The 72,089-nt window shown below is 36.4% G+C and overlaps 1 protein-coding gene across 2 annotated transcripts; it reads left to right on the forward strand.

Annotated features, from left to right (window-relative positions):
* The first annotated feature begins 8,851 nt into the window (after positions 1-8,851).
* PHF6 (PHD finger protein 6) lies at positions 8,852-58,478 on the forward strand. 2 transcript variants are annotated; one of them, XM_012764775.2, is made up of 11 exons: positions 8,852-9,025; positions 12,938-13,121; positions 13,357-13,458; positions 29,077-29,210; positions 29,476-29,519; positions 44,390-44,556; positions 44,725-44,868; positions 46,277-46,381; positions 48,986-49,119; positions 57,326-57,455; positions 57,785-58,478. In XM_012764775.2, the coding sequence occupies exons 2-10, from the start codon at positions 12,984-12,986 to the stop codon at positions 57,453-57,455; spliced, it is 1,098 nt and encodes a 365-aa protein (XP_012620229.1). In that variant the 5' UTR covers positions 8,852-9,025; positions 12,938-12,983; the 3' UTR covers positions 57,785-58,478. The 2 variants fall into 2 exon arrangements, with proteins under 2 accessions (XP_012620229.1, XP_012620234.1); XM_012764780.2 differs by lacking the exon at positions 13,357-13,458.
* Positions 58,479-72,089: the final 13,611 nt, after the last annotated feature.

Consider the following 72,089-nt stretch of genomic DNA (forward strand, 5'->3'; position numbering starts at 1 on the left):
TTTTTAGTGTTTCTCTCTGTCTCACTAAAATGTAAACCCCATGACAATAGGGGTCTTTGTTGTGTTCACTACTGTATTCTCTGTACTTGATACATAGTAGGTGCTCAATAAATATTTTTATGAATAAATGAATCAATGACACATAAATGTGGAGAATAGATTGGAGAAGGGAAAAATCAAACTGGGATAGTCTAGTTAGTAAGCTAATAGAATGGTTCAGATTAGAGATGGTAGAGATGCTGGAGATAATGAAAAGTGAACTGATTCAAGAGACAGGAAGAAAAATTGCCATGATTAATGATGGAGTGGTGATGAATGGGGAGAGTGAAGTATAGGATGATGTCAAGGATAACTCCTTGATCTTTAGCTTGCAGAACTGGGTGGACAGAGGTGCTATTCAGTGAGTTAGGAAACACTGGACCAGTACCAGGTTTATAGGAAGAATATCATGAGTTCTCTTTCAGACATATTGAGTCTGAGATACCTTTGAGATGACTAAGCAATTTCAAATAGGCAATTAGATATATGGTCCTAGAATTCAGAGGAGAGATGTTGGCTAGAGAGATATTGGCTAGATAGATAAATGAGTGTGTCATCAGTCCCAGTGGTAATAAACGTGATAAATAAAGAGATAGGTGTCAATGATTACCAAGGAAAAAGAGGAGAGGGCCTAAGATCACTCAATTTTCACTTGGATTAATGAAATAACTTGATTGTAAACTAGAACTTAAGTCAGAATTTTAAATCACAAATGTTTTAAAGATTTTTGAAATGCAACAATTAAGCGAGATGTCCAGGTCTTCTCCTACTTTTCCTTTAGGTTTTTAGAGATAAGGCGTGTTTCACAGCAGAATTTGGTGTCTATTGGTTGTTTTGTTTTATTTTGTTTTAATTTTGGCTCAGGGTGACTATGAAGGGTGATGGTTCTGACTTTTCAGGTATTTGTCAAATCCTCCTGTATGCTCAGCACCGGGAGATATACATAAGCAATATATCTGTGCTTACTCTTGAGGAATTTTCAAACTATTTGGAGGAAGAATTGTACATTAAAATTGGAAGAGACTTTAAAGATCATTTAGTCTAATTCCTTCATATTTCACAGAACATAAAAGTGTGTCCTAGAAAAATGAAATGACTTTCCAAGTTCAAAATGAAGTGATAGATAACTGATTGGAAGTCAGGGCTCTTAATCTCTAGCACTGTTCTTTTTCACTAATCCATTTCACTAATCCATTCATTCACTCAATAAATATTTCTTGAGTGCCTACTATGTGAAGGTACTGTCTCAGGCACCTGTGATAAATCATGCTACTTTTTCATTGACACTCACCTCTGGTGACTAATAGTTGAATTCATAATGCCCTGGGCATTCAGTAAGCAGAGGTGATTGACAGCTGGGCATGGTTTACAGCTGGATCATCCACTTTCGATTTATAATCATTTCTTCTCTTAGTGCCTGAGGGAAGGGAAAAGAAGGGATGGATTAACATATGAAGCAATTAAAGAATAATATACAGTGTACAGTATATAATTAAGTGCTAAATTGCACTGCATAACTGTAAGTGCAACAGGGAGGTACAGGAGACAAGGGAGCAATCTTAGATAGGAAAAGGCTTCCAACACTCATAACCATCAGATTCCTGACATGTTCATTTGTGAAAGTTCAGCAAACATTTTCACCTTGATGGCTGCAGGTCAGTGGTTCTTAAACTTTTGTGTATATCACAGTCTTACCTGCAGAGCTTGTTTAAATATATAATAGCTGATCCTCATTCCATACATATGCCAGAGTCATTTGGGTAGGGCTTGGGCTGCTATATTATTAACAAATTCCTGAGATGATTTCATTCCATTCCAGTTCCACTTCTCCCCATTCTTCATTACATTCTCTTTCCAATTCTCCAGGGCCTTACTTCATTAAATATTTATTGAGTGTCTACTATGGGCCAGGCACAGAGTTCTATGGGCTGAGGGTAGACCAATGAACATGACAAAACAAAGCCCTGCCCTGATGAAGCTTGGTTCTAGTCAGGAGGCAGAAAATAAACATATGAACAAATAAATAAGAGGCAGTGCAGCATAGTGATTAAGAACTTGGGCTCTGGTTAAAACAAATACGGGCTTGAGACATGGGTTTTCCTCTTCCTAGGTGTGTGATCTTGGGTAAGTTACTCAGTTGATCAACAGTATCTTTCTCTGTAAAATGGGACTAATACTATTCTCTACCTCTCAAGTCTGTTGTAAGGATCTAATAAGATAATGCACATAAAGTACTTAGCACAGTGCCTGGTACATTGTCTACAGTCAGAGTTAACTTATTATTTTGCAGACACGAATACTGTGAAGTTTAGTTACTTCTCCACTATTACCACCAATATATTAAATTAAGTTCAGCTTTTGTGCTTATTCAATATTCAATAAACAATGTTTTAGGGATGTCCATGTGTTCCTAAGCATTTTCCTCTGCCACAGTTGCTAATTTCCTGAGCGGTATTTATACCACACACCCAGGCTCAAATTGCTAAACAATGAAGACATATTAACAACAAGGTCCACCAGGGGCCCCAGCTCCTCAGTTAGGTACCTGAGTAGTTCCATAGTCGGAACAGAGTTAAGAATGTTATAAAGTCTCACCAGTGCACTAAGTAGAAATTTTAAAATAAACAACAAAAACTAAGAACAGCATAGGCGGCCAGGCGCAGTGGCTCACGCCTGTAATCCTAGCACTCTGGGAGACTGAGGCAGGTGGATCACTTAAGGTCAGGAGTTCGAAACCAGCCTGAGTAAGAGTGAGATGAGACCCCGTCTCTACCATAAATAGAAAGAAATTAATTGGCCAACTAAAAATATATATATATATATATATATATATATATATATATATATATATATATTAGCCAGGCATGGTGGCACATGCCTGTAGTCCCAGCTACTGGGGAGGCTGAGGCAGAAGGATTGCTTGAGCCCAGGAGTTTGAGGTTGCTGTGAGCTAGGCAGATGACATGGCACTCTAGCCTGGGCAACAAAGTGAGACTCTGTCTCAAAAAATAAACAAATAAATGAATTTTAAAAAAGAAATTAATTGGACAACTAAAAATATATAGAAAAAATTAGCTGGGGGGGGGGAAATGGGCATTTATTGAAACCTTAAAATCTGTACCCCCATAATATGCCGAAATAAAAAAAAAATTAGCTGGGCATGGTGGCATGCCTGTAGTCCCAGCTACTCGAGAGGCTGAGGCAGGAGGATCGCTTGAGCCCAGGAGTTTGAGGTTGTTGTGAGCTAGGCTGATGCCATGGCACTCTAGCCTGGACAACAGAGTGAGATTCTGTCTCAAAAAAACACACAAAAAAACCAACAAAAAACACAACAGCATAGGGGCTAAATGCTGGGAGCCAACTCTAGTGCCTAGACCAATCAGATGATAGGGCAGTCAAGGGATACATTAAAAAAAAACAAAACTCAACTGTCCTTCATATTTTTTGAGACAAGAACATTCACATACATCATTATCAATATTGTGTCCTATGACAACATTTCAAGTAATATCATTCTCATTTGACCAGTGTGTAAATTAAGGCTAAGAGTAACAAATGAATAGCCTAAGTAACCTCTGCTAGTTAGTGGAAGGCCAGCAATTCAAACCCAGGTCTTTTGATTCGTATGTGGCCTTTCATATAAATAAATATTTAATAGCATTTTTTCCACAAACATATTTTAAATGCTTAATCAATCTACTGTAAAAATAAAGAACAAGAAATGCAAAATGTATTCAATACACAAAACCCAAGTAGACTTCAATTCTATATAAGTGACACTTCTTTTTGTACTTGTTATGTTTGCAATTTTACATTTGTTTATGTGATTACTTGATTTAGGTCTACCTCCCCTGCTATACCAAAATGGATCATGTCTGTTTTTATCTAACACATAGTAGGTGATCAATATGTATTTGATGAATGAATGAGTGATCTACTGGTGTTGATTATAGCCAGAAAGGTCATAGGCATGTAGGTGAATTTAGTCTTTGGTTTATGCAGGAGCAGAAATGCTAGTAGCATCTTATGTGGAAACATTGAATTCTGGCAAAGGTGTTATTTCCCAGTTGCTGGAAAGGATGAATCTGCTTGTACTGGAGTTGGTGATTTGAGTTCAAGGGCAGGACTGATTTAGAAAGAGCAGATACAATTACTAATCAGGTGGTTTACAGAGTAGTGAAAGTCAAGAAATTTTATCAATTCTTCAATTCAATCAATTCTTCAGGGCAGTTTCTTTTTTTTTTTTTTTTTTTTTTTTTAGACAGAGTCTCACTTTGTTGCCCAGGCTAGAGTGAGTGCCGTGGCGTCAGCCTAGCTCACAGCAACCTCAAACTCCTGGGCTCAAGCGATCCTTCTGTCTCAGCCTCCCAAGTAGCTGGGACTACAGGCATGCGCCACCATGCCCGGCTAATTTTTTCTATATATATTAGTTGGCCAATTAGTTTCTTTCTATTTATAGTAGAGACGGGTCTCGCTCTTGCTCAGGCTGGTTTCGAACTCCTGACCTCGAGCAATCCGCCCGCCTCGGCCTCCCAGAGAGCTAGGATTACAGGCGTGAGCCACCGCGCCCGGCCTCAGGGCAGTTTCTTAATGTGTGGTCCTTGACAGTTCTACCTGAGAATTCCTGGGTAGTTTAACAAGGCAGATTCCTGGATCTAGAGCTTCAGTATTTCTAGGGGTTGGTGCCCCCCAAAATCTAAATTTTTAACAAGCTCTCCAGGTAATTATCACTTCCAAAGTTTAAGAACTATTGGACCTGGAATTGCAATAGACCAGCACAGGGGCTAAGACTGTGTCTGGGGAAGAGTCAGCATTATATTATAAAGTGAGAAGAAGAAGAGAAATCTACAGAGGAGACAAAAATAGCAGCCAGAGAGCCAGATTCAGGGCACTGCTGTTATGAGCCAAGGGAGATAAAAGTTTAAGAACAAGTTGGCCGGGCGTGGTGGCTCACGCCTGTAATCCTAGCTCTCTGGGAGGCCGAGGCGGGCGGATTGCTCAAGGTCAGGAGTTCAAAACCAGCCTGAGCAAGAGCGAGACCCTGTCTCTACTATAAATAGAAAGAAATTAATTGGCCAACTGATATGTATATAAAAAATTAGCTGGGCATGGTGGCGCATGCCTGTAGTCCCAGCTACTCGGGAGGCTGAGGCAGAAGGATCGCTCGAGCCCAGGAGTTTGAGGTTGCTGTGAGCTAGGCTGACGCCACGGCACTCACTCTAGCCTGGACAACAAAGCGAGACTCTGTCTCAAAAAAAAAAAAAAAAAAAAGAACAAGTAGATGGCCAAAAATGTCAAATGTAACAGACATGTCAAGAATGAAGAATACAAGGCTGGACAAAGTGGCTCATGCCTATAATCCCAATATTTTGGGAGGCCAAGGCAGGAGGACTGCTTTGAACCTCAGGAGTTTCAGACCAGCCTGGGCAACATAGCAAGACTCCATCTCTACAAAAAATTAAAAAATTAGCTGTGCATGGTGGCAGATGCTTGTAGTTCCAGCTACTGGAGAGGCTGAGCCAGGAGGATCGCTTGAACCTAGGAGCTGGAGGTTGCAGTGAGCTGTGATTGCACCACTGCACTCCAGTCTGGGCAACAGAGCGAGAACCTGTTGGAAGGAAGGAAGGAAAGAAGGAAGGAGACAGAAGCAGGCTGGGCATGGTGGCTCATGCCTGTAATCCCAGCACTCTGGGAGGCCAAGGCAGGAGGATGCCCTGAGCTCAAGAGTTCAAGACTAGCCTGAGCAAAAGAGAGACCCCCATATCTACTAAAATATAAAAAATCAGCCAGGTGCAGTGGTGCACACCTGCAGTCCCAGCTACTCAAAAGTCTAAGGCAGGAGGATCGCTTGAGCCCAGGAGTTTGAGGTTGCAGTGAGCTATAATGATGCCACTGCATTCTAGCCCAAGCGACAGGGAGACTGTCTCAAAAAAAAAAAAAAGCTGTTGAATATGGTAAAAGATAGTATGGACTTCGAGCATATTTTTAGTAAAGTTGTGATGATAAGACAATAAAATACACATTTTTCTTCAAGCCCCAACTCAAAACAATGCCTTCCAGTGATATGTTTCCTGACTCCACCGGACAGAGTCCATTAAACCTTGTGGTATGCAATTCCATAATAGAGGTTCACCTGTTATGGTTCACTGAAGAGGTTCACTAAAATTCTGTTTACCCATTTTTCTTCCTCATTAGGCTGAAAATTCCTTGAAGGCAGAAGCTGTAACTTTTCCCCCCAGCTTTATTGAGATATAACGAACAAATAAAAATTGTAAATATTTAAGGTACACAACTTGATGTTTTGATAAGAAGCTGTGTCTTGTTCCTTTTCAAATCTCCAGTGTGTGGCATAAAACTTGACATATAGAAGACATCTGTAAATGCCTGCTGAATGAATGATTGGAGAGCAATTGGAGGCAAAGGGCAGTCTGACAGTTAAAGTAGATGAATCCTATAGTTTGAAGGCAAATGAGAGCAGGGAATAAGTAGAGAATTGGTTCCTCCAGAGTATGGAAGAGATGTGATTAAAAGCACACCTTTTAAAAAGCTTTAGGAAGCAGGAGGGATAGCTTTTTCTCTGAGACCTTGAAGGAAGCGTGAGAGGGTGGGTGTACAAGATAAAATAGCTTAGCTAAGATGGCTGTTTTCTAAATAAGTCATGAAGTTAATGCCTTTGCTGAGAATGAGGTAAAAAAATAAAAAGGAGGGGGGGGTTGAAGCCTGAAGAAAAAAACTGAAAGAGTGCTGGTGGGAGTGTACTTGTGAATCAATAAGAGATTAATAGATACCATGCTATATCCCCAGGCATTAAGAGCATGTTATCATAATCTGACTCCTTTCTGAAGCCCTTGAAATAACAGGCTGCATCTATTAGTCATGCTGATAGGGACTGGCTACCAGACATGGGGCCTAAAAGTAACTGGAGTCACTGATCTCTCCCTTTTGTGAACTCTCTCTGCACTTTCTTGCCACCTTTTAAGGCATTTGCCACAGTGTATCTCTTATAGTAACTATTTATCTTTTTCTTGCTAGACTGTAAACAGTTGAAGGCAAGGGCTGTGTTTCATTCACCACTGTGTTGTACCTTAGCATAGTGCTTTGTACATAATAGACAGATGTCTATACCAGGCACACACCTCTAATATAGCATTTATCACATCAAACTGCATTTGCTTGTCTGTCTCCTCTTTTAGACCATGAGCTCAAAGGTAGGGATTGAGTTGCATTGTGTTTGGAACTTAGTAGTTTTGCAAATGTTTATTGAATCAAATTTTGTTGAAATAAATACATGGATGAAAGAATGCATAAAAGATAGCAAAATGTGAGGACAGGGGGAAAATGTAAAAAGATGACACACTGCACCAGCACTGCATTTTGTCACTTACACATCCATCATCTGTTTCATCCTGGTATCAGTTAGTGTGTAAAGCTGGTAGAAAATTATTCTGGGGAACCTGTTTTCATATATACCATAAATGTTTGGAATATATATTCTGGATCTTCTTATGCAAATCATTAGCCACTCCCTTTCACAGCACAGGGCCTTGGGTAAAAGACTTAAGGGTTCCTTGCAGCTAAATGGCTGGTTTGTTCACTCCTGTTAGGTACGTATTTGAAGGGATCAGGGTTACACTATCATGGCCATTGTTTTCTTGGGGATTACACTTTAAGGTTGACATTGCTAGGACAAATAAAAAAGACTGATGAAACAATATAGAAACAGCACTGGATCAAAAAAGTGGAAATGCACCTCCACTGCAGGAAAAACATCTCTACTTGAAGGGCATCTTTAATTTTTCACAAATTTGTTAGGGCTTTTCTTTCAGTCTGTGAGACCAGTAGAAAATAACAAAAGCTGACCCTTACATAGGGCATAGTATGTGCCCAAGCATTATTCTATGTGATTTACATATACTAACTCATTTCTCAGAACAATTTTTTGAGATGAATATCATTATGATCTACATTTTGGATGGGATGAAACTGAGGGACAGAGAAGTAATACAAGGTAATCAAGGTCATAGAGCCAGAAGTGGGGGAGCTGAGATTCAAACCCAAGCAATCTGGCTCCAGTACATCAAAGAGGAAAACACTCGTTTAGGTGTCTGGTTTACCTGTATCGGTTACAAAGAAAATCACTTCTCTTTTCTGATTATGATAATCCCAGCATTTACTGAGAGCCTGTTATATGCCAGAGATGCTAATGCATGCTTTCGTTGTATTTTTTCATTTCTTCTTCACAGTAAACCTGTGAGGTACTATTTTCATCCCCATTTTAAAGAAAAAAAAATTTTAAGGCACAGAGATTAAAATGATTCGCCCAAGGATTGAAATCCAGGCAGGCTGCCTTTACTACAAGGTTCTCAGTCTTTCCTGGCCGTAAATTGAGGCGGACGGGGACCTTAAAGAGATGCCAGGAGAGTACAATGAAATAATGGATGTGAAAGGGCCTCAGTGAACAAGTGCAAAGGATAAGGCCTACCCACTTGAATCACTGTTGAAAACCAGTTACCCAGGGCCCCTGTCCAACGATTTCCAGTCCCAACCCTGCCGCTTCCACCCAACCCACATCAATATCTTCGAATCTCTTTCTCTATCTCCTCGGATCCTGCCCCCAAACACTTGGCCGAGCGGCAGAGCAGAGAATAGAAGGTACGCGCGCGAGCAGGAGGCGGGGCCGGCGGCCTGGATCCGTACAGGGGGTGGCCCTTGCACATGCGTCGTGGCTATGCGGCTTCAGCTGCCCCCTCTCTGGGGCCAATGAGGGCCCGCGGCGCGCTCAGGACGTACGAACGCTGTGTGGGTCGTGTGCGTGAGAGGGGGGCGACGTAAGGGCGCTCCGCGAGCCCGTCTCTCCTCGAATGAAAGGAAACAACCTCTGGCGACAGAGCCCCGCTCTTAGGCACTGCCGGGGAACCGAGACCGACTTCTTTCTCTTTCCACTCATTGGCGCTTCTCTCCTGCCTTCCGCCTCTGGGCCTCGCTGGTGAGTCCCCGCGGAACCCTGGGGCCCCCCATTCTCTGCCCGGCGGGAGAAGACAAGGAGGATGGCGGTGGCCAGGCCGCCGCCCCTGCCCGTTGTTAAAGGGGACTCTTGGTGGTCTCGCTTTATTGTCAGGGACCCCAGAAGCGCCGCTCATTGTAGGCACTTGGAGAAGAGGCTGCTGAGAAAGTCCTTTGAAGGTCCAGAAGGAGAGGTTAGGCTTGAGCCTAGACTTCGGGGGAGGGGGCGCAATATTTGAGGAGAGAAAAAACTGGGAATTTTTGGTCTTTGCCATTGCTTAAGACATATTTGGGAAGGAGGGAGACTCCTAGTTTGGGAAGAGGAAGAGGAAGAATTGTTAGGATGGCAAAAGGGTTAGTCTTACGGAATGAGAAAAAAACTCTGGGGTGGGGGGAATTAGGGGTGAAACTGAGGTATAAGGAGAAGCTTACAGCGAAGACTATTAGAGGACGAACTCCTGGGGGAGGGGGCGTAAAGAAAGTGGTAGGATGATATTTTCCTGGATTTGGGGGGATTGGAAAAAGACAATTAGGGGACCCTGACTTAATGACTGAAAGGAACCTGCTGAAGTATTTTAGAGGAAGATAGTTTCGCGACTTTATCTAATGCTTGATTAGAAGATCTTGGAGTCTAGTGTGTATTGGGGAATAAATAACGGAGAGGATCGGTACGTTATGTGTACCATCCTTTATTATATGGACGAACAGCATGGTATTCTTTTGCAATTTCTATTGGTTTCGATACTCTGCGTGGAAGTTGAAAAATCTTTTGTTTTTGAAAAACCTTTCATTTTCATCGGCTTACTACGTAATGTCAGATCTTATTTATACAGTTCAAATTCTTTCTCTACCCTTGGGGTTGAAGCAACTGGAAAATTCCTTTAGTTTCCTTTTGATTAACCGCAAAAAGCAGTGCGAAGCATGTAATAATATCGTGCAACCAAATTCAGGTGCCCTTCCGGTACATCTCTTTTTCATTTATTTGTGTCTACTGTAACTTTCCTGATAGAAATACTGTGTATCTTTGGGGGATCACGTTTAATATTTTGATCTGTATATTTCAACTTGCTTGCGTGTGGAATGTTTTAATCTTCCGGAACTGCAGTTTTTGTTTTGGTTCCCCCCCACTCCGTGAAAATGCGCTTTCAGATACCAGGCGTTGAATGAGCTCTCAAGTTGATTCTTGAATGCTCTCTTTGATGTTTCAGGTTATTTCTACCTTAGTGCTTCATAGCATCTTGGAAAATCAGAAATGCATTGATTGCTTCAGCCCAACTAATCTGCCGTTTTTCCCCAGACATTTAAATTATGTTTTTCATGCTGTTATTGTTGCCTCTTTATTTCTGCTTTGTAGCGTTTTCCATGTTACATTTCTTTTAAGGAAAAGGTTTCATTGGGTGAAAGCATCAAACTTTGATTTGTGTATGCCCTGAAAATCCTTTTAGACTAAAATTAAAACGCCATATATTTGTGGAACATTATGAACCCCTTAGTACTGGTCCTTGGAATGCCCTTATTCTACTTCACTGGAGACCACAAAATGTGACAGCATTAGATAAAAATCTGTATTTTTATGATAAAGACATTTTTGCTAGGAGTCATTGTTTCCATGATGTTCTCCACTTCATGTTTTACAAGGAGGCTGTAAAAAAATTACCAAGATATGCACAGATGCATTATTTGAATTTTAGTGGAAAAATCCATTTAGTCATTGCACATCGGGTAAAGTTTTTAATTGGTTTATTGCACTTTTTGTGTGGCTCTGTTCACGTTACAAATTACATTTAAACTGATTACAGAAAAAAATGCAGTAGAATATTTTTGAATGCAAAGTAAGGTCCCTTTTTTCTTTTTTAGATTTTGGTGTCTTTAGTATCTAGAAGGGCAGATTCTCAAAATTAGGATGAGAAACTTTCCTGTTTATAGATTGAAAGAGGCAGAATTCAATATGGATAGAATTTTGGGGATGCCATTTCAGAATTAATATTAAGAATAATAAGTGATTTTTCCACTCTAGGAGTTTTCTTTATCTTAAGCCAGTTTTATAGCCAGTGCTAGTATTGTATAGAAATTACACATTAAAGGTGTCTGTACAGATTAGATTTATACTGTACTGTCCTTTCAAATGGCCAGGATGACCGGGAGAAAAGCTGAATACATTACAGTGATTTCAGAGTAACTACTATTCATTGCATAGTAGTCAGGAAAACTAATTTAGGACTCAAATAGAAAATTGTGCTGCTATTTGTGAATTTTGGTATTTTGCATCGTTAATTCTAAAAATCTGGGCAGCTATATTCTTGATAAAGCAACTGAACACATACTTGCCTGAGCAAATGCAACCACACTTCCCCTTTTGTTTCTTTTGTTTCTCTGTTATGTCCTTTTTTCTCCTTTAATCCTAAAAGTATTTGCTGCCTGTTTTCAATCAGTTACACGGTTTATAGCTAGTGCTATGAATACAGTACTATTGTAAAGTATCCTATGCCATTTGGAAAACTGAGGTATTTAAAATTATAGATAGCATTAAGAATTTGCTAAACCCATCAAAGCAGACTGTCAGGGCCTTTGAAGTTTTGTTAAAAAGAAAATCCTAGATATAAATTGATGAGAAGACATGTTTCCTTTGTGGCTTCATGTTAAATTTTGATTAAGTATCTGAATTTTTATATTGCAAAGCACTGAATGGTTCGTACTACCTTGCTGGCATCCAGCTGCTCCTATTCTTGTTGGTGAGCAAATGCTTCCAGACAGCTGCAATGTAGTGTTAGTCAATTTTTTCAACATAGTAATATGAAAATGTTCAAATATGTAGAAAAATGAAAAGAATTTAGTAAATTAATTTTAAGACAAAAGTTTGAAGTTTTATTAATTGTGAAGTGTTTTGTTTGTGGGTCTTGAACTGCTTAGTTCTGCTGATTTGGGAAAGCTACACAAATCAAATAACTGATTTTAAATTTGTTTAGTATTGCTCAGAAGAATCCATGTTAAGATTGATGATCTAAATCCGAAACCTTCGTGTTAGAGCTTTTCTTCCCTTTTCTGACTATACTATGCTATCTATAATTAAAATGTGACCAAAAAACATTTCTTCCTGTAGACAATATTACTAATTTAAGTATGGGAGTTACTGCATTTAGAAGACCATTATCAGTTTGTGACTTTATTTTATAAGCAGACTTGGAATAAATCTCAGACTCATTTAATATGTTTGTTTTATAAACATTTGGATCCCAAAGCCTGCATTCTTGGATAGACTGTTAGAAGCTTAGATATTTCTTTACTTGAACAAGGAATAGAATTGTAAAAAATAATTTATTAAAGACATATACATGATTTTTTAAAACTCAGAAATAATTCCAGTTTTAAAAATAAGTGTTCCAAGGTAATAGTTAAGTAAATTCATTTAATTTTATTGTTGCATCAACATATGAACTTTAAGAAATTGTGCAGTTATAGAATTCTGTTCCCTCTGAATATTTTGTAGTTTTCTTAGTAGTTTTTGCTCTGTTCTTAGAAGTATAATTCTTTGTCTCCTTAAAGGGCCACCTAGCTATACATGAAAAATATTTTACATTAATTATACCAGGAGATGATGATTTACCATTGTACATTGTACATTTTTATTCACATAGAAATGGTTCTAATTATTTCACATATCCCCTAATTTGGGAGCAGTTTGATTTTACTCAATTACTCTAAACTTTATTTAGTTATCTATTTATATTTATTATGGAAGTATTTTAAGTTTTAATATTGATTCATCTATCTGTACTAGCCATTTTAAAATGTGTATATTAAACCGTAGGTCAAACATTAAACAACTTACATGAATATGTATAAACGGATTTTGAAACAAAATTAACTATTTTGTTGCCTTTTTTATTCTCTGTAGCATTTCTTGAGGCTTAAAGTGGCATTCTAAAGGCAATTTAAAAATCATGTCAAGCTCAGTTGAACAGAAAAAAGGGCCTACAAGACAGCGCAAATGTGGCTTTTGTAAGTCAAATAGAGACAAGGAATGTGGACAGTTACTAATATCTGAAAACCAGAAGGTGGCAGCACACCATAAGTGCATGGTAAGTATATGGGCAGCAACCAAGAGACCTTGGAACCATTCACAAGAATCATAATAACATGTGAATATTTCTGAATACCAAAAAAAAAAAAAACTCAGTTAAATTTTTAAGCATTGGTTTATCACTAATACTATGCCATTTTTACTAGAAAATATCCTTTTAAATTTAACATCTTATTCACTGTTTTGCTGTAATTTATATATGAACCTTAATTTTTTTTAAATGTAATTTATAGCTCTTTTCATCTGCTTTGGTATCATCACACTCTGATAATGAAAGTCTTGGTGGATTTTCTATTGAAGATGTCCAAAAGGAAATTAAAAGAGGCACGAAGCTGGTAAGTTGGTATTTCTGCCTCTTGAGAATAAAAATTATTTTAAACTCATTATGGAGGAAATTGTTTATTTTATAGTATATTGCATTATTAACTGAGTTTAATTTTAAATTGCAGGCTTTTTTTTTCTGAGCCAGCAAAATTCAAGGCTGTGTTTAACTTACCATTCAACGAAAAAGAATCAATAAATATTATTCAGTTTTTTCAAAAATAATTAAAATTTTCTTGAAAGCTTTATTTACTTAAAGAACAAGCAGGCCGGGCGCGGTGGCTCACGCCTGTAATCCTAGCTCTCTGGGAGGCCGAGGCGGGCGGATTGCTCGAGGTCAGGAGTTCGAAACCAGCCTGAGCAAGAGCGAGACCCCGTCTCTACTATAAATAGAAAGAAATTAATTGGCCAACTAATATATATACAAAAAATTAGCCGGGCATGGTGGCGAATGCCTGTAGTCCCAGCTACTTGGGAGGCTGAGGCAGGAGGATTGCTTGACCCCAGGAGTTTGAGGTTGCTGTGAGCTAGGCTGACGCCACAGCACTCACTCTAGCCTGGGCAACAAAGCGAGACTCTGTCTCAAAAAAAAAAAAAAAACAAGCAGTTTGCTTAACTTGAGTATATTGTGTGTTCGTTCAAATATATTTTTCATAATTCTGATATGTTTTCATCTTCTATCATAAAGTTGTTGTCATTACAAATGAAGATGAGAGTACTCTCTCAAGAGGAAATGTTAGCACTTGTTGAACAAAGTATTTTACTGTGGTTGAGCTATATAACACAGTATTTATGACTTTGAACAACTTTCAGTGAATATTACAGGAGTTTTTGTGAGGCTATGCTAGAGTAATGTTCCTGTAGCTGTCTTTGCTACCAATAACCAGATTGGTAAGATGTTATATGCTTTATTAGAAACGTAGTGTCATCTCAATTGGTATTTATGACACACTATGGTTTACTTTGAAACAATTAACGGAAAGATTTATTTTCATTTGGTTTTCCCATTTGAACTTTTTATTGAAATTACATTCATAAATGTACCTTCAGTAGCTTCATTATTAAGTGTTCCATTATTTTAAATATGGATTTGGCAGAACATAGATCTATGTTCTTAGTCACTGAATAATCTCTTATTTCACAAAGAATTTGAGATGGTAGTTTTTGGGTCAAATGGTGATGAGAAGATGGGTGCTGTCATTTTGATGATCAGGAGTACTATGTTCTGAAATATAGTCAATCTTTTAATATTATTAAATAAAAGGCATTATGAAGAAATATAAGTTCAAAGATAGCATTTGAGATTTGCTTTAGGATAACTAGTCTCAAATCCTAGTACCAGTATTGGTACAAATGAGGATTCAGATGTCAGACTGTTTTTGTTGTAGTAAGACCTTAACTGTGAAAATGTTTATCTTCCTCACCCCCAGAATTGTAGATAGTAATAGAAAGCTTCATTTTTTTTTGTTGGTATAGATTTTAAATTACAAGCTCGATTTGATATCCTCAAATACAGTCCTTAAGGAAGATTAGTTACAAATAGTTGTCAGTACTTTCAAGTGACAGAAGAAATTACATTTTTGTAAAACTGGATGAATTTTTTATGTGTGAGATAACAATCCTTTCCCCACCAGGTGTAATAACTCCAATTCATGCAATAAATGACTATTACATTTTTCAAAGTTTTCCTAATTTTTCTAGTTGACATTTCATGCCTATTTTAAGTCAAGATATCAATGTGCTCCTGAGCTCACCTCACCCGCTGTGGGAAGTGGTGAGGACACACATGGCTCTTCTGAGACACAACTGGGCCCCTGATTAGCGGGGTGTTGTTCTGATTCCTTCATCTCAGTGTGAAGGTCCCCAGGAGGTCTTGGGTTTCAGGAGAAGTGGCCTGGGTTGCCTATAGGCAAATATTACGCCAGAGATTATACAGGACTCTGAGAGTGATGTAAAAGAGGTGAACAACAGGGCAATTTTAACTTATTTTGACATAAAATCAGCAGAAATAAGCATCACAAAATTCCTGTAACTAGAAATTGAGGATAAAACAGAAGAGGTTTGCCTATGATGAGGGTGACCCTCATGGTGAAAGCTTCATTTTTTAAAATGTGATTTTTATTTGGTGGTTTTAGATTTCTTCATGTTACTGTGGTGTGCTGATTTCTGAGAACCAGAGCACTATGTTTTTATTTCCTAGTCCTTAAAACAAATGCAGATACAAAGAAAGAATGCTATTTACTTGAAAGTGGTTGTGCTGTAAACCTTATTATCCCATTATTTATTCCTTGGCATTATGAATATCCCTGGAAAATGCTTCTGTATCCTGACTTGTTAGCATTTTTGTCACTTAACATGGCTCCTGTAGTCAGAACAGGAACAATTTGGGCTCCTAATGTTGAAATATTATTAACAAATGAAGTGCCTAGTTTTACATGTTACATGAAGCAGCAGCATACATCTGGCAGCATTGCTAAATTCAATGGAGATTTAACTTATTTGGATTCATTTGTTAAGAAAAATCAGAACTTTATACAGGTTTCACTGTTATAAATTGTTTTGATTAATTTTTAATGTTATAGTATAGGGAGTGGATTTTCTTCCCCAAATTGCAGTGTAGTATAAATAACTAAACTTGTTCCTTGATCTAGGGAGTGGAACAATATTGAGAGTTGAGAACACAAGCTATAGTAACAGAATCTCAGCTCTGTCACCAACTAGCTAGGTGACCCTGAGTAAGTTATTTACTTCTCTAGCCCATGTTTTTCTCACTTGCAAAAAGAAGATAATGACAGTACTTGCCTCTCAGAATTATTGCCAGGATTAAAAGACAGAATATATAGGGTTTAACCTGGTGCTTGGGACATAGTTAGGACCTGATAAATAGTAGCCACCACTGTAGTTACTGTTGATAAATAAAAATAAGACCTTGCTAATATCATTGTAGGCTAATGAAAAGCATACTGGGCTAGGAAGCCATGAGGCCTATTTTTTTAATAGCTACCACTATGTAACACATTATGTAACTAAACAGTAATGTTGCACAACTAAAAAGTGCTGAAAAAGATATAAAGAGTTACCTCAGAAAAGGTGTTTCAGATGCCATTTTTGAGGCTATGGACATCTAGCATTGAGGAATAGTGGCAGAAGGGGAGAACTTTCTAGCCTGAGTTTATTACTTTGCTCCTTTGCCTTTCCCCCAAATGTCAGAATTTAAATAACTTATATAGGAAATAAGAGGGCAGCATTTATATGTTTAACTTTTATATATATATATATATATATATATATATATATATATATATATCAGTTGGCCAATTAATTTCTTTCTATTTATAGTAGAGATGGGGTCTCGCTCTTGCTCAGGCTGGTTTTAAACTCTGGACCTCAAGCAATCTGCGTGCCTCGGCCTCCCAGAGGGCTAGGATTACAGGCGTGAGCCACTGCGCCCGGCCTATATGTTTAACTTTGAAATAATTTTTAAGATTCCTTTTTGCCTTCAGTGGTGCTCCTTTCATTATATCGTTTTTGCATGACATGCTATTAAGTAACCAAAGTTCCAGATTTTAGTTTTCTTCTTTACTTTTCCTTATGTAGATTGGTCTAAGCAATAAAAGGGCCATGAATCAAATAGAAGGGGAGAAAAAAACATGATGAGCTTTATGTAACTAGATAAACTACATATAAACTAGATAATCAACTTCCCTGATTGACTTTTTAAGACATTTTATCCTGTGAGCCTGTTTGCCCTGGCTCCTGTTGATCTGGATTTCTGGGTGAAAAGTAGGTCATGAATAATCGTTGAAAATCGTTGAAAACAGGAGTGCTGGCCCCCGAGTGCTTTCAAGATAGATTTCAGTCTATACCTGGTATTGGCCCCAAAGTTGCTCATTTGCCTCAAAGAAAAGAACAGAGATAAGAGACTGGGCCTTGAGGCAAAAGCCCGTGTATGTTGGTGGCCCAGTAGGTCAGAGTTTTGGGAGGCTGGGAAAGCTCAGTAGAGCAGGAGGGGTGTGTGATTTCTGTGTTCTTGCTGCCATAGGCAATTTTCCAAGGTTTTCACCTCAGCCACAAAGATAAGTGGAGGAAAGCCATTCTGCATGAACATATTCATTTCTTTTATATCATCTTTAAGTATTAATATATAGCACCAAGATAGACCAGGAAAAATTGCCCTGAGTACTGAGGCATTTATCATTTGAGGCCTTGTTTTTGCAGTTTGGACAGATATATATTTTTCCAAAATGATTTCCAGTTCCTACTGAATCCATATGGAGATACCACATCTGTATTGTCTATTCTTATTCTCTAGACATCTAGCCAAAAAAATGCAAATTTCCAAGTGAAATTATGAATTATCATTGCTTTTTTGAATTTGTTTAAGGAAACACTCAAGGAGGATATTTCAAGAACATACTTTCTGGATGAAGATAGGTGGTGAGATCACCAAGAGAATTTTCTTTGGACAGCTACTGTTCTAATTGGTACCTGTGTCAGATATTTATCAGACTGTGAAAACAGAAAGTTCAAAAGGCCATTTAGTTCACCATCCTTACCCTTAGGCAAGATCCTACAAGCTATCCAAGATAAGATTTTTGTCTGCCTTGTCCTTAAATATGTCAAGAAATTGTGTTTTCTACCCAAGTAACCTGAAACAGGACCAGTAATATATAACTCTTCAGAATTGAAAAATTTATCCTTCTGTATAACTCAAGTATTCCGCTTAATTTAAAGTAATTTATTCTAGTAATTTATTCTAAAGTAATTTATTCTAATATAAAGTAATTTATTCTCCTTTCCCTTAAAGAAATATTTGGGTTTTTTTCTTTCTTGATGAGTGTCTTTAGGTCACTCCTAAACTTTCCCTTTTCAAACTAAATTTTATGTGTCTTATAAAACTTTGTGAACATTTTTTTCTATTTTTTCTAGTAGTAGAAATAACTAACATTTGTTGAACACTTCATACTTAATATATGCCAGTGACTCAGCTAAGTAATTTAAATACATGATCCTATTTAATCCTTACAATCATACTGTGAGATAGGAAAGTATTCATTTTCACCTTATATGTGAGAAAACTGAGGCTTCGAGAAGTAACCTGACTATGGTCATATAGCTAGTAAGTGGCAGAGCTGGGATTTGAATCCCAGGCCAGTTGACTCCAAAGCCAGAACTCTTCATTGCCAGGTTATACTAAACTATCTTCTAAGCTACCCAAGCCAAAAATCATTTTAAAAAATATAGAGATTAGGGCTTAAGTAGTTTTCTAATAAAGATGGAAATATTGCTATATTTAGGACATAATCAGATAGGAGTCAGAACATTAATTGATATGTTCTATTAATAGCATTATTCTGTTAATTTTTAGGACAAAAATCCTGTACACATCCTATAAAAGAATGTTCTGATTATTACCTTCAAGATATTTTTTGTAGCCTCTGAAAATAAAAAGATGAATTCTATATAGACTTCAGTTTGTTATTTACTCAGTACAAATAGAGTGCTTGGCACCCCAGGGAAACAGGCTCTCTAAGAGCTTATGATCTAGATATTGGGCTAGCCATGGCTCTGCATATAAGACATTCATAGTATACACCTTTTTATTCTTCTGTTTGAAAGGAATCTTGTCTATTTAGGAAGTTAAGATGGCTTCCTAGAGCTGGTAAGTTTTCAAAAATGGAATGAGGTCATCACAGTGGCTCATGCCTATAATCCCAGCAGTTTGGGAGGCCAAGGCTGGAGGATCACTGAAGTCTGAGCAACATAGTGAGAACTTGTCTCAACAAAAAATTAAATTAAAAAAACAATTAGTAGGGCGTGGTGCCATGTGCCTATAGTTCCATGTACTCGGGAGGCTGAGGCAGGAGGATTGCTTAAGCCCAGTTAAAGGTTGCAGTGAGCTATGATCACACCACTTCACTCTAGCCTGGGTGACAGAGCCAAGATCCTTTCTCTAAAAATTAAAATTAAATAAAAATAAATAAATAATTGAATGAATCTAGGAAATAGGTTAGCCATACCAGAATGGGCCATTGAAGTGTGAGCCGGGTGCAGTGGCTCACGCCTGTAATCCTAGCACTCTGGGAGGCTGAGGCGGGTGGATCTCTTGAGCTCAGGAGTTCGAGACAAGCCTGAGCAAGAACAAGACCCTGTCTCTACCAAAATTAGCCGGGCATGGTGGCGCATGCCTGTAGTCCCAGCTACTCGGGAGGCTGAGGCGGGAAGATGGCTTGAGCCCAGGAGTTTGAGGTTGCTGTGAGCTAGGCTGACGTGACACTCTAACCTGGGCAACAGAGTGAGACTCTGTCTCAAAAAAAAAAAAATGAAGTGTGATGGCAACATATTTGTCTGCTCAACATAGATGTCCTGTGGGCATCTTAAACTCAACTTGTCTAAACCAGTATTCATCACTCTGCACCCTGAACTTGATTCTCTTTCTGTATCCTTTACCTTCAATTCCCTCCTTACACATCAGTCATGTTGATTCTATTTCTGGGATGTCTCTGCCTTTTTTTCTTTCTTAATGCTACCCTATATCCAGTCTTCCTCTTCCCATCCTTCCAACATACTTCTGGTATTTACTTGATCTCTGCTTTTAAAAGCTAATGTCATTTTTTAACTCAGAACTTTTAATGATTCCTTACTGCATACAAAATAATATCCAGAGACTTCAGCCTGCCATTCACAAGTCCTATATTAACCTGCCTTTTCCTTCCTTATCTCATTCTTTCTTCTTTCAGTTTCCCCAACATCCTCTCTCTGCTTGTCCTCACTGCTGTGCATGTACTGATGTTCACCTCTGCTTGCGGTTCCCTTTTCCTCCTAGCTGCTGCTTAACATTTTGGGGGGTCCACATCAAAGTTCATACTTTGCCTCTGTCATACAACATAACACAATTTGCATTGTATTTGGTACACACGTGCAAGACTTTCTTCTCTACAGCTTTGTGGACTCTGGGAGAATAAAACTATTCTGTTTGCCTGACATAGGATTATGTGGGGGTAATGCATGGAAAACATTTAGCATGGTGCTTGTGTCTCCTTTGTGCTTAGTAGCATTCTAATAAGTGGGCACTTATTTTTGGTTGTATTTAAAGATGGAAAGGGATTCAATTGAATAATAGTGTGAAGCCTTAAATAATGGGCTAGTAAATTGACCAGGGAAGCCATGGCATAGCATAAAATTCTTCTGTTTTGATTAATCAAAGTTTTTGTTTGCAGCTTTTAGCAGCTTGAAAAGGGAGGAGAGCAATCTAGATGGAAAAAATCAGGTTGGTTATTTCTTCTGGATGGTGGAGAGCTGTATATGCCTCAAACATGAGGGTTCTCGTGTTTCTTCAACCTGCTCTCTCCCACTATGGTGTTACTGATATTTTTGTGGTTTCCTTAGGCACCATATTTGTCAAGGCACTCATATCATATAGAGTCTAGAATTCATCTATCCGTTTATTTTATCAAATACTTAATTGAATGCCAACTTTGTGCCAAGCATAATGCTAGCCACTTTGAATGTAAACAAGAATAAATGTGGTTTAACCTTAGATGTATTTAAAGAATATCGTAGGAGATCTGGGAAAGAGGATCACAATTAATTCTAACAAGTAAGAAGGCGCCATAGAAAGTGACATTTGAAATGTGTTCTACCAAGAGAGTAATGCTGTGAAAGTCAAAGGGTGAAGAGTTTCAAGGAGGAGGAAGTGGTGAAAAATATTAAATAAATACTAAATTCCTGTGCTACCTGAAGTAGAGAGTGTGTCTCATATAGCATCCAGTAAGGGCAAAATGGTATGCCCACAGCATATAGAATGATGCTACTTTGCTTTGCACATTCATAAAAGCAGAAGATGCCAGGTGACTATTGGTGCTAATAAATCTTTAGAGCAGTGATTCCTAACTAACTCTACTGAATCAGAAAAAAGGGTGGAGGTTGGAGGTTGCAGACAGGTGTCTTTTGGAAAAGGTTCCCAGGTGATTTTTGATGATCACCCTTGGTTATGGACCATTGCCTTAGGGCAGGGGTTGGCAAACTTTCTGTAAAGGACCAGATAATATTTAAGGTTTTGCAAGCCATATGATCTCAGTTGCATTCACAGACAGTACACAAAGAAATGAGGGTAGCTGTGTTGCAATAAAACTCTATCTACAAAAACAAGTAGCAGGCTGGATTGGGCCCACAGGACACCTGCTTTAGGGTATTTTTGGAGGAAAAGGGTAAATTTTCTTTCTGAAGATTTTTCAGTGGCCTCACTGTCATCTGTGTAACTAGGTGAACATGCATTGTGAATGTATTCAGATAAATGTGAATTTTTTTAGAAAGCTCCAATTATGACATGCAGATTAATTTTAATATATGCAGATATCTTACAGAGGTGATTAAGCAGAATGGATGTAAGGTCAAAAGTAGAAACTTCAAGTGTAATGATGGAGAAAATTCAGTCTTTGGCTATTACTGAATAAGTTCACTTTTTTAAATGCACGGTTTTTGTTTTTTGTTTTTTTTTTTTTTTTTTTTTTGAGACAGAGTCTCGCTTTGTTGCCCAGGCTAGAGTGAGTGCCGTGGCGTCAGCCTAGCTCACAGCAACCTCAAACTCCTGGGCTCGAGCGATCCTTCTGCCTCAGCCTCCCTGGTAGCTGGGACTACAGGCATGTGCCACCATGCCCGGCTAATTTTTTATATATATATCAGTTGGCCAATTGATTTCTTTCTATTTATAGTAGAGACGGGGTCTCGCTCTTGCTCAGGCTGGTTTTGAACTCCTGACCTTGAGCAATCCGCCCGCCTCGGCCTCCCAAGAGCTAGGATTACAGGCGTGAGCCACAGCGCCCGTAAATGCACGGTTTTTAACCACTTCGGACCAGCATCGACTGTAGCCACAGATGAATGCGCACAGCCAAGCATCGACTATAGTCGACAGCCACAGATGAACGCATACAATGACTTTAGCTGACAGCCGTGATATGACTTCCAATTTTTCATTTATCAAAATAAAATTGTGAACATTTAAAAATAACGTAATGAAAACATATATGTATATGTTACCTATTCTGATTTACATTACAAGGAAAGCTGCCTGTAAAGTAAAGCAAGCTTTCAGTGCTTTAAAGCTTTCCTCATCACACAAGAACAAAACAGATTCGTCGTCAATGCACAGCACACACTATTGCGCAGACTATGAGTGCTGGCTGTGGGCAAGGTTTCACGGCTGGTGAGCGCCATACCGAAGTGGTTAAATACTTTTTTGTAATTGGGAATACTGTAAATTAATGTCATTATATGTTAATAATTCTCATTCATTTATGCTAATGGAGGAGAACCAAAACCAATAATATAAAATAACTTATGTCTGGTTTGGGGGGATGTCTTGGTACTTACTTGAGCATGGATGTATTTTTGGTGTTCTTCACAGTTAAAATATTGCAAGCAGCACAGCAGTTTAGGGTACCCTCAGCTGGAAAAAACCCATACCTGAGAAGAACCTAAACATAAAGATCGGAGCTCAGAAAATGTCTGTCTGAACCTTTCAGATAAACAAAAGAAAATTCAGGAGTGCCAATAAGAGAATTTATATTCCTTATCAATCATGATTCAGAAAGTTGGATGGAGTTGGAGTATGTGATCTCAGAGCAAGTTCAGGAGATTAGGTTAGGTAAGAATTGATAGGCTTAGTTCATTTCCCTCAAATTTCTAAGATGTCTGAAGTGATCTATTCAGTAACTGCTTAGATTTATTCTGTTACTCTAGTAAAAACTTAACAAGTACTTTTCATCAGCCCTATTTTTTAGAAGCACCTGGAATTTAAGGTCCTAATGTATTTTTCAAGTAGCCTATCACTTTTCAATGACTTTTACAGCTTTCGGATTTCATTGTTGCTTTCCAGCTTTCCATTTAGACTTTTTAAGTAGTGTTTGTGTTTTTATGAGACCTCATGCAAAATGCTGTATTTTTAAAAAATGTACTATAACAAATAGCTTAGACCAAAAAAAAAATTTTTTTTTTTAAAGTAGTAGCTGTAGGATCAGACAGAAAGAGTTATCACTTCATGTTCCACCCTGTCATGAAGTGGTATTCTTTTTAGGAATTCTTAACAGATAAATTGGACATCTCTGATAGTTAACCAGATAATTCACAGGCCATTCTATTCTCTAATTACTATAAACAAAGCAATGAATGTGAAGTTAAGGAGCATTTGGGGGGCATTTCTGAAAACTTGCCCCAATTGTTCTGTCCTGCTTTCTAGTTTTTACTGGAGATAATGTTATATGTTATTAAAAGCAAAGCAATAAAACCAAACACCTTTGTAAGGAGAGCTGCTGCCACTTTATTTTTGGTTTGTATCTCCTGTGAAAATATCCTTGATACGCTGTTCCCTGGTCCAAGTGCTTCTAGCATTTATTTCTTTGTCTCTACAGGCTCAAGAACCTGGCCTCTTTTGGTACCCTCCTTTACATTCTCTCTGCATCCATAACAAGTTTCTTGAGAGTAGTGACTACTTGGCAGTGAGAATTTGTATGTATATGCTGCTAATCAGTTAATGGCATGCATAGTAAATATGCAGCAATTAAGCTGGGCAAAGCTAAGTTGTAGAAAGCTCTTCCTCCCTCTTTTCCTATGGCTCTGTCTAACCTTCAGGTTCCAGCTTTTCCCCAAGAGCCTTCTCTTTCTGCCTATCCTAGAAGTTGGCAATCTCATTTTCGATTTACTCCCCTGTAGCAACTGAAAAAGCAGTATTTTCCCTTTTGTTTTTTAAGGCTTTTTTTGCAAACTGAATTTCAGTCCTGGCCTACTTCAGTTGACTGAGGAGCAGGTATGTTCCAGACTCTGGCTTCTATCAGTCTTTAACTAAGTCATGGTCCTTTTAGTTCCTTGTGTCTCCTTTCATGCATGACTTAGTTCCTCTTTCATCTGTGGGTCAGCTCCTTGAGACTGTGCTTATGTGGCACAACTTAACCTTAAGTTAGTGTAGCTTTTCTAACAATACTGTGGAGATGCCATGCAAATATCTGTAATAGGACATGGCCTTTTTTCCCAATCTTCCCAATTTGGACCTGGTAATTAATTATTGAGGTTTACTGGGTCTACTGTGTAGCTAACTGAATAGAGCAGTAAAAATAAAAAAGAAATCTTTATCTGTGAAGTTTTCACCTTTATTTAAACCAAGAACTTGATATCAGGATATAAGCAGGATACACTGACAATTAACATTTATACCTAAGTTGGAGTCAGGAAATTAGCCCTCAATAGAATATTTGATATGTGGGTTATGCCTTTTTTTTAGGGGGTGAGGGAGGTCTACCATTGCTCTGGAAAAACATGTTCCTGTCAGGTTAACTTTGGTTCTCCCACATTTGAGGGAACCATGGATACAGTGCAAGCATGAGAAATGGCAGCTGACAGTCACTCTGCTGAGGGCCCATCAGGAACTGTGGCAAATTGGAGAGCAAATGTTTTGTGTAAAGGGGGATACTGGATGTCATTACTAGGGTTCAACCAATTGGTGCCTCATGGTGGTAGTGGTGGTGGTGGTAGCAGGCCCATTTTCCAATCATTCTACTTTTTTCAAGAGAAGGAGTCGTTCCTTTGGTTTTATTTCCCATAACTTTTTTTTTTTTTTTTTTGAGACAGTGTCTCGCTTTGTTGCCCAGGCTAGAGTGAGTGCCATGGCATCAGCCTAGCTCACAACAACCTCAAACTCCTGGGCTCAAGTGATCCTCTTGTCTCAGCCTCCCAAGTAGCTGGGACTAAAGGCATGCACCGCCATGCCCGGCTAATTTTTTCCATATATATTTGTTAGCCAATTAATTTCTTTCTATTTATAGTATAGAGATGGGGTCTCGCTCTTGCTCAGGCTAGTTTTGAACTCCTGACCTCGAGCAATCCGCCCGCCTCCGCCTCCCAGAGTGCTAGGATTATAGGCTTGAGCCACCGAGCCCGGCCTCCCATAACATTTTTAAAAAGCCCATACTAGCCACCTAGCTACCTAGCTGGTTTCCCAGCTTCTTTAATTTTTCTTTTTATCTCTTCTTAGTTCTCAGCCTTGCTGATCTTATACCCCAAACATTCTTGCTACTGCTTACTCTGTGCCCCTTCAACTGGATTGTTCTCCCCAATTTCACCATTCCCAATCCTAGGTCAGACTGTTTAAATATTTTTAGAATTACCTGAAGATAGTTATGTTAAATCTGCAAATATTAGAAACATGAATGAGAAAAATATGCCATATTAAAAATTCTCCAATAACAGAGTAAGCTTACAGTCAACAGATTTATTGAGCACTACTTCATAGGGCACAGTGTTAATTTTTAAAAAAACAGTCTAGAAGGAATTGATGGATAAAATCTATACATTTATAAAGATAATTAGTCATATAAGGAAGTAAAATGGCAAGAACCAAAATGAACACTATGTATCTTAAGTCCCATTAGGAGTTCAGGTAAATAGGGTTATTTTAGGAATATAGCATAGTAGACTTAAACATAGCAGTTATTTTTCCTTTTTGCATTCGTAGGTAAGCAAGCAAATGTAAACTTTGTATTTTGGTTTTATTATGGATACTTTTTGCTATTTTTGTTAGTACCTTACCAGAAATTTGCTTGTATATGAATATTGCATAAAATAGGTCCTATGAATTCTAATTCAGCAAAATTCCTCCTCTTAACCTTGAAAAGAATTTTCTACTCTGAAAATATTTTTATTGGTATGTCTTCCTCTTACTCTTCTTCCTTGAGTGAAACTAACAATAAAAATAAATAAGCTTTTTAAAAAAATTATCTGTCCAAAGTTGCTATATTAAGTGGTTATTTGCAAAATGGATTTATTTCACTATAGTAGACTGAAACAAATTACTTTGGGCAGATTAGAATTTATAACCAGCCCAAAACGATTTTGATATATTTCGGGCTTTTGGTTTCTGTCTCATTCTCACCAAACTGAGAGACAGGTATTGGAAGCATTTGCTAGAGTATTCCCAATATATTTTTTTAAATATTTTTTTTGCATATAAAAGTACTTTTTCCCATTGTAGAAAAATCAGAAAATATAGGGAATTGTGAAGAAAACCAGCTACCTAGAGATAGCCACTCAGCATTTTATATTTACTTCTACCTATTTTTAAAGAATATGTGTTATAAACATACTAGAGTTCATAATTCACATAGTTTTGTATCCTGCCTCATTTTTTTCCCTTAACATTGTACATAAATCTTTTCTATGCCATCAGAGTTTCTTTGAAAAGTGTGACTATAGAATATTTCTTCACATGGGTGTACACTAATTTATTTAAACATTTTTCAGTTTTCTGTAAATGGTTGTACATTTTAGACTGTTCTAAATAATTCTGCAATGAATGTGCTTGTACATTAATTGCTTGAGTCTGATTATTTTTTAGACTAGATTTATAGAAGTAAAATTACTCTATCAGAGAATACCAACTTTTAAAAAGCCTTTGGTAAATAAGGTAAATTGCTTTCCAGAGAGTGTATACCAATTTCCAGTAGTATAAAAGAGTGCCCATCTCAGTATGTCTTTGCCAATGTTGAGCTGAATACAGTATTTTTAACAGCACCTCTTTTAGTTTTTTGCTTGCTAATTGAATTCAGTAATTTTTTAAAAAATGTACCAATTGAAATCTGTTTTAGAATAAGTTTTAAGGCTGGGTGAGGTGGCTCACGCCTGTAATTCTAGCTCTCTGGGAGGCCGAAGCAGGCGGATCGTTTGAGTTCAGGAGTTTGAAACCAACCTGAGCAAGAGTGAGACACCATCTCTACTATAAATAGAAAGAAATTAATTGGCAAACTAATATATATATATAGAAAAAATTAGCTGGGCATGGTGGCACATGCCTGTAGTCCCAGCTACTTGGGAGGCTGAGGCAGGAGGATTGCTTGAGCCTAGGAGTTTGAGGTCGCTGTGAGCTAGGCTGACGCCATGGCACCCACTCTAGCCCGGGCAACAAAGCGAGACTCTGTCTCAAAAAAAAAAAAAATAGAATAAGTTTTAAAATAAACTACTTGCAGTAGAATTCTTAATGACATGGGATAATGTTCAATTTATTAAGTCAAAAAATTAGGTTGCAAAATAGTATATGTAGAATCATGTAGAAAAATACTTTCACATAAGCATTGTAACACTATAAGGCATCTCTGCTAATGAGTATGAGTAATTTTTAGATTTTCTTTGTGTTGTCCAGAATTTCTCTAATAAGTCCATGTTTTTGATCAGAAATATAATTACTAAAATAATAGAACCTCATAATTAAGCTGGAGTTCAAATGCTCTACATCCTTAAGAATTTATAAGCCATCCCAAAGCTGTCCCTGCTTGATAATTTGGCATCGTATTTCTTTTTACAGTAATACTTTAAAGTTTCTATATTTATTTAAGGAAATGGGGTATTTCTTGAGTAGTAATTATGGGCACTGGGCCTCCTATTTTCTGAGAAGTACCTGTATTGAGAGTGTTTATGTTTCTAAGTTGTATATGAGTATTTTAAATGATAGCTTGAATGAGAGTTTGAGTGTTTGACTTGTTTAGAGAAATTTAAGAAATTTTATTGTAATTCATATTAGTCTTTTGGTATACCAAAAATTGCTTAGGGGCCAAGTAATCTAAAAGTTAGGATGGAAAGTGTTCTTTATCTTCAAGTTAATAAAGAGGAATGAGAATAGTTTAGAAAAAGTATCTAGCAAACAAGGAACAAATTAAAAGTTAAGATGTACTTATTGCGAATCTATTACTATTTTGACATGGCATTTATAGCTTAGGAAATAGCCTCATTAAAAGTTCACTCAGTACAGTACACTGTGATATGTTAAACAAAACCACTAACACTTAATATGTACTTCTTTTAAAACAATTTTTTTCTAAATCTAGAACATGAGCTAGTTAACCCATATGAATTATCCAATAAAAACAAAAGGTAAGGTATATTAAAATATTTTGAAAGAATTTGTTCTTTTATCTGTTTGCCTGAATTCATAACACAAAAGGTAAGTAACAGATTAAATTGAAGTAGAAGCATATTTTCACCATATAATTAACTTGACATCACAGTATTCTCAAAGCTTGAGGTATTAAAAGAAACTACCTTCCCTCAAACTGAAGTGACTGAGGGCAAAAAAAAAAAAAAAAATACTGTCTAATTCCTTTATCATCTCTCCTTCTCTCACTTTAAATTGATTTTATCAGGTTCTCAAATAGTATGTGAGATTTTCTCCCAAAGATTTTCATTGATTAAGTGGAAATTTTAAGGAAAAATTTTTTCTGGTATGAGACATTTTCCCTGGTTAGTTATATACAGGAAGATCTGGATGCAAAAAAAGGCCTAACTCTTTTATGATGGTGTGTACAGCTCACTTTCCTGATTTGCAGTATTTCAGATTTTTCTCTTGACCGCAATGACAAAATAAATATTAATATTCTGTTAATTTTATCAGTGTTAAACATGGAAAAAAAATACCCCCCAAAAGAATTTTAGTGAAAGTATTTTTAAGGGAGAAAATAAGAAAAATAACATTAATTACAAAATTTCTCAATAACCAGTTTGTTTTCGTTGACAGAAATTGCTATGCCTCTAACCTGATATCACAACCTTAGAAATTCACATGCTAATAATATTATTTTGTCGTTTTGCTGTAGATGTGTTCTTTATGCCATTGTCCTGGAGCAACAATTGGTTGTGATGTGAAAACATGTCACAGGACATACCACTACCACTGTGCATTGCACGATAAAGCTCAAATACGAGAGAAACCTTCACAAGGAATTTACATGTAATTATTTAACTTCTCTTTAAGTTTTTTTTAACAGTCATACTTTAGGCTTTTGTAAAAAAATTTTCTGTTTCAAAGCATTCCATCATCCCATAAAGGGTATTTTAATAAGGAATTTAATACTTCGAGAAATGTTGTAGGATGTTTAATAATATTTTTTGAAGTTAGCTTGTGAATGGGGTAAAGTGTACTGCTCATTTCCTTAATTTGAAAAATGAATTTAGTTTGCTTACTTGATAATTCTTTAATTCTTCATGTTTTATAGGGTTTATTGCCGGAAACACAAGAAAAGTGCACATAATTCTGAAGGTATGTCATTCAGCTGCTTTTCAGTTCCAAGAAGAAATTTGAATAAAATATGAGTGAATTATACTATGTTACTTTTACCATAAGACATATCTCAATATTAAATACATTGAATAATTTAGAGAAGTGTTACAGTAAATGAATGTGCATAGTGAAACAAGATCTGAATTTTTAAGAAAATTTTTGCCCCAAAGTTCTTGTAAAGTGTTCATTGAAAATTTATTTGTCTTTAGTAAGAAATGATGCTAGTGGTTACATGGTTCTATAAGGGTAATATTTGAGATCCTTGATACTGTCAGATATTACAGATAATATGAACTTGGGAATACTAGTACATTTTGTGATCAACAGGTTTTCTGTTACATTTTTATTCACATTGTAGTACTTTTTTAAAAAAAATACAGACATGTTAATAAGTAACCAAATTTAAAATAGACACTTTTAAAATTTTTTTATAGTTGTTTCCACTTAAATTTCTACAAAACCAAGTTAGTCATGTTTATATATATATATATGTAGCCAAGTTGTACTTGGTCTTTAAAAGATATAGGAAGGTTCTCAAATTGAATTCTGACTTCTTTCAAACTTTTTCAAACAAATGGTTTTGATACTTTTACTAGCAATATAAAATGGCTTAGATTTAATCTGAGATTGTTCTATCCTTTCATTTAGATTAGAGATCTTTAAAATTTTTGTTAGCTTCTAAGAACATGTTGCTTAGAATTAGAATGGTTTGAGCACTGTTGTTTTAGGAAGTTGTTTCTTTTATAAAAACTTGCCTAATTATTTCTGTTAGCATATTAAAATTAATGGCCCTTTTTGCTCTCTTAGATCTTGGCTTTTGTAATACAGAATAGTATTGTTTCTACTTCTGGACTCCAGATTAATCCAAATACTTTAAAGTGCTGGTTAAAAATACAGTCATTAGCAAAATCTAGTCTTTAAGGTAAACAGACTGGATAAATAATAAAAACAGAATGTTTTGAGGTGATAAAGTATGACTGAAAAACCTTTATAGTGCTTTTCTTCTGTGTTTTTCCTCAATTTTAGAATTGAATAAAAAAAAATCCTTTGTGAAAGATTAAGCTTTCCTACCTTTCATTACTTCAGATTTTAATTTTAGTGATGATATATGTTAAGCTGAGGACTGAGACTCACGATCTGATGAATATGAGCATACTGGGACAGGACATTTGAGATATTTAAGAAGGATGATTGATATATACTGTTTAATATAGACAGCTCCCGTTTTATTCCTTAGATTTCTGAAGCTGATAGTACCATCTAGTGGTAGAGAAAAGTCACTGCAGACTATTTAAAGTAGAATAATTTTGACTACCTTTTTGCTCTGTAAAATTTAATAGTTAGATCTAAATTCATACTTTTGAAGACAACTTTTCTTTCAATGTAACTGGCAGGATTGCTACAACTTCAAATTTTTGATATAATTTATTTGAATTTTGGCTTTAATGTATACATCTATAGAACATCGGGGCCCCTTGTATCATTGATACATATAGCGTGTTTATACTCATTGTAGAACCTGAAGCATAATTTTATAATTTAAAAGTATTACAGGGTTTATATTTTTTGAATTTTGGCTTTTATCACATTCATTTAGTTGGAATTTAGTTGATATTGAGTGATTTGTCAGAAACAGAACTTCCAATTATTCTGTTGTTCTAATGGGAAATGTGTTCTATTTTATGATTGTGATTTATGATGGGGGGCTATAGGATTGTATTTCAGGAACTGTCTTAGAGAATTATACTGTACAAGTCTCTAGAGCAAAGAGGAATTAATACCTGTGGCAATTTTTTGATCATTTGCCATCTGTGGCTCAATACTTACTTTGCTAATACTTAATATGATAAATACTATATAATTAAGTTTGCCTTGTTAGCTTTATGTGAAATAAACTACTTTGAAATATTAAATTTGAGAATAATTGCATAATATAGTAATTTAATTTTCCTATCATAAATAAAATATTATTGAATATTCAATACCTAAAACCCATGCCATCAGTTTTGCTTCAGAACAAAAACATGAACTATGAGACTGCAGAAGCAATTTTTTTCTTTTATCTATAGCCCCAGGTATTGAGTCCATTTGGATGAAGTTTTGAGCTGTCACTATGTCACTAGACTATTACAGTGCCAGTCCCAGGAACTATATATATTTACCTATTAGTGATGATGGCCTAAGAAAATGATTTGAAACATATAAGAAAATATTTCTGATAAAAATATCTCTGCTGATGGCAGAGATATATCACTGATGGTGGCTGCTAACTGAGGACAGGATCCCTCTAGAACTATACACAAGTTGGTAAATTTATTTCACCCACTATGTGCCAGGCCTGTTAGGTAATTGGGGATATAAGGATAAACTAGATTGGTCTCTACTTCCAAAGAGCTTGAAGTCTAATTTGAGAAAAGCACATTCGATAAATAGTTGCACAATTAATTGGTTAGAATTATAACAAATGAATGAGAAATATAGGATACTGTGAGCACATGTTTCAGGGGGGCCTATGAGGAAATTTCATTTAAATTCTTAAAAGATTAAAGAGGATTGGATGAATATTTGATGCAAAAGGAACAGGATCTTTGAAAACCCTGAGACAGGAAGGGACTTGATGCTTTCAAGGATTTGATAGAAAGCTATGAAAGTAAAGGATAGAGTGGCACATGATGAGATTGGGAGAAGAATTCATGGGTCAGATTGGTAAGGAGTTTGGATATTGTCCTAAGGACAACAGCAGGAGATTGAGGGTTTTAAGTAGGGGAACATGGCCTATTGCAGGAATCCTGGTGAGTAGAAGGCTTGGATTCAAGTTGTAACTATGGGGTGAGCAGAAATAGACAGATTTGAGAGAGCGTTTGAAAGTAGAATTGATAGGACTTAGGGAGTAGATGTGCTGCTATAGGAATGAGGGAGAAGATGTACTGGAGATGACTTCAGGGTTTCTGGCATTAGCAAATGGGTGACTGATGGTGCTATTTACTTAAATAATGGTAGAATTAGAATATGCTTATGGGGAAAGTTGATGAGTTAAGTTTGAAAGGTTGAGTTTGAGATACTATGAGCTATCCAAGTATCAGATAAGCAGATGGAGTATATGGTTCTTGTTCTCAGGATAGAGACTTTGGCTAGAGATAGAAAATTGCCAAATGTGAATATAGATAATTGTATCTCTGTGAGTGAGGGGAAAATCCCCTAAGGATAGAATTCAGAAGAGGAGAGGGCTTAGAACTGAACCTTGAGGAACTTTAATAATTAAAGGCTGGGTATAGAAGGATGGGTCTGCAAAGGGAGAGAGAAGGAATGGCTAGAGAGATGGGGGAAAGTCAGATTAGCATTAAGCCCTAGAAGCCAAAGGAAGGAAGAGAGTAGTTCCAGAAGGAATGAAATGGTCGACTTGCTATGTTGTTGAAAAAACATTCATTGGATTCAGTGACAATGGAGCCATTGGTGACCTTAGAGAATAGTTTGGGTAGAGTAGTAGGGGAAGAAGCCACATTAATATGCCCCTCAGAGAAAATGGGAGGTGAGGAATTGGAGACAAGAGACGTAAGTAAGCCTTCTAATATGTTTGCTTATAAAGGGGCAGAGGAATAGTTGGAAATTAAAGGATAGTTTTGTTTTCTCAATACACTTTATTTTTAGAGCAATTTTAGGTTCATAGCAAAATTGAGTGGAAAGTACAGAGTTCCCATATATCTCCTGCCCCTCAACCCCTTAACACACACACACAGCCTCCCCCACTGTCAATATCCCACACCAGAGTGGTACATTTGTTACAATGGATAGACCAATATTGACACATCGTTATCACCTAGAGTCTATAGTTTACATTAAGGTACTCTTGGTGTGGTATATTCTGTGGTTTTTGACATATGTATAATAACATGTATCCACTATACAGTATCAGACAGAATAGATTCACTGCCCTAAAAATCACCTGTGCTCCTCGTATTCATCCCTTCTTTCCCCAAAACCTCTGGCAACCACTGATAGTTTTACTGTCTCCATAGTTTTTCCTTTCTCAGAATGTCATATAGTTGGAATCATAAAGTATATAGCCTTTTCATATTGGCTTATTTCACTTAGTTGGCTTTTCCTTTTTTAAGAGGGAGAATTAGTTCATACATAAATCCTTATGAGAAAAGATGCTATGGGCAGGAAGAGATTGAAGGTATAGGAAAGCAGGTTCAGCACACAAATAAAACAATTAGCTTATGATAGGAGGATATTTCCACTGTAACAGGAGAGTAGGAAGAGGATAGGTGGCTCCTATCTAATCTGTTTTCTCTGTGAAGGAGAATGAGGGAGAAGTGTGAGGGTTGGAAGTTGAAGGAGAGAGAAGGTTTGAAAGAATAGCTGTGAAGACTGGGAGAGGAAGTTTTCCTAGACAAATGTAAGGCTTCCAGACTAGGTTGAGGGCCCAATTGTGGTTTGTAACCATGAATTTATATGGTAGTACCCGTCAGTCAGGTTGTGTGACTTTTTCTTCAGTAATTCAGGATCCTTAATGTAGTGTAGAGAAAGTGGCTGGTTGGTTAAATCAGAATTGGGATCTTTTCAAGTGGATTCAACAAAGAAGTGAAGGGATAAGGGAGTTTAGGATGTTTTCAAGAGAGAAGAGTGAGCTAGATAGGGAGGGAAATGAAGTCAGGAGAATAAGAAGAATCAGGAAGGCGTCAGTGGACTTTGGAGGTCCCGATAAAGTTGAATAACAATAAGAATTAAAGTACTTAGGAAAGCAAGGATTTGTAGCGCCAAAGTGTAACATAGGGATTTCAGAGGCAGAACCATTTTAGGTGATTATAAAGTGTTTTGGTGTGATTAAAAGAATTCAGCAGTTGATGAAAGACATCATTAAAGATCAAGGAACTGAGTGACTAGGTGTTGCTTGGATTGCCCATGTGAACAAGTGAAATCACCCAGGATGATGGCAGGAGTTGGGATGGAGAAAAGGCTGTGAGCTATGTGCTATAAAGAAAGTCTGATGCATGAGGTAGAATGATTGGGAGTTGGTAATTGTTAGCAACAAGGAGGGGAAGAGTGACTATAGCTCCTTTCTACTCAGAGTGTAGGCTGTGGACCAGAATTGGCATCATCTGGGAGCTTGTTAAAACTATCTAAGTTCAAGCCTCACTCTTGACTTACTAAATAGGAATCTCCATTTTAACAAGATCCCCAATGGTTTGTATTCACTTTAAAGTTTGAGAAGCAGTTTAGCTGAATGGCATGGACCTCAAAGATGCAGGGCTTTTTACAAGAGGATAGACAAGTGATGGCTCAACAATGGAAATATTTTATATTTGTACCACCTAATATGGTATCCACTAGCTATGTGTGGTTATTGAATACTTAAAATGGTGTCTTGCCTTCCTATTCTTAATAGGAAATGTACACTTTAAAAATAGGCAGGAATAGCCAGAATTAAATCTTGTATCTTCTGTGTTTTTCTTCTATGTGTCTAGGTAATAACTATATTCTTTACCTTTTTTATATATTTATATTTTCAGTTGTCCAGCTAATTTTTTTCAGTAGAGACGGGGTCCTGCTCTTGCTCAGGCTGGTCTCAAACTCCTGAGCTCAAGCGATCCTCCCACTTCAGCCTCCCAGGGTGCTAGGATTACAGGTGTGAGCCACCACGCCTGGCCTGTAGAAGTACTTTAATAGGATAGCTTATCATCACTAAGCATTTGAGTACCTGTAAGGAACTGTGATTAGATAAGGAACTCTGATTAGGTGATTCATTTAAAATCATTTTCATCAAGAGGTTATGGCCTTTGTATTAATAATTTGTATTGAGCAAAATAATCTCTGATGAGATAGAAAAAGGTATCTAGAGTAGATGCTGTGTGTTAATTACCCACAGCAAGAATGTGTAGAGGATGTAAGTCATGATCACAAACATAACCTCAGGTCAGATTAGGTTCTTGAAATTTTAAGGAACCAAACTTGTGGTTAATTATTTTTCTTAAATGACCCAATATAGAATGTCTTGCATGGGATGGGTATTGAGGAAATGTTTGTAACCTCTCAGTTTCTTTGACTTAAAACTAAGCACAGTAGCTAATGTGTCACTTATTTGGGGATGACACTTCCTTCTTTGGTAGCTTCTCTTGTGCTGGGTCTTAGTAAAGTGAGATGAATTAACAAAACATAATTTCCGTTTTGGGGGAGTGGGGGAGGATATAATTTAGTGACAGATATGTGAAAAACTGATTAAAATACCATGGTGACACATGGAAGTATTCACAGATAAAGGGATATCATGTGTACATCTTACCCTTAAACCTTTTGGAAAAGTACATATAGAGAGAATGAATGATAAAGCAAATGTGGTAAAATATTAACATTTGTGGAATCTGGGTGAAGGGTATACAAGAATTTTTTAAACAAGTTTTTTAAAAAAGTCTGAAATTACTTAAAAAGATGATGCATAGGTGATAAGTGCTTGCATTACAGTGACCATAAAATCCTATGCTTTCTGAGACTGTGTAGAGGAATCTTTTGTGCCTAACCTTGGAGGCTATAATCTTTTATTTTGTTCAGGAGTTGGTGGATTCCCTAATGGACAGTTCTGAAACTTTATTTTAGAGATTGCTTGTCAAATCATATAGCTCTATTTATATTTCAGGAAACGGGGTCACCATAGTTATATTAGAAGTACATTGAAAGAGTGTTATAATTTATATAGATTTGAAGCCTTTGCCTGCTTAAAATTCATTTTGTGTTTTCTTTGTTCTGTTTCTCTAGAATATGCTTACAATTTCTAATCTTCATTACTTTTATTAAATGGAAATTTAGGGAGCTTTTAATGTGATATTAAAGTCTTTAAAATCCTTTAAGTTGAGTAGCATGGAATAGATTTATGAAGTATTGGGAAGGCAGTATTGTGCACTGGTTGAGAGTATGGGCTTTGAAATGAGGTCTGTATTTGAATCCTAGCTCTGCCACTTCTAGTCACGTGATCTTGAGCAAGTTATTTGATATCTCCCAGAAGAGAGCCGCAGATACTGCATCTGTAAATTTGGGTGATTAAAAAAAAAAAACCTACCTCATAGGATTATTATAAGGATTAAATAAAATAATGCATGTTAATCTCTTAACAGTGTTCCTGTCACATAGTGAGTGCTCAGTACTGGCATACCTCATTTTATTGTACTTCACTTTATTGTGCTTTGCAGATATTGCTTTTTTTTTTTTTTTTTTTTTTTACAAATTGAAGGTTTATGGCAACCCTGTGTCAAGCAAGGCTATTGGCACCATTTTTTCCAACAGCATGTGCTTTAGTTTATGTCTCCATCACATTTTGGTAATTATCACAATATTTCATACTTTTTCATTATTATTTTATCTGTTATGGTCATCTGTGATCAGTCATCTTTGATCCTACTATTGCAGCTGTTTTGGGGGACCAGGAATTATGCCTATGTAAGACAGCGAACTTAATGGATAAATGTTGTGTATGTTCTGACTGCTCCCCCAACTGGCCATTCCCTGTCTCTCCTTCCCTTCAGGACTCCGTATTCCCAGAGATACAATAATATTGAAATTAAAATTAGGCCAATGAATAACCCTACAATGGCTTCTTAAGTATTCCAGTGAAAGGAAGAGTCATACTTCTCTCACTTTAAATCAAAAGCTATTATAGAAATGATTAAGCTTAGTGAGGAAGGCATGTTGAAAACTGAGACAAGCCAAAAGCTAGGCCTTTTGCTGTTGCTCCAGTTAGCCAAGTTGTGAATACAAAGGAAAAGTTCTTGAAGGAAATTAAAAGTGCTACTTCAGTGAACACACGAATGTTAAGAAAGTGAAACTGCCTTATTACTGATGTGGAGGAAGTTTTAGTAGTCTGGTTAGAAGATCAAACCAGCTGTACAGCATCCCCTTAAGCCAAAACCTAATTCAGAACAAGGCCCTAACTTATTCAATTCTGTGAAGGCTGAGAGAAGTAAGGAAGCTGCAGAAGAAAAATTTGAAGCTAGCATAGTTGGTTCATGAGGTTTAAGGAAAGAAGTTGTCTCCATAGCATAAAGGTACAAGATGAAGCAGCAAGTGCTTATGTAGAAACTGTGGCAGGTTATCTAGAAGAACTAGCTAAGATCATTGATGAACTTGGCTACACTAAATAATAGGTTTTCAATGTAGACAAACCAGCCATCTACTGGAAGAAGATGCCATCTAGAAGTTTCATAGATAGAGAGGAGAAATCAATACCTGGCTCAAAGGCTGTCTCTATTGTTAGGGGCTAATGGTAACCCTAAGGTGGTGATTTTAAGTTGAAGCCAGTGCTCATTTACCATTCTAAAAATTCTAGGGCCCTTAAGAATTATGCTGAATCTACTCTGCTTATGCTCTATAAATGGATGATAGCACATCTGTTTACAGCATGGTTTACCAAATATTTTAAGCCTGCTTTTGAGACCTGCTCAGAAAAAAGATTCCTTTCAAAGGTGCTTATTGACAGTGCACCTGGTCACACAAGACCTCTGATGGAGATGTACAAGGAGATTAATGTTGTTTGTATGCCGGCTAACACAACATCCATTATGTAGCCAATGGATCAAGGAGTAATTTCAACTTTCAGGTCTTGTTATTTGAGAAATATATTTCATAAGGCTATAACTGTCATAGATAGTGATTCCTCTGATGGATCTGGGCAAAAGTAAATTTAAAAAACTTCTGGAGAGGATTCACCATTCTAGATGCCATTAAGAACATTTGTGATTCAAGGGAGGAGGTCAAAATATCAACATTAACAGGAGTTAAGCTGATTCCTCCAACTCTCAGGGATGATTTTGATGGGTGAAAGACTTCAATGGATGAAGTTAACTGTAGATCTAGTGGAAATAGCAAGAGAACTAGAATTAGAAGACAGAGTCTGAAGATGTGACTGAATTGCTGCAATCTCATGACAAAACTTGAACAGATGAGGAGTTGCTTCTTATGGATGAGCAAAGTGGTTTCTTGAGATGAAATCCACTGTTGGTGAATATGCTGTACACACTCCAAGTCACTTGTGACTCAGCTTTCTGTTTTTCCAGGGGCATTGGGAAGATGACTGATACAACTTAATGGTGGTGTTGTGAGGCTCAATTGAGATAATGCATATAAACTGTGTAGCAAATCTGGTATAGTAAAAACTCAAAAGCTCAAATGTTAGCTTTTATTGTGAATATTTCCAATTTACATATATGTATATATATTTACAAATGAAAGCTGTTAAGATATACAAATAAGCAAAGATAAATGGAGTAAGATGCTTATCACATTTATAGTAGCAGAAACAATGAAAACTTACAAGTCACAAAATAGGGGGCTGGTTATAGTAGATTACTATTAGCTCTTCCAAGGAAGGAGGTGAATTTGTATATACTGACATGGAAAGTTGTCAAGCTATATTAAGTGGAAAAAGCAACATGCAGAATAGTGTGCTTAGAATGCCATTTGTTTGTATATCCTTTTAAAAAACATTTGCACATGCAGAGAAAATAATAGTTAACATTTATTGAGAGTATCTTATGTGCTAATCACTATTCTAAGTACTGTACGTGAACTAACTCATGTGATTCATTCAAGAACCCTCTGAGGTAGGTCTCAGATCCTAGAACACGTGGTATATTGCAGATCCAAGATTCAAAGTCGGGCCCTTAACCACTGAGGTTGAGAAAAGTAGCAATTAACAATGACTACCTGGCAGGGAGAGAGGGCAGCTCAGGAAGGAAGGGAGGAAGGGAGGGAGGAAGAGAGGGAGGGAGGAAGAGAAGGAGGGAGGGAGGGAGAGAGGAAGGAAGGAAGCAAGCAAGCTAAGGAGCTAGCTGGCAGCGCAGAGCAGGTTGTAGTAGAAGGTGAAAGGAAGATTTTTACTTCATTTATGCAAATAGTCAATTATAATTAGAAAAGAAAAATAATTTTTAAAATGATAAAACATTTTCACAATTTTAAGTTGGGGGAAAAAAGCAGTGGGTTACAACCATGGAAAATTTAAACATAGCTGCTGTGACTAGCTTTGTATTCACATTTTCAATTATTATTTTTTTAAAGGCTGTGTCTTGCTATGTTGCCCAGGCTGGCCTTGAACTCCTGGGCTCCAGTGATCTTCCCACCTCAACCTACTGAGTAGATGGGACTTAGGTGTGTGCCACCATGCCTGGCTCTCAATTATTTTTTAGGTTAAATTCCTATACCTGTTCCACTGTTTTGTAGTTCCCTTTAAAAAAAAAAAAATTCCTATACCTGAAATCACTGGGCCTAAGGGTGCAAACTTTTTAAGGTTCGCTATGCACATTGCCATATTGTTTTCCAGAAAGATTATGCTAGGTTAATTGGCATCAGCAGTAGATGATCTCCCCCCCTTTCACTACCTTGGATATCATAAATTCTTTTAATTACAAAAGTAGCATATTGCCTATTATTTTAAAAATTAAATAGTACAAAAGTACCATTAAAATTAAAGTAGTTTAAAAAGCCCTCTCCTCACCCCCAAATCACATTCTCTAGGAGTAACTAGTAATAACAGTTTGGTGTATATCTTACCAGAATCTCTTTTACATGCCTATAAACTTACATATATATGCATTTGCACACTTTTTTAAAAATACAATGGTATCATACTATATACACACATAATGTTATGCAACTTGCTTTTTTCATTCTGTGAGATATTACAGACTTCCTTCCCTGTTGGTACATACTTCATTCTCTACCTCATTCTTTTTAACAATTGTGTTATAACATATTCCATAGAACAAATAGAACCATAATTTATTGAAGGATTTGTCTATTAAATAAAAATTAGTTATGTCTGTTTTTTTCATGATTACAAATAGTACTTCAGCAATCTTCCTTGTATATATATACTTACATACTTATAAGAGTGACCCTATAGGACACAGTCCTAGAAATGGGGTTGCCAGGTCAAAGGGTCTATGCATTTAACATCGAGAATAAGTACTGTCACATTGCTTCTGAAATCACTTACCCAGTTTATGCTCCCTCCAACAGTGTCTAATTCCAATACCTGTGCTAGATATCATCAGTCTTTAATTTTTGCCTATCTGATTATCTAATTTAATTTTCACTTCATTATCACTAGTAAGGTTGGGCTTCTGTTCATGTTTTTTAGTGATTTATATTTCTTCTGTGAATTGCCTATTCCTATTCTTTGTGCATTTTTCTCTTGGGGTTTGTCTTTTTAAAATTGATTTGTAAGTACTCTCTATAATATATAGATATTAATTTACTGACACTATATGCAAATTATTTCCCAATTTATTTTTAGCTTAGTGTATGGTACCTTTTGCTGTACAAAAATTACTAATTTTTAATCAGCTTTCTCAATCTTTTCCTTTATGGCCTCTTATGTATCCTGAGCCCAAGATTATAAAAAATATTCTCATCTATTCTATTACTTTTATAGTTTATTTTTTTTTATTTATTTATATTTTTTTTTTTTTGAGACAGAGTCTCGCTTTGTTGCCCAGGCTAGAGTGAGTGCCGTGGCGTCAGCCTAGCTCACAGCAACCTCAAACTCCTGGGCTCGAGTGATCCTTCTGCCTCAGCCTCCCGGGTAGCTGGGACTACAGGCATGCGCCACCATGCCCGGCTAATTTTTTATATATATATCAGTTGGCCAATTAATTTCTTTCTATTTATAGTAGAGACGGGGTCTCGCTCTTGCTCAGGCTGGTTTCGAACTCCTGACCTTGAGCAATCCGCCCGCCTCGGCCTCCCAAGAGCTAGGATTACAGGCGTGAGCCACCACGCCCGGCCAACTTTTATAGTTTATTTTATGATTAGATTTTTATCTAGCTATAATTTTTTATGTAGTATGAGGAAAGGAATCTCAGGTTTTTTTTTTTTAAAAATGGATAGCCATTTGTGCCATCATGTTTTTTCCCCACTCATCTGAAATACCACCATTATCATACTCTAAATTTCCACATGTACATGGGTCTGTTTTCAAACTTGCTATTTTCTTCCACTGATATATGTCTATCCTTGTGCCAGTATTTCAACTGCTTTTGCTTTATAGTATATTTTGATATCTTTTTTTAAAGATATTCTTGTATATTCTTGCCCATTTACTTTTCCAGAAAACCACAAAATCAATTTAACTCCCATTTTATCAGGATTTTTACTAAGTCAAGTTAGTGAGAACTGATTTTCTAATATCAGTCCTGTTCATTCAGAAGTATGGTTTATCTCTCCATTTAGGGGACACCACTTTGATATTTTTATTTCTAACACGTATTTTAGCTTTTTATAATTATTTAAAGTCTGATCTGTTTTGAAAGGTGAAAATGATATATCACTTAATTTGTACTTTGATTCTAGAAGAGTTAAATATTTTTAAAGTATGTCTATTAACTATTTATATTCTATGAATTATCTTATATCCTTGATCCATCTTTCTGTTTTGGTCTTAATTTTATATGAGCTTATCATATCATAAGAATATTAATCCTTTGTCACAGGTACACAGATATTTTTCCAGTTTATTATTTGCCTTTTAACTTACCACTTTTTTTTTTCTTTTCTTCTTTATTTATTTTTTTCTTTTTTTCATTTTTATTTTTTACTTTTCAGAAGTTTGTAAGTCTAATATAGTTAAATCTATGAATCCTTTGTGACTTTTACTATTGCTATTAAAGTTCCTAAAAATTTTATGCTATTCTACAACTATTAAAAATTAAAAAATTTAAAGTAGTAAACTTTTATGCTGAATGATTCCATATTTAGAACAAATATGTCATGTGGAAAACTAGCATGTTGGCCTGATAATGGAATCAGTTCTTAAGTAATTTCTTTATAGATGTTTAATAATGTAATATTATGATGGTGTTAGTAGTATTGCTTTTATTATAGATAACTGAATATATTATATATATACACATAACTGAATGTTTTTTATATATACATATATCAGAATAATTGAAGCATTTGGTTATGATTTTTTAAGAATTTTTAATTTGGTGTAAGTACAAGTAATTATAACTGCTTTAATGAAATTCTGTGTCTTAAAAATTGTCAGTTTGAATATTTAAAGTAGGTGGTGTGTTCCGATATGAAATTTGCTATAGTGTTAAGGTCAGAAAACATTTTTAATTGACTTCTCTTTCTTCACAGGAAGAATTATTCACATGAATTTGTTTTGTTGCCTATAAAATACTATCCAGTAACTTTTCCCTTTTTCCCTTTACCCTCTCAAATCCCCCATCTAATACTTGCAGTTCCCTTAGTTTTTATATCAGGCGTCCTCAAACTATGGCCCGCAGGCCACATGCGGGTGTTTTTGCCCGTTTGTTTTTTTACTTCAAAATAAGATATGTGCAGTGTGCATAGGAATTTGTTCATAGTTTTTTATAAACTATAGTCTGGCCCTCCAGCAGTCTGAGTGTCAGTGAGCTGGCCCCCTGTTTAACAAGTTTGAGGACCCCTGTTATATATAGTCAAGTATACTAATTGAATTGCCCTTTTCTTTGCATAGTACATGTGCATTTATTTCTAACAAAACAACAAAAAACGTTTAAAGTATTAGGAAAGATATTAGGATCTGAGAATAGGAGTTGATATGCTTTCTCATTGAGAAATTAGTCTCTAGAATTATAATCAATAACATGGTAAAGGAAAAAAAACAGTGAAGAGCTATGCCTAAAACTTTCTATAGTTTGACCCTAATACAAGTGAACACTTGGGTTTATACCTTTTTTAACACTAAGTGTATTGTTTTGGATACAGTAGGCCCTCAATAAATAAAATATTTGTAGTGAATAACTCAATGAAACACCTTCCATTAATGGTAGAAATTCTTTTCAAATTTCTGAGAAATGAAATTCTAAAATTTCTGCATGAGTTTTGTTTACTCCATTAATGTATACACAACTAACTTGCAATATAGATTTTTACCATTTATGTTAGAAATTTCTTTTGTGCTTAATATTTGTTTAATTATTTGATCAGTTAGTTCAATTGTAGATGATTTCATTGTTAAATCTGTTCATTCAGTTTTGTTCGAAGAGCTATGCTGTCCAGAACTTTTCTGTGATGATGGAAAGTCTTTATCTGTGCTGTCTAATAGAATTGCAACTAGCCACATATGGCTAATAAGCCCTTGAAATGCAGTCAGTGTGACTGAGAAACCAAAGTCTTAATTTTATTTAATTATAACTGACTTAAAACAATTTTTTTGAAGATAGGGTCTTGCTCAGTTACCTAGGATGGAGTGCAGTGGCATGGCCCAAACATAGCTCACTGTAAACACAACTTCTGGGCTCAGTCGGTCCTTCTGCCTCAGCTTCCTGGGTAGCTAAGACTACAGCAGTGGATAACGTTTTTGTTTTTGATAGAGCTGGCGTCTTGAACTCCTAGCCTCAAGCAGTCTTCCTGCCTCAGCTTCCCAAAGTGCTGGAATTATCGGTGTGAGCTACCATACCAGGCATGATTTAAACTTTTAAAAGCCACTTATTAGTATTGGCTATTGGATTGGCTAGCGCAGATATACCTACTTTATTTTCATTTAGTTTTCCAAGTTATAGTAAGTTTATTTTCTATGTAAGTATTCTAATTTCACCAACAGTGTGATATAAAATTCTTCAAAACCTGTAGTTAAAAGAAATAATGCAAGAGCTAGTTCTAAATATTAATTTATTAAGCTGTGTTTTTAGATTTGATTTTTGTTACATTTATCTGAAACATTAGGTTGCTATATTGAACATACCACAGACCATTTCTCCTCATTTCTGGAGATAGTTTATTTCTAAGGATAAAGATATGTCCTAAGGACCCATGAACCATGAATGTTCATTTTAAGATTGGTCTATAAAAAGCTTTTGTTCATTTTTGTTCAGCTGATTTAGAAGAAAGTTTTAATGAACATGAACTGGAGCCCTCATCACCTAAAAGTAAAAAGAAAAGTCGCAAAGGAAGGCCAAGAAAAACTAATTTTAAAGGGTTGTCAGAAGATACCAGGTCCACATCCTCCCATGGAACAGATGAAATGGAAAGTAGTTCCTATGTAAGTAGAAAAGTGTTGGATTCTTACTTCTTGTAGCACTGTGACTATTTTCATTTAAACTGTGTCTACAGGTAAAATTAATCATTTGAAATGTTAAATAAACTTGAAATACTAATAGCATATTTTTGTGGATATTTTTAAGTTCTTTTTTTTCTTTTATATTTGTAGAGAGATAGGTCTCCACACAGAAGCAGCCCTAGTGACACCAGGCCTAAATGTGGATTTTGTCATGTAGGGGAGGAAGAAAATGAAGCAAGAGGAAAACTGCATATATTTAATGCCAAGAAGGCAGCTGCACATTATAAGTGCATGGTAAGCATGATTCTTTATGTTCTTTTAATCCCAAGTTTTTTGAAAATCATTTAGCTAGTAACCAAATATAGCACTTCCCCCCAGCATTAATGTTTTAGAGTTATGAATAGTATGTCTGGTAATCCTGAATCTTAATAAACTTTAGCTTTTGAAAAATAATAGCTTTTATGTTTTAGTAGGATTTGAAGCAATTCTAATTATGGTTACCATAATCAAGATAATCCATAATTAATTATTTCATAAGTGTGAAATTTCAGCTTTATAAACATGTCATGAAAGATATTTTAGGCCTCCACTATAACCTAATAGATATCTCTGTTATACTGTGTTTCCCCAAAAATAAGACAGGGTCTTATATTTATTTTTCCTCAAGAAGACACCCTAGGGCTTATCTTTAGGGGATGTGTTATTTTTTTTTTAGTATGGTATAACAATCTACATTTATTCAAAAAGAGTTAAGTTGTCTTCTTCTGGAACATCATCATAACTCTCAAACCCCCAAATTCCATCCTGAATTTCTTGCAACTCTATTTCCTTTAGAACCATTGGCCCCAATCTCTCATGTCAAGCAATAGAGCTCTCATGGGGCAGATGAGAAGGGCTGCTCGTCTTCTTTACCACTCCAAGACGAAATGCATGGGTTGTACAGATATGCTGCATAGCTAAGCCTATCACTAGGTCTTGTTTTTGGGGTAGGGCTTATATTGCGCAAATGCTTAAAAATCCTGCTAGGGCTGATTTTATGGGTAGGTCTTATTTTCGGGGAAACACAGTAGTACTTAACATACTGTATTGCAATTATTCATTTATGAGCCTGACTTAGATCAGGCCTGACTTACAGTACACATGAATGTTTTTGAATTAGGTTATATTGAATTACTCATCCCGTTTATGATTAGGTTTTTAAAATTATATCATTTTATATCAGAGGTTTTTGACCAGAGTGCATATCAGATTTACCTGGGGAGATTTTGCCAAAATATGTGCACCTAGGACCCCATGGAGTAGATCCCAGACCTGTCTATTTTGGAAGAAAAAATTCCTAGGTGATTCTGATCTGTATCTATGGATGAAATTTGCCTATTTAAGCTATTTTTTAAAACTTTGTGGAAATGTAAAACAGTTCAAACAACTGGGTGACATCAGTGGAATCTTCATTGTTTGAAGCAGGTTATTTAATCTTGGCTGCACACTGGCAATCTTAGTTTGATTTCAGTGATTATAGTTTTGGTTATATTTTAATCAGACATGTGAGTATATTAAAAATATTTGAGTTAGTACTTGATTATTGAGGTAAAATCATCTTTCTCAGGAAATTAAAGTAATATAACACATTTGTTATTATCTTGTTTAATCTTTTTCTGATAAGGATTCTCAATGTTAACATTCCTGCATTTTTCTCCTCTAGTTGTTTTCTTCTGGCACAGTCCAGCTCACAACAACATCAAGAGCAGAATTTGGAGATTTTGATATTAAAACCGTACTTCAGGAGATTAAGCGAGGAAAAAGAATGGTCTGTGGTTTTTATATTTGTTATGCAACATTACTCCTGACTTTCTGCTTTAAATTTAGAACACATCTCAGATTTATACAGTCATCAAAAAACTGAACATAAAGTAGTTCATATGTTAAATTAAATTATATATTTGACTTATTTGTAATATAATAAAGGATGCTAATGTTACTGACACTTCTTTCTGTGTAACTTCATTACTTAAGAGAATTATACTGAGAAGATTTATATTTCAAGGTATTTGAGAGCTCTTTAATAAAATAAATGAGGATATGAATGTGACAAACTTTGTTAAGTTTAAAATGTTACATTGTGTAAGCCTGCTGAATTTTTTTTCCAAGACTTTCTATTTAAAGTGCACACAAATGGTTAAGTCTCTTAAAATGTTTATCATAGCTTTAAAGTTTCCTTTTAAAATAATTTAAAATGTGCCTTAGTCTCATATTTTTAAGCATACTGAATTACTAATAAGTAGCTTTAAGAAATATTGACATTATTAGAAGTTAAATACAGAAAAAAAAAAGAAATATTGACATTTTTATTAATTACTCATTTAAAGCTTCTAAATATTATAAATGTCAGTGGAATGCAAAGTCCTTTCTTTAAGACAGCAATTGTCACTTGGAATGACTTTAATTTTTCAATTTTTTTGTTGTGAAAATTTTCAAACATAACAAAATTAGACTAGTAATACACATCTATCCATCACCTTGATTCATCAGTTATTAAGAATTTGCGGCACTCGTTTCATCTCATGCCTTTTATTCTTGTTGCTTGAAGTATTTTAAAGCAGAGATCAGACTTCACCACTACATAGTTCAATATGTATCTCTTAATAATTGAACATTTTCTTACCTAACCACAATGTCATTACACCTTATAAATTAACAATAGTTCCTCACTGTCATTTTAATGCCCAGTTCATATTTGTATTTCCCCAACTGTCCCAAAACTATCTCTGAGGGTTGATTTATATGACTCAAGATTCAACAGAAGACCACATATTTACTACATTTGGTTCTTATATATCCCTTAAGTAATCTAGGGCAGTCCCTCCTCCCTCTCTTTGTTGTTTTTGTTTTTGTTTCTATGCCATTGATTTATTGAAGAAAATGAATTATCCTATAGAATTTCCCACATTTTTTGTCTCTGCTTTTTCATGATACCATTTAACTTATTCCTCTGTCCACCATATTTTCTTTTAAAGTGGTAGTTACATGTACAGGCTTGGTTAGATTCAGTTTCAACTTTTTGGTGGGGTAAGAATACTTCGCAGTTGGAATTCTATCATCCATATTTTATCCCATCAGACAGGTCATAATGTCTGATCCTTGGATTTAGGTGGTGAGTCTGATTACTCCATCGTGAAGTTCCCCTTCAGTCTTTCATGTAATGGTTTCAGATATTTATGATCTTTGTCTGAATCCATTAGAAATGACCCTTTCTTTACGGAACTGCATATTTGAAGGTGTGAAAATTATTGATATTATCTGTTCCATTTAGATCCAGTTCAGTTTATTGATGCTTTTTTTTTATTTCGGCATACAGATTTTTTCGGGTACAGATTTTAAGGTTTCAATAAATGCCCATTCCCCCCTCCCCCCACAAGTCTGAGTCTCCAGCATGACCATCTATTGATGCTTTGATTACTCTGAAACTCTTAACAACCCATAGTACCAAAAAAAGTAGGGAAAAATTACTTCATCATATTATGATGTTGTATCATACAGCTAAAGTCTAAATTGGTGACTAGGATAACACTTCAGTTCTCTTGATCACCTTGTTGTTTACCTCTGCACCATTGAGGGTTAGGGGTAAACACTAACCTAGCATTTCCCCCATGTGTGCTCCAAAGGAAATTAGTCCATTAAGATGCTCCCCACTCCTGCAAAAATAAAAAGGCATCTAGAGTTCAATAAACTTGGAAACTGTTTATTATGCCTCTCACACCTTCCCCCTTCCTGGAGAACAGGCGGTGAAAAGTTCTGCAATAAAGCAATCTGCTTAACCTATCATTTCTCAAACTTATTTGACTGTGAAGTCTTTTTTTCAACAGGTGCCTTTAAATCTCAGAACATTCTTTAGGCAAGGCTGATCTAAGCCAAATTGAGAAATCTTGAAGGGATTTTAGTCCCTTTAGTTTCCCTCTGTCCTTTTTCCTCTCTGGGGGGACTGCTTCCCTGATTTCTCATTCTTTCCCCCAATTATAAAAAAAAGGATCTGATCTCAGGGAGGAAAAGAAATCAACCACTAAAATATTCATTCTTTTTGTGTATTTGTGTATTAAGGTGGTTCTTATCTATATTTGGATGTCAACCCCCTGATGGTTAACACAGTTTTTTAACAAGCTGATGGTTTACAAATATTAAATAATGGAAATGTCAGGGGATGGCTTAATATTAGTAAGTTTATCAAAGCACAGTTTAAGTTGCAGCATTATTTTAATTATATGCTGTATAATAAGTTCAATGTAGTTTTTTCAATAGCAAATGGCTGCTGTTTTCTTTGTAAACTACAATGTCCAAAATATGACTAAAATAGAATAAATAGGGTTGCATAAACTTTGAAATACTGCTTATGATTATTCTTTCTTTCCTTAAACAGAAATGTACACTTTGCAGTCAGCCCGGTGCTACTATTGGATGTGAAATAAAAGCCTGTGTTAAGACTTACCATTACCACTGTGGAGTACAAGACAAAGCTAAATACATTGAAAATATGTCACGAGGAATTTACAAGTAAGAAAACAACAATTGTCCATTTCCCTAAACATGTCAGTAAGTAACTGCCTGTAAATAGATGGTATTAGTTTACTTGATCTGTATTCTTAGGTGGTGTCTAATCAAGTATAAAATACGGAGCCTATTATATAAAGAATGAGTACAGCAATTGGCATTTTCCTCTGACTACATATCCCTGGATTAGTATTCATTCATCCAATGTTGATTATGCTTACTATGTGCCAGGAGCTGGGCATACACTAGTGATCAAAACTGACGTAGACTGTGTCCTCATGAAGCTTACAGTCTATTGGGAGAGGACAATTAATTAAATGGCCAGGACAGTTACAGACTTTGTAAGTGCTCTAAAGAAGTTACAAAGTGCTATGAGAGCATATACGAAGGAAGAGCTAACATAGTATATAGTGGAAAGTGTTTAAGAATTTTCTGAAGGAAATAGTGCTTGAGCTGAGATAGGAAGGACAAAGGTGAACATTGTGGGGGGTGGTCTAGGCAGAAAAACAGCATATGTGAGACTCTCCAGTGGGACAGAGAAAGGGTGGAAATGTGGAGATGTGTTAGAAAGCCATTGCTGATGGTCCAGGTGAGAATTGTTGGTAGCTTAAAATAAGACGTAGTTGTGGCCCGGGCATGGTGGCTCATGCCTATAATCCTAGCACTCTGGGAGGCCGAGGCAGGCGGATAGCTCGAGGTCAGGAGTTCGAAACCAGCCTGAGCAAGAGCAAGACCCGGTCTCTACTATAAAATAGAAAGAAATTAATTGGCTAACTAATATATATAGAAAAAATTAGCCGGGCATGGTGGCGCATGCCTGTAGTCCCAGCTACTTGGGAGGCTGAGGCAGGAGGATCTCTTGAGCCCAGGAGTTTGAGGTTGCTGTGAGCTAGGCTGACGCCTTGGCACTCACTCTAGCCTGGGCAACAAAGCGAGACTCTGTCTCAAAAAAAAAAAAACGATGTGAAGATAGAAGCAAAAAGATTCTCTTGGAAAGATGATGAGAGAGTGAGGTTTGGAAATTGGGGATTGTGTGTCACTCTCTTTTTTATGGGTCTTTGGCTTATCTGTGCTGCCTTGGGCTAGTGGTGTTGGTGTATATCTATAATAGTTCCATTTGTTTAATGAAATGGAGAATAAGTTGGTAGGGATCCCTAAACTCTTGATTTGCCTTCGAGAGTTGTAAAGCACTTCCTTACTCTCACGTGCTTAGTATGCAATAAACCAATGACTTCAGAGTAGTCTAGTATTCTTTGTAAAAAGCAGTTTACACAAGCAGTCACCTAGTCATTTGAGTGCCTGCATGAGTTACTAATGTTGTATTATAAAATTTGCCAAACTTTGTTTAATAATAAAGGCACAATTTTTTTTTTTTTGAGACAGAGTCTCCCTCGTTTGCCCGGGCTAGAGTGCCATGGCATCAGCCTAGCTCACAGCAACCTCAAACTCCTGGGACTACAGGCATGTGCCACCATGCCCGGCTAATTTTTTCTACATATTTTTAGTTGGCCAATTAATTTCTTTCTATTTTAAGTAGAGACGGGATCTCGTTCTTGCTCAGGCTGGTTTTGAACTCCTGACCTTGAGCGATGCTCCTGCCTTGGCCTCCCAGAGTGCTAGGATTACAGGCCTGAGCCACTGTGCTGGGCCACAGATGTTTTTCAAATGAGTTCTGTCAAGCCTTTAAAGAACAGGTTATCCCAATGTTCTTTAAAGAGGACCAGCACATAGCAAGAGAAGGAAAACTATTTGGTTCATTCTGTACAGCTTGCATAACTGTGATATCAGACCTAATGGAGATACATCAAAAGAAAAACAAACTGTAGACTAATTTCACTTTTATAAATATATAGATACAAATCCTAAATAAAATAGTAAATCAAATCCAACTCTGTACTCTAATAATTTAAAGACTATTCAAAATTAGGGAATACATTAATGTGATTTATTATAATTTACAAAGAAAAATCCTGTCACTTTCCTAATAGATGGTGAACAGACATTTGATAACATTCAATATCAATTTCTGAATTTTAAAGTAAGATAACAAGAGTTTGCTTGGTGAACTAGAAATCTTAATAGGGTGTTTATGATAAAACAACAGCAGATAGTTTATTTATTGTTGTTAAAGTAAACAAGCAATGGTTCTTAACTGGGTATGAGCCACAGAATCACCTGGGGGTGGATAGAGCCCTCTTTTAAAATGTTCATGCTTGAGCCCCACTCATGAAAATTTAAATTCAGTAGGTCTGGGTTGAGGCCCAAACTGTATATTTTGATGACTCCCCAGGTGATTCTTATGTTCATCTCTAATTGAGAACCATTAGACTAAATACACTCATTCAGATTAGGAGCAAGACAAGGCCACCAACTACTTGCATTACTTTTAATGCTCTTCTGGAGGATTAAGCTGGCGCAACAAGAAAAGAAAGAAAAAAGTATAATAAATAAAATGATCGATCTTTGTTATTGATATCATTGTCTACCAAGAAAATCCAAAGGCATCAACTCTGAACTTATTAAAATTAACAAAAGCTTAGTAAAATTGTTGAATATGAGATAACTTGAAGAAAAACAATTCCAGTAATAACTAGTTAGAAAATGTAAAGGAAAAGTGTCCACGGTTCCCAACACCCATACATACACACTAAAGGTGAACCTTTTCCACTTTTAAAAAATTTGTGTTTTGGGCAGGTGCAATGCCTCACACCAGTAATCCTAATGCTCTGGGAGGCCAAAGCAGGAGGATTGCTTGAGCTCAGGTGGTTGAGACCAGTCTGAGCAAGAGCAAGACCCTGTCTCTACTCAAAATAGGAAAAATTAGCCAGGCATGGTGGCACATGCCTGTAGTCCTAGCTACTTAGGAGGCTGAGGCAGGAGGATCACTTGAGCCCAGGAGTTTGAGGTTGCTGTGAGCTATGATGATGCCACTACACTACAGCCAGGGTGACAGAACAAGATTCTGTCTCCAAAAAGAAAAAAAATGCGTTTTGCAAAGGACTCAGATGAATGGTGAAACATATTATGTTCCTTGATAGAAAACTCAGCATTAAAATATCCCTATTCTCACCAGATCAATGTATAAATTTAATGTGATTTTAATCAAATCCAAATTTTTTGATAATTTTATCTAAAAGAGTAAATGTGATATAATATTCTATTTGTAATAGCTAGGTTTACCTTATTTATATAACAGAGAAAAAAACAACAGTTTAACAAAATAGAGGGTTTTTTTCACCTAAAAGACATGCAGAGGAAAGCAGTCCAGATGTGGTAGGTAGTTTTTCAGTGTCATCAGGGGCCCAAGTTACCATCTTTCTGTTCACTTAGCCTTGGGGTGTCCTTCCACATTATGTGTGTATGTTTTGTATACATAGAGAATTCTTTGGAAGCATATTCAGCAAACTTAAAAGTTATTACCTCTCACTAGTTGCATAGAGATGGAGGGAGAGAAGCAATTTTATATTCTCCATTGTATAATTCTGCTATGTTTGAATATTTTCATGAGCCATATATTATTATTTAAAGTAGCCATTAACATTTTAAAATAACAGGCCCATTTTAAACATCCCAAATCCAAATTATGTGGAGAATTATTATATTTAAATTTTAACTTTAGATATTTTTATTACAATAATTATCCATTTTTATTTTGGAAAAAAATATATAGATAAGGTGAAACAGATGTTTGGTATGTTAAAAAAAATATATATATAGATAAGAAAAACTTAATGCTAACTTTAATTCAACCATCTTCTAGATGTATGATTGTATATATGTGTATATTTATAAAAACAAGGTTTTCTTATATCCACTGTTTTATAATCTCTTTTCCACTTACTATATCTGAGACCTTTTTTCTGACATTAAACAGTTTTACATCTGTTTTAATGGTTGTATAATATTCCATTATATGGGTATATCAGTTTGTTTTATTGGTTCCTTTTTTAAACATTAAGGTTGTTTTTACTTTTTTCTTTTTGAGACAAGGTCTCACTCTATTGCCTGGGCTAGAGTACAGTGGCATTATCATAGCTCACTGCAACCTCAAAGTCCTGGGCTCAAGCCATCCTGCTGTCTCAGCCTCCCGAGTAGCTGGGACTACAGGTGTGTGCCACCACACCTGGCTAATTTTTCTATTTTTTGTAGAGACAGTGTCTCATTGTGTTAACCACGGTGATCTCGAACTACTGAGTTCAAGTGATCCTCCTGCCTCAGCCTCCCAAAGCATTAGGATTACAAGCATGAGCCATCACGCCCAACCTGTTTTTACTTTCTATTAGAAAACTATGTTTCAATGACCATCTCTAAACAAAAGTATTTGCATTGGGATCCATGATCATTTGAATTACTTTTTCAAAAAAATTATTACACATTGAAAGGTGTTTCTAAAATCTGCTAATAATGTGGGTTTCACACAGAAACCATTGAGTTCAAATGAGAGTACATATGCAGTTAGTGTGGGGAGAGAAGAATGAAAAAATAGAAGGAAATGCAAGGAGGAATATTTCTCAATGAATTGGCTTTCCTATCTCCTAAATGTGGCCTTTGTTCCTTACCAGCCCTTTCTGGATCCTGCCTATATTCATATTCAAAAGGCAAGGGAGGAGTACATAATGATTTTTATATTTATCCTGTTTCATTGTCTTTATTGTACTTATAAAGTATTTTCATTAAATATGAATTTTTTTTAAACATCAGTCAGTCTGTCACCATAGAAAAGTGAGTTCTGTGACAGCAGGGATCTTTTTTGTTTTTTGAGACAGAGCTTTGTTGCCCGGGCTAGAGTGCCATGGGGTCAACCTAGCTCACAGCAACCTCAAATTCCTGGGACTACAGGCATGTGCCACCATGCCTGGCTAATTTTTTCTATATATTTTTAGTTGGCCAATTAATTTCTTTCTATTTTTAGTAGAGACAAGGTCTTGCTCTTGCTCAGGCTGGTCTCAAACTCCTGACCTTAGCAATCCTCCTGCCTCAGCCTCCCAGATTGCTAGGATTATAGGCATGAGCCACCACTCCCGGCCAACAGCAGGGATCTTGTTTGACTAGTTGACACCTCTGACCTTGGTGCCTAAACTGGTAAAGGGCACATAAGGGCCAATGGGAAATAATCTACAAATGAAAAATAATGCCATAAAAGGATTAAAATTTGTTTTAACAACAAAGCATTTGTCCTTTTATTTTTTTTTTATTTATTTTTTTTTTTTGAGACAGAGTCTCACTTTTTTGTCCAGGCTAGAGTGAGTGCCGTGGTGTCAGCCTAGCTCACAGCAACCTCAAACTCCTAGGCTCGAGCGATCCTTCTGCCTCAGCCTCCCGAGTAGCTGGGACTACAGGCATGAGCCACCATGCCCGGCTAATTTTTTCTATATATATCAGTTGGCCAATTAATTTCTTTCTATTTATAGTAGAGACGGGGTCTCGCTCTTGCTCAGGCTGGTTTTGAACTCCTGACCTTGAGCAATCCGCCCGCCTCGGCCTCCCAAGAGCTAGGATTACAGGCGTGAGCCACCGCGCCCGGCCCATTTGTCCTTTTAAAGGAAACTTTCTATCGAAAAGATTTTTAGGGGGGGGAGTGGAGGACATGGGCAACATATGAAACCTAAATATTTGTACCCCTATAATATGCAGAAATAAAAAAAGAAAAGAGGCCGGGCGTCGTGGCTCACGCCTGTAATCCTAGCACTCTGGGAGGCCGAGGCAGGTGGATTGCTCGGGGTCAGGAGTTTGAAACCAGCCTGAGCAAGAGTGAGACCCCATCTCTACTATAAATAGAAAGAAATTAATTGGCCAACTAAAATATATAGAAAAAATTAGCCGGGCATGGTGGTGCATGCCTGTAGTCCCAGCTACTTGGGAGGCTGAGGCAGTAGTATGGCTTGAGCCCAGGAGTTTGAGGTTGCTGTGAGCTAGGCTGATGCCACAGCACTCTAGCTCAGGCAAGAGAGTGAGACTCTATCTCAAAAAAATACATAAATAAAGATTTTCAAATGTAAACAAAAATAGAATAGTATAACAACTCCCCATATCAGCAGTTCCCAAGTTATTGCCACAGTTGTTTTAGCTATTGTTTGATTTCCTGAAGTATGTCAAAGCAGAGTCCCAGATCTCTTGTCATTTTATCCCTACATACTTCAGTTTATGTATCTTTTAAAAGTATGGTTGTTTATTACTTAGTCACTATCCCATCATCACAGTTTATAAAATTAACAGTTATTTATTAGTATCATCTTATGCTGAATTCATTTTCATGTTTCCCCAGTTGTCTGGAATATGTCATTTGAGACTTAATTTCTTCAAATCTGGATACATACAGGTTCATCCATTGCATTTGATATGTCTCTTAAGTCTATTTTAATATATGGAGCAATTCCTACCCAACTCCCTCATTTCTCCCCCTACTTGTTGAAGAATGCCAATAAGTTGTCCTGTAAAAGTCCCGCATAATTTAAAAAGAGATAGTTCCCAATGTGTAGCATTTGAAAAGTACAAATTACATGTAAAATTGATGATCATCTTTTATCTGTTGTTGACCACAAGAGGGCATCCAGGGAATGATTTCTAAGCATTTCTTCATTATTATCTTGTGTATAATAATGAAAAAACTGACTTAAAACTGAGCTCAGTTCAGCCTACCCTTCTTTAATTGCCCCAAATCACCTATATTACTATTTTTATTAAAAACTTGGGCCAGGCACCGTGGCTCATGCCTGTAATCCTAGCACTCTGGGAGGCTGAGGCTGGTGGATCCTTTGAGCTCAGGAATTCAAGACCAGTCTGAGAGCAAGAGCGAGACCCTGTCTCTACTTATAATAGAAATAAATTAATTGGCCAACTAAAAATATATAGAAAATATTAGCTGAGCATGGTGGTGCATACCTGTAGTCCCAGCTACTCAGGAGGCTGAGGCAGAAGGATTGCTTGAGCCCAGGAGTTTGAGGTTGCTGTGAGCTAGGCATGACACCCTGGCATTCTAGCCCAGGTTACAAAGTGATACGCTATCTAAAAAAAATAACTTAATTTTGGACAGGCAAGGAGGCTCACACCTGTAATCCTAGGACTCTGAGAGACTGGCGGGAGGATTGCTTGAGGTCAGAGTTCGAGACCAATCTGAAAAAGAGCAAGACCCTGTCTCTACTAAAAATAGAAAAACTAGCCAGGTGTGGTGGTGCACTCCTGTAATCCAAGCTACTCAGAAAGCTGAGGCAGGAGGATCATTTTTAAAATGTACAGTGTATATACCCAAATAAAAGGTTATGGAAGTAGTATTGAAGTATCACTCCAGGGATTACTATCTAGTTTTTATATGGCAAACCTACCTTTACAATGGAGAAATTTGGCCATCACCACCATCTGAACCAAATGATCAAACATAGCATCAGTTTGAAATTGCATGCTTCCAGAAGTATGCAGGATCACCTAAAAAGTGTCTTTACTAAAAAAAGAAAAGTTGAACCTGATGCTAACTAAGCCCTTCGACCTTATTTCCAGTTTATAAGAAATACAGGGTGAGAGACAACCAAATAAAACAGTATCACAATTAGAAAAATCCAGAGTATGCTACAGTTAACAAGCTGTCTGACCTGATTGCATCCAAAAAAGTCAGTGTCATGAGCAAACAAGAAGTAGGAGGGACTAGTCTAGATTAAGAGAGATGTAGCCAAATGCAGTGCCAGAAAACAGTTGAATGAAAGGTATTGAAAGGTATTCTAGTGAAAGGTATTCTAGTGAAAGCCAGAACACTAATGATGAAAAGGCATTTGAAGGGATTGAGTAAAATTGTTTCATGAAATGTGAGCAGAAAGCAGCAGTATATATAGAATATATATTTCCTAAAATGTGATTTTAAATTCTGTATATGAAACAAATGTATAGAATTTGATTATTTTATCCATATACTTGAAAGTTATTTTCAAGTTGGTCAAAAACTTTACTTTTAATTCCATTGAGCAAAATGAGGAATTGCCATATAACTGTCATCCTAAACCAAAGGTTTTATTTCAGATGAACTTTTATCTCAATTATAGTATGTTTTCCTATATTTTAGATAGACATAGACCTGTAACTAATTGTGGAATATTTTTAAATATGGATGAGGAAACCCATATTTTAAATAGGCACTAACCTCACCTACTAACAATGGAACGAATGTATTCTCATCAACAATGACAAAGTATTTTGAGATTTTTGTCTTTCATCATTGTAGACTGTATTGTAAAAATCATAGTGGAAATGATGAGAGAGATGAAGAAGATGAGGAACGAGAGAGTAAAAGCCGGGGAAAAGTAGAAATTGATCAGCAACAACTAACTCAGCAGCAACTTAATGGAAACTAGGTATGAAAGTTAATTATATGGGATCTGTTGTTAGGATACAATACACACTGATAAATACATGTTGAAGTAATGGTATGCAGTAAGATTTTTTAATCCTATTATACTTAATTAAGAGCATGTTACTAGAATTTTGAGGATTTTGTAGGCTTGTGTAGTAGTTTTTTTTTTAACTAGTTGATTTTGTAATCGTAAAAACAAGCTATCCACTTTATGAATAAATGTAGTTGTAATGTTGAATCAGTAAGATATTCTCACTCCTCAATAACATTATATTGATTGTGTGCCCCTCAAGCATGATATTTTACATTTTTTTATCATCTTTTAAACAGGTTCATGGGACAGAGTTAGAAAACTGAGAATGAATAAGACATCCATAACTACTATTCTTTTTTCACTGTTTTCTAAAATCGAAAAGGGTTTGTAACTTTTTACTGCCCAACTCTTAGAACCTTCATTGAACTGCCTAAAATGTCTTGTTTGTTTTATGAGCCTTCACTAGAAGGCTGAGTTTGACATGTTGATATTACATAGCTGTAGTTTGCAGTTTCTGGGAAGCAATTGAAACACTATTAACCCTGTGTATAGTGTCAACAGTTAAAGCAGACATTGAAATGAAGTAAGCTATATTTCTGGACTGAACAAAGTTCTACTGTTTCGAGTGTTTAAGTTTGTTTAGTGGATTCATACTCAAGGGAAAGCATAAGCAAATTTTACTTTACAATGCAAACATGCCACTGGTGGCAACACATGGTAATTTGTGGATTTTTTTTTCACACTCAAGTAATAGAGGCTAGAAATGAAGAGAACCTTCTTTTTCTCTTGGTGTTGACAGCACATGCTAAAACTCTCTTCCAAGAAGTATGCTAAAGCTTTTCATTTGGTTCCTGTTAAAGTTGTTCTCACTGACCAGCATGGACTCCGGCAACTGGTGATTGTAAGCTATGAGCTCCAGTGCTTATGCCAAAATTCTCATGACAGTACACCTCTTGTGTTTCCATGTCATACAGTGGGCTTCTGGCAAAATGATCAAATCCTTTCAAGTTTAAACTAACATTTGACAACAGCAAATTAAACCTCATTTACATTTAAAGAGTTACTACTCGCTAAAGGACTTTAGATACCATGTCCCAAACCTGTTCCTCTCAAGTGCCCTGTTGTATGGAACACTTTACATATTGGCCCAAAGTGTGTAAGGAGGTCTCGTGTGCTGTAGGAGTAAAAAACAGTCTTCGCATAAAACAGTATTTATTTTTAATTTTGTGACCACTATTTTAGAAACTTTATTTAATATTTTTAAATGTTTTTAATCATTGCTTTGGTTACCTATAAAATAGGCTTTTGTGCCCTGCTTTTCTTCTGGTAGGGCTCAGTGTTGTTTTATTGATCATCAGAATTGTTTGTGAAAGCCTAAGAACCCAGCTTTTTAAAGAGGGTTTTCACACTGGCATTCTAGCTAGTGATATTTTCTTCTTCCACTTACCTGCTGAAGCACATTTATGTATTTCTTTATGGCAAAACCAAAAAACTTTAGTTGTGGTCTGCCTAATATTACCATAGCACCTCAAACAAAGGGGAGGGATTCTGATTTCTGAATTATTAGTTAATCTACCACAATAAAGCAGATTTGCAAATAAGAAATAACATATTAACTATACATTGAGATATTCTGCAGCTGATAGAACAGCATTTTAAAAATGTAACAGGTGGAAAATTACACTGTGCTTATTAATGAATGATTTTTTTAATTGCTAGTCCCTTATGATCATGTTTGTCAAGTGTGTTTTCACACATTTACTTAAATCAAGGGACTCAATGCTTGCTTTATTTTAACCATGTTTCATTGTTATTTTTTAGAAGGAAACTAGCTTTATTAGTGGGTTGCCCTATATGTTTTCTCCTTTTGCTCTTAATATGACATTGGGGTTTTTTGTGTGTATGTGATTAATTTTCAAAATTCATCATGACTTGAAGTGCAAGAACAGATCTAGATGTTTGTTTACCAAGCTATGTGACTTTTCCCAAAGGATCTGTACTTTATTTCCTCACAACAGCTTGAAAATCATTATTTTTTAAATCTTTAAATCACTGTGTCTAGATCATTTTTTACATTGTGTGCCATAGACTTACCCATGGGACAACAGAGCTCCTTCATTTTTGGACAACTACTGTAATCATTTTTTTTTTTTTAGGAAAAATGGAAGGTGCCAGGGGTAATCATGGCCAGTCAATAATTATGTAAAGGACTTCAAATACTATAGCTGTCAGTTGATGGATTTGTTATGTAGTAAAATGTATGACTTTGTATGGGTTTCTTCAGCCCTTTTTCTGCCACTGCCAACCAGAATAGCACTTTACCTTTTGGTTGGCTAGGTAAGTGGCTGACTACCTGTTTTTCTCACTGTGGTGTGATTGGCTAAACAGTCTTTCATTAAAAATTGAAATGTAACTCAAAGTCACATGAAAAATCACTTTTGGTTGTAAACCGCTAATATTTTGATTCTCTAATCATGTTTTCATCACATGCTGAGTAAAAGTGCCTTACAATGTAAAAATTGTACAGTACTTAAGTTCCCAAGTAGCATCATCATCTTCTGGGTAGTAATTACATTGTGGTATTAATATTTAGAAAAATGGACCTCAGCAGTGTATTTACTGTACATCTCTTAAGTCCTTAACTGTAGTTTTAATAAGCATGACATTATTTGATAAGTATATAACATTCACATCATTTCAAAAAATACTGCCATAACTGTCTTTTATGTATATTTTAGCCTAAAATTTTGAAATGTCTTTTCTTTTTTTCCTTTTTTATTTTTTTCTTGTTTTTTGTTTTGTTTTTGTTTTTGTTATTGATATTAAACAGTGTAATCTTTGCAAGCGTATATTGAAGATTATTCTGGAGCATTTTATTGCCTTACCAGAAATGTTAGTAAGAAATGTTCTTTAGAGTAGAAAGATAGACTTGAGTTTCTATACTTTAATAAGAACTCTTTGTTCCTAGGGGGAGGGGGGGAAGGGGGTGAATTTTACTTTCATCTCAATTTATTAAAAACCCACAACTGAAATAAATTTTATTTTAAGGATCAGCAATTTTAGAATTTCAGATAGTACTTGCTCAGAAGTACATGCTACTTAAGATATTAAGAAATCTGTAGATCTATTGAATCAGAATCTATGTACTTGAACAAATGTGTGAATCTCAAATATCTCAAAGCAAAAGAAAAAGTGTTCTAGAGTGTTGTTGCTTTTTTAAAAAGCACTAAAGTTAGACCAAGGTATACAGTTTTGTTCTAACAGACATTTAGGTTAATTGTAAAGATAAGGAATGCATATGGGTCAAAAATCAAACATTCCTCTCATGTTATGTATATTTTGTTCCTGTTATATTGGCTTTATTTTCAAAATTGTAGTTTGTAGTATTAGTTTCCTTTTATTGGTATTCTTGCATATACTATTCATTCAATAAATGAGTTATGACTTTCATTATTTGTATGTCTTTTTTGTGAAAACGTATAAGGAAGCTGATTTGATAATAGCAATAGTACTGTTCCTATTAATCTTGCTTTATTTTAAGGTGAAATGCTAGTTTGTTTAATAACTTGTCATTCAAAAAGTATGAGAGAAAAAATGTGAATTTTAACTCAGTTCAGAGTTTCACTATATAAAGGTTTTATCATGGAGAGAAATAGCAATCTCTTATGTATTATCGAACTGCATTACATTTTGGTTCTTTCATTATATGGTTCAGTTTACCTATGACTTAAATTGAGTCCTCTGGGACCTAGTTAGAAGGTGATTTTGAAAATAAACCGAAACTATCCTCATCATAAAGGGATTCCACTTTATAGATTTAAATTTACTCCCATTACCATGGAAAGCTTACTTCTAGTACAGTGTTCATATATTGAGGTTTGTTATATCCAGGGCAGAAATCAAAGTTTTAATGAGTAGAATATGCTTGTTCCATACACACAATTCCCAACCTGCGTTACTACTCAGAGGGAAAAAAAAAAAAATCAAGTAACAGGTTGTGATTAATGTGGGCACATAGGATGGTGTGTTTGGCTGCAAATATTACCTAGCAGTGCCTAGCACATGCATGCCTCCATGTGTTTAAAATCCATTAAGTCTCATTTTAATTGCCACAATAAAAATATGGAGATGGGGAGTTATGTGGTTTCTTTAAGCTTATTGAAACCATTAACAGCTGGGTTTTTTTTGTTTTGCTTTGTTGTTTTTCCAGCTGCAGTCACCAGCAGCTGCTGAGGTCACTCCAAAGCATAAACCTAGTTGAATTTCTTAGGAAAATTCTATGGCCAGCAAATAGCCAGTCTATCTTTTTAAGATAAAAACAATTCCCTTTATATTTATATGTTAAGAGTCCTCAGTGGTGGAGGCAAAGTGCTGCTTTATATATCAACCAATATTACATAACATTGCCTTGTTCAGATAATGAGGTAACTAGATATTAATGACATAAAGCAAAAAATGTATTTGTGATTTTTATCCAGAAGATGAAAACTATAAAATACCAGTTACTATAAAAGTTAATGAAGGTATTTGAAAGTGTTACACTGTAGCAGACATGTTCTGCATATTGTCAGTGTACTAAAGTCAATCAACCAGACCTGGATCCTTGTCAAAAGACGGCAGATCCATAAACATCCAAATTATACCTTTGCCTATACCTCTTGTGGCTATAAGTGTGTTTTTATGTTGGGGGTGGGGCAGTGGTGGAGAGATAGGGAAAATAAAACGCAGCTGGACAAAGAGCTAACTAGGTCTACTGTGTGAATATTTCAATGAAGAGACATAATGAAAACAAGAATACTGTTTGAGGGGGTAACCTTTTAAATGGGACCTGAGAGACCAAATGTTTAAGGGAGTGGTAGTGGAGAGACAGAAATAAACTGTGCTCTAATATGGGCACTGGAGTTAGACCTGTTGTCATTGAGTTTCTGTAAAATGATTTGTGGCTGAGCACAATAGCTCATGCCTGCAATCCCAGCACTTTGGGAGACCAAGGTTGGAAGGATTGCTTGAGATTGGGAGTTTGAGACCACCTGGGCAACATAACAAGACCTAGTCTCTACAAAAAAAAAAAAAAAAATTAGCTGGACACTGTGGTGCACGCCTGTAATCCTATCTGCTCAGGAGGCTGAGGCAGGAGGATCACTCAAGTCCAGGAGCATGAGGTTGCAAAGAGCTGTGATCGCACCACTACTCTCCAGCTTGAGCAATAGAAAAAGACTCCATTTCATTAAAAAAAGGTGATTTTTACAGAAGGGTGAGGGGTTTCTGGGCATTTTAAAAATAAAATCTATTTATACATTATTTATAAAAGTAATAGCCATAAAAAGGAATGAATTACTGATACATGCTACAATGTGTATGAACCTTGAAAACATGCTAAGAAGCCAGACACAAAAGGTCACATATTGTATGATTCCATTTATATGGAATGTCCAGAGAGGCAAATCCATAGAAGTAGAATGTAGATTAGTGGTTGTCGGGCTGCTGAGATGGCAGAATGATGAGTGACTGTTTATAGGGTTTCTTTTTGGGATGATGAAATATTAGGTAGTGGTTGATGGTTGCACAACTTTGTGAATATACTAAAAACCATGAATTACACTATTTTAAAGGGTGAATTTTTGGTTATGTGAATTTTACCTTGATTTTTAAAAAAGTAATATGTGGTCCATGTACAAAATTAAAATATAAAGGTATATAAAGTAAAACGTGAAAATCCCCCCTTCTCCACAAGCCTACTCCCCAGAAGTATTTGATATATATCCTTCTAAGTGCTTCTGTACATATATAACATATACACTTTTTAACATAAATAGGATCATGCTATACCTACAGTTCTGCATCTTTTTCACTTGAACAACATTACAAGGTGTCAGTAGATCTAGATTCTCACATTTTTAGCATCTCCACGGTATTTCAGTATATGGATGAACTGGAATTGTTCTTTCCAGTCTCACATACATCCTCATGTTCTTATCCAAGTAATTTCTTAAGCTAAATGTCCAGAGTGGAACTGCTAAGTCATGGTTATGTATATTTAAATTTTTGATGAAAATTGCCATCCACTGCAGGGATTAAGCTTGCCTGCTTCTCCACTCCAGAACAGTGCTTTTTAATGAAAAGAGGTATGGCGCCTTTAAAAAAAAATACACTAGAGAAAATTCTATGGGGTTTTGATTTTGTTGTGAAGCTGATATATCGAAATATATATACACTATATCTCAAAGTGGCTTATGCATTATCTTTGGGAAACTGAGCACTATATTTCATTCGTGAAAAGGTTAAATCCAAAGGTTTTGTTTCATATGTATTAACAATAGTAATCTCTGAATCATTTCCCTTCATCTTGTTTTCTGAAAAGTAAGAGATTGCTTATTACTGTCCATTGTTGCCAGATAGGCCTGCTTGTTTGTGTCCAGGGTCATATGGAGCTTAGTTCAGTACACTTGAAGGGGTCACATACCGTTTTGTTGAACAACTCCTACAACCTTTATGTCATGTAATGGCCCTTATTCCCAATATTATAACTTTGTTTAACAACTAGTAAATTATGTTAAACAAAATAAAATCGTCTGAACTTTTTGTTTTTCAACTAGTGATTTTGTCCTTGTATGAACAAAATCTAAGACTAACCAGAAAAATTGACCTGATGCTTTTAGCTTATTTGCTAGAATTTTTTATTTTCAAGCAACAGTTACCTGCATATCTGAAAATAAATTGTTGGTAAAAATAACACAGATATTCAATTATGCTGGTCAGTCAGCATGAAAGTTTCTAAATAAAGAGTACATTGAATGTAGTCAAAGATGAATTGATGCTACATGAAAATTAGTTTTTTTCTAATTCTCAAAATCACATTTTTATGATAATTAGTATTTATAACCTTAGCCAAACTATTTTACTGAAAAAGATTTGTAACAGAACTACAGCAGTCATGGGGACTGCTATTATTTTTTATTTCAGAGGTTAGCCAGATAATTTAACTCAAAGGCTTATTTTCAAACGTTCCTGATCCTTAAGCCCAATAGGCTTATGTTCTATATTTAGTATTGATTTAGTATTACCAGGAAGCAGTAATTCCTTGGACCCTGTTCTCATATGTTCTTGGTTAGAAAGCAAGCACAAAAGATAAGCAGTTTGTGAAAGTTTACAGATCAGAGAACTGGAATTTTGGCATTATCCTCAAATATAACATTCTTTCCAAATATCCCTTCCTTAGAAGAGTTGTTCTTAAGCATTTCAACCTATCCTACGTACCCAAACAGCTTAGGGCAGCTAGCCAGTGTGCTGGGGATATAGGGACAGTATTAAAGAAAATATATGTTTTAGGATAGTGGCTTGACAGATTTTCTTTCTCCTTCGAAAAGAGGCACAATAGGAGAGAAAAGGTTTAGGCAGCCTTTACTATGGTCTTTGAAGCATTTAATAACTAGGGTCACTCCATTCTGTGGAACTTGGAAATGCAACCAACAGTTTGTAGGCCACTTCCCCTAAAAGATTGATAAAATAAACTTGAAATAGTCACATCTTTTTGTTCTTTTTTTTTTTTTTTCCCTTTGATGCTCTCCTGGAAACCTTAATTCCTATATCTGTACCACCCCTTCACGACCACCTATTTTCTGGCTCTTCTCCCTACCCCTAACGTAAGTATTCCCTGGTGTTCTGGTCTTTGCCATCTTGTGTTATTCTCACCCATCACCACAATCTGCTATAGGTGTTACCTGTGTGTTCCACATGGTTGTCCTCCATTCACTGAAGCTTCATGCTCAGTCTCAACTATTCTCCTGGACATTTCTACCTAATTTACTGGCTACTAAGCATGAGTCCGAAACTAAATTGTCCTGACCTCAATTGTATCTATTTGTTACTGACACCATCAGTCAATAGGGTTATAATTGGTTGGCTTTGATTTCCACATCCAGCTGCTAACTTCCTGAAAATCTAGCACTCTCTCTCTTGGATACAACTTCTCCATTCTTACTGCTAAGAAATAAGTGTGGATTCTTTTTTTTTTTTTTTTAACCCTTTGTCCAGACTCTTAACTTCAATACCATGTCCATGTTCATCTGACATTTAACCCCTTGGTTTTCTTTATTGGCCTCACATCCTTAACTACTCAGCCTGGATGTGATGGTTGAGTACATCCATTACCTTTTTTTTTTTTTGAGACAGAGTCTCACTCTGTTGCCCAGGCTAGAGTGCCATGGCATCAGCCTAGCTCACAGCAACCTCAAACTCCTGGGCTCAAGCAATCCTTCTGCCTCAGCCTCCCAAGTAGCTGAGACTACAGGCATGTGCTACCATGCCCAGCTAATTTTTTCTATATGTTTTGGTTGGCTAATTAATTTCTTTCTATTTATAGTAGAGACGGGGTCTCGCTCTTGCTCAGGCTGGTTTCAACTCCTGACCTTGAGCAATTCTCCTATCTCAGCTTCCCAGAGTGCTAGGATTATAGCGTGAGCCATCACGCCCAGCCTCCATTACCTCTTGATACCACTGGTCTCAACTTTCCCACTTCTCTCAGTTCTCTTCCAACCTTTTACCTCCCCTATTCCTAGAGTTCACCCCACCCTTACAGCGGAGGGAGATGACCTGTTGGAGAAAATCACAACAATGCAGACTGATGCCACCACAGATATTTTGTGTTTAGTCTCAGGTTCTCCATCTTCAGTCCTTTTTACTTACTTGTCTTTCTCAATATAGTACTTAGAAACTATTACAAACTTAAGCATACAGACTCTAGATTTTGGTAGCCTGGATTCAAATTCCATGTAAACTTGATTAATTCATTTAACTTCTCTCCTCCATTATCTCATCTTTAAAATGCAGATAAAAATAGTACTTCACGCCGGGCGAGGTGGCTCACGCCTGTAATCCTAGCACTCTGGGAGTCTGAGGTAGGAGAATTGCTCAAGGTCAGGAGTTCGAAACCAGCCTGAGCAAGAGCGAGACCCCGTCTCTACTATAAATAGAAAGAAATTAATTGGCCAACTAATATATACAAAAAATTAGCCGGGCATGGTGGCACATGCCTGTAGTCCCAGCTACTTGGGAGGCTGAGGCAGGAGGATCCCTTGAGCCCAGGAGTTTGAGGTTGCTGTGAGCTAGGCTGACGCCACGGCACTCACTCTAGCCTGGACAACAAAGTGAGACTCTGTCTCAAAAAAAAAAAAAAGAAAGAAATTAATTGGCCAACTAATATATATAGAAAAAATTAGCGGGGTATGGTGGCACATGCCTGTAGTCCCAGCTACTTGGGAGGCTGAGGCAGAAGGATCACTTAAGCCCAGGAGATTGAGGTTGCTGTGAGCTAGGCTGACGCTACAGCACTCATTCTAGCCTGGGCAACAAAGTGAGACTCTGTCTCCAAAAAAAAAATAGTACTTCACAACTGGGCACAGCGACCTGGGAGGCTGAGGTGGGAGAATCGCTTGAGCCCAGGAGTTCCAGGCCGCAGTGAAATGTGATCCTGCCACTGCACTCCAGCCTGGGCCACAGAGCGAGACTCTGTCTCTAGAAAAGAAAAAAAGTGCTTCATTCACAGAGTTGTGAGGATTAAAGGAGTGAACATAGACTCAAGACCCTCCACACCAGCCCTTGTACCTATGTTCCCAAGTCCAGCTTTTACCCAATTTTCTTCTCTTCTCATGTAATTTTCTTAAAAGTCAAGTCCCCACTTGACATTTCCACTTCCATATTTTTATTACTTGTTCCTCAGCCCAACTTCACTTCTCTCAACTGCACTAAAACTGCTCCAGCAGAGTTCACCAGTGACTATTGGGGAAAACCAATGGATTTTTTTTTTTTTCGAGACAGTCTCACTCTGTTGCCCGGGCTAGAGTGCCGTGGTGTCAGCCTAGCTCACAGCAACCTGAAACTCCTGGGCTCAAGCAGTCCTCCTGCCTCAGCCTCCTGGATAGCTGGAACTACAGGCACGTGCCACTGTGCCGGCTGATTTTTTCTATTTTTAGTTGTTTGGCTAATTTCTTTCTATTTATAGTTGAGACGGGGTCTTGCTCTTGCTCAGGCTGGTCTTGAACTCCTGAGTGCAAGCAATCCTCCCACCTCAGCCTCCCAGAGTGCTAGGATTATAGGTGTGAGCCACTGCGCCTGGCCTTTTTTTAGTTCTTATCATACTTCTTGACTCTATTTGATGCCCCTCACAGTCTAAGTGCTGTCTCTTGGTCCTCTGCTAATCTGCTTTTGTAGGTGACCCAAGATTGAGAATTCCTTCCATCAGCTGGCAGTCTCCACGTAACTATCTACCTATCCCCTTTCCTGATAGCAGAGATTTAAAAGGAATTTATACACAAAATCTGGTATTTCCTTGGCAAAGGAAAAACACCCAGATGTAAGGGTGGGATGAATTGTAGGCACTAGAAAGGTAAAAAAGTGGAAGAGAAGGCCGGGCGCAGTGGCTCACGCCTGTAATCCTAGCTCTCTGGGAGGCCTAGGCGGGTGGATTGCTCGAGGTCAGGAGTTCAAAACCAGCCTGAGCAAGAGCAGGACCCCGTCTCTACTATAAATAGAAAGAAATTAATTGGCCAACTGATATATATATAAGAGATTAGCTGGGCATGGTGGTGCATGCCTATAGTCCCAGCTACTTGGGAGGCTGAGGCAGTAGGATCGCTTGAGCCCAGGAGTTTGAGGTTGCTGTGAGCTAGGCTGACACCATGGCACTCACTCTAGCCAGGACAACAAAGCGAGACTCTGTCTCAAAAAAAAAAGTGGAAGAGAATTGAGAGAAGTGGGAAGTTGGGGCCAGTATGTCAAGGGGTGATGGAAGTGATTAACCAACTTGCCTATGAAAAATGCCGTGGTAAAGACAACCAAAGCTCGAGGCATGGGAAAGCAAAATGGATCTATGTATATATATATATATATATATATATATATATATATATATATATATAAAATTCTTGTCTAGTCAAAAAAAATAAAAGTTAAAACACGTGGCTACTTATAAAACCTATGAAAATCACCAGGTGATTGGTGGTGAGACCAAAAGCTGAGGCATTGTAGTCAACATTCCAAGCCCTCTATCCACATAGAGTCAGGCAGCAGATAGCTGAAAAATGGTGCTGCCTTTCTCTTTCAGGAGCCCCTTCTGCCACATCCCTGAATGACGTCTGCCTTCTACTTAAGCACTTCTAGGTACAGAGAGCTCAGATCATTTCACAATTGTTCAGTTCTATCTTTTTAAAAAGTCGCCTCTTTGCAACTTCTACCTTTTGATTCTCCTAGTTCTGCCCTGCAGCAGGGCTACACAGGAGCAATGTGAGGTGGAAAAAATAGAGCTTTATGGTCTGAAAGACCTGGGTTTGAATCCTAGCTCTGCCACTTCTAACTTGTAACTCTGAACAAGATACCTTTCTTGTCTCAGCCTCTACCCCAACCCTATCTGTCAAAATGAGGGTAATATCCCTTAAACGACGACATTATGTTAAGGAATACAACAAAAAATAAAGTGATTATAAGTGAAATTAGCTGTTTCATGGTAGATAAGTGCTTTTTCTTTTTTTTTTAACAGGAAGTCATTGGTATTGTCTTTTCCACACAGTCATCCTTCAGATATAAAATAGAGAAGCTAGCTTCAAGTTTTTTTTTTTTACACTATTCACAGGTGAATTGATGATTATATAGAAACTAGAAAATACAGATAAGTAAAAATAAAAATTTTGAATGTCCCATAATCCTACCAATCATAGGTCACCATTGTATTTTTTAATAAAATCTTTCAGGCATTTCTATGCATATATATGACCATATATAATTTTTTTTACAAAAATGGGCTTAATGTCTATTAAGTTGTAATATGCTTTTTCACTTAAGAATTGGAAATATCTTCCCAGGTCAGATATGCTCTGTCATTCTTACTGACTGCAAAATATTCCATTTTGTGGATTTATCATAGTTTACTTAACTATTTCCCTATCATTGGACAATTGTTTCCAGGTTTTGTTGTTGCTGTTTTGTTATTGTAAATAGTACTGATCTAATGATCTAATCATGAAGAAACAGCAGAGCCCCTCAGATTGAAGGATATTCTGCAGAACGACTGGCCTGTACTCCTTAAAAAAAGTCTTGAAAAACAAAGAAAGACTGAGGAACTGCTCCAAATTAAAGGTGACTAAAGAGACATGCCAACTAAAAGTAATGTTCAATCCTGAATTGGATCCTGATTCAGGAAAAAAAAAAAAATTCTTGCTGTGAAGGACATTTTGGGAACTATTGGCTAAATGTAAATATGGGTTGAATATTAGATAATGTTATTGTATCAATGTTAATTTCCTGATTCTGCTCATTGTACTGTAGTTATATAAGAGAATATTTTTGTTCTTAGTAAATGCATACTGAAGTGTTTAGGTGTGATGAGGTGTCATGTCTACCATTTAACTGGTTCAGAAAAAAAGTATGTGTGTATAAAGAGAGATAAAGCAAATGAGGCAAAATGTTACAAGTTGGTGCATCTTGGTGAAGGATACACAGGCATTCTTTGTGTTATTCTTGCAACTTTTTTGATAATTTTTGAAATTTTTTAAAAGTTAAACCCATCAGCAGAAAAATAGAAGAAAGTGACCTTCTCAGCTGTTTTTACCCTTTAGCTGCCACTGCTTTGTTTTGTTTGTATCTCGTGTCCTCATCTATCTTAGATTCCTTTTTCATTTTGAAGTAACATTTCTTTTTACTTATAGGACACATAGGTAATAAATGTCTAAAAATAAACAATGCCTAGATGAACATTCTTGTACAAACAGCTTTCTACCCTTGTCTGATTATTTCCTTAAGATAAATTTCTACAAAAGAAATTCCTAAGTCAAAGAGTTTGGAGTCCACTTGCCCAAGGCCTGTTGGCAGTGGCTCCAGGTCATGGTCCTCAAATTTGGCTCGAAATAAATCTCTTTAAAATAAAAAAAAAAAAAAAGAGTTTGGTACACATTTTTTGTAAGTCCGTTGATTCATATTGCTAAATGCCCTGTAGAAAGTTTTTGCCATATACACATTACCCAGCTTCAACAATTATCAGCTAATTTTCCATCTTGTTTCATATATTTTCCTACCTAGTCCCCTCCACACATAACCTTAGTTTATTTTTAAGCACATCCCAGAGATATAATTTCATCCTCATATATATCATTACATATCTCTAAAATACAAAGACTTTTTAACACATTGGCTGCCATACTAGAAAAAAATTTTTTTACTTGGGGCCACGGTGTTTTATTATAAAAATAGAATAAAAACTTCAAAAACAAAACAGTCTTTTCTAACTTAATGAAAAATTTGTTATTTCTTGTTTTCTGTGTGTGTTATATGCAGTTAAATTGTCAATATTAATTGTAACAATAAGAAAACAAGTAAGATTTTCGTGAACCAACTGCAGGGTTTTGCCCATGGGGCCACCCGTCATGTAACACATATGCTACAGCATGGAAGCATGAGTTGCCTGCATACCACGTGGCTCCCAAGGTAAAGAGATGTGTAAGTTACATATGCTTCACGAGGCCTGGGCTCAAGACTAGCGTGAATTAAATATAACTCACATGGCAGTTAATGTGTTAAAAATACAATCGCAATACTATTATCGAACTCCCCACCCCAATTTTAACAATAATCCCTGGTTGTCTTCAAATATCCAGTGTTTAAATTTCTCTAATGGTAAATGCTATCAAGTGTTTACTGTTCTTGTTAAATTTCCACAGGCAGTGGGGGCAGTAAATGCATGTTGACGTTTTGTTTGAAATCATCTTGAGGTCCAAATTCACTTTATATATGATTACTATCTATATATTATATGTAATATATATTACAACTTATATATAAAGATATATAAATATAGGCATGTATTATAGGCAATTCTAGTAGAATATATAAAATCAAATGCTCATTACTCTAGTTTTATACTAATTTATATGTCCCAAAGACACTTACAAATATTAGGAAATAGAATCAAAATAATAGAGATAAAATACAACTGTTAAATAACTATTAAAAAATGTATCAAATAGTATGCCTTTAAAAGTCCACACACAAAATGGAAGTATAAACATTTCTGTATCATGTAGTTTTTAGAATTTTATCTGGATTCAGCTAAACAAATTATTTACTAAAATGAGTTACTTAAACAGGCTTTTTGCATTTTTAACAAATGGTGGAAATTAGGCATAGTCTTAATTATACAGTACACATAGTCATTATTAGCATTATTTATATTCATGCTGATATACCTTTAAACTAGTTTAATATTAGAAGGTATTTCCAAATATAGTCCTATGATAACTTATTTTCATTAGTATCTATTTCGTGTAGCCTGTGGACCTGGGTGCAGTAGATGCTGTTGGTGCCCTGCTTAAGTCCCCACACCAGCTAGTGTCCTATCCCACATTTGTTTCAAGTGCAGCTTACGCCTGCAATCTTCTCTGATTACTTGTCCTTGCTTGATGGGAGCCTGGGAGTCTACACTCCCTTCTTCCTGAGTAAACAATGGATGGATACAAAATTCTAGAATACCAAATCTCTGGCCTACTTCACAGCAAGACTACTGCAGTTGTTTCCCCCTATGGACCAGGCCAAGGCTAAACTTTACTTGAGGCCATA

The sequence above is a fragment of the Microcebus murinus genome, chromosome X, assembly GCF_040939455.1.
Source record: "Microcebus murinus isolate Inina chromosome X, M.murinus_Inina_mat1.0, whole genome shotgun sequence".
Classification (NCBI taxonomy): Eukaryota; Metazoa; Chordata; class Mammalia; order Primates; family Cheirogaleidae; genus Microcebus; species Microcebus murinus.

Coding starts and splice junctions, on each gene's coding strand:
- PHF6 (XM_012764775.2), top strand. CDS start 12,984: ATGTCAAGCTCAGTTGAACAGAAAAAAGGGCCTACAAGACAGCGCAAA. Junction 46,382..48,985: donor TTAAGCGAGGAAAAAGAATG/GTCTGTGGTTTT, acceptor TTCCTTAAACAG/AAATGTACACTTTGCAGTCA. Junction 49,120..57,325: donor ATGTCACGAGGAATTTACAA/GTAAGAAAACAA, acceptor TCATCATTGTAG/ACTGTATTGTAAAAATCATA.